This window comes from Triticum aestivum, chromosome 4B (assembly GCF_018294505.1).
Source record: "Triticum aestivum cultivar Chinese Spring chromosome 4B, IWGSC CS RefSeq v2.1, whole genome shotgun sequence".
Lineage (NCBI taxonomy): Eukaryota > Viridiplantae > Streptophyta > Magnoliopsida > Poales > Poaceae > Triticum > Triticum aestivum.
In genome coordinates this window covers 95,295,038-95,367,126 of record NC_057804.1, presented here as the reverse complement: position 1 = coordinate 95,367,126, position 72,089 = coordinate 95,295,038, and positions in this window count along the sequence as shown.

Here is a 72,089-nt window from a genome sequence, read left to right as displayed (position 1 = left end):
GGGTATTTAAATGATCACGTTCATTGCAAAGTTCACAAGGATGGCAAAGAAATTTTGATTTTTTAGCACAAACTTCTAGCCTCTCTTGCAACCATTTAGTTTCTAAATACTTATGCCTCTTGCAAAATCTATCTTTCCTATTTGGTGTGTACTTGCAAACTCTATGCACTCCACAAAAGTTGACATGCTTATAAGAGACATTTTCATCATGACTAGTGTAATCATCATTAGTACTATGGATATTCAAAGAGTTCATACTAACACCATTGCAATCATGCTCATCATTCAAAGATTTAGTGCCAAACATTTTATAGACTTCCTCTTCTAGCACTTGAGAATAATTTTCCTTACCATCATTCTTACGAAAGATATTAAAAAGATGAAGTTCATGAGGCAAAATCAATTCCATTTTTTGTAGTTTTCTTTTATAGACTAAACTAGTGATAAAACAAGAAACCAAAAGATTCGATTGCAAGATCTAAAGATATACCATCAAGCACTCACCTTCCCAACAACGGCGCTAGAAAAGAGCTTGATGTCTACTACACAACCTTATTCTTGTAGACGTTGTTGGGCCTCAACAAGGCCTAGGGTTCATACTTTCACTAGTGCAAGTTCTCTCAACAATAATAACATAACTGGATCGTATAACTATCCCTCAACATGCAACAAAGAGTCACTCCAAAGTCACTAATAGCCGAGAACAAACTAAGAGATTATTGTAGGGTATGAAACCACCTCAAAGTTATCCTTTTGGATCGATCTATTCAAGAGTTCGTAGTAAACTAACATGAAGCTATTCTTTCCGTTCGATCTATCATAGAGTTCGTACTAGAATAACACCTTAAGACACAAATCAACCAAAACCCTAATGTCACCTAGATACTCCAATGTCACCTCAAGTATCCGTGGGCATGATTATACGATATGCATCACACAATCTCAGATCCATCTATTCAACCAACACAAAGTACTTCAAAGAGTGCCCGAAAGTTTCTACCGGGGAGTCAAGACAAAAACGTGTGCCAACCCCTATGCATAAGTTCATTGAATCCGCAAGTTGATCACCGAAACAAATATCAAGTTGATCACGTGAATATCCCATTGGCACCATAGATAAGCACGGCAAGACATACATCAAGTGTTCTCAAATCCTTAAGGACTCAATCCGACAAGACAACTTCAAGGGGAAAACTCAATTAATCACAAGAGAGTAGAGGGGGAGAAACATCATAAGATCCACCTATAATAGCAAAGCTCACGATACATCAAGATCATGCCAAATCAAGAACACGATAGAGAGAGAGAGATCAAACACATAGCTACTGGTACATACCCTCAGCCCCGAGGGTGAACTACTCGCTCCTCGTCATGGAGAGCATCGGGATGATGAAGATGGCCACCGGTGAGGGATCCCCCTCCGGCAGGGTGTCGGAATAGTATCCTGATTGGTTTTTGGTAGCTACAGAGGCTTGCGGCGGCAGAACTCCCGATCTATTGTGCTCCTGGATATTTTTGGGGTATATGGAGATATATAGGCGAAAGAAGTCGGTCAGGGGAGCCACGAGGGGCCCATAAGGGTGGGGGCGCGCCCACGAGGGTAGGGCACACCTCCCTGCCTCGTGGCTTCCTTGTTGCTTCCCTGACGTCTACTCCAAGTCTCCTGGATTGCTTCCGTTCCAAAAATAACTCTCCTGATGGTTTCATTCCCTTTGGACTCCGTTTGATATTCCTTTTCTGCGAAACACTAAAATAGGCAAGAAAACAACAAATTGGGTTGGGCCTCCGGTTAATAGGTTAGTCCCAAAAATGATATAAAAGTGTTTAGTAAAGCCCATAAACATCCAAAACGGGTAATATAATAGCATGGAACAATAAAAAATTATAGATACGTTGGAGACGTATCAATAAGCACCCTTAAAAGCAACAAATTCTTCAATTTGTTCGATATCATAGTAACTATAAACACCCTTTGCATAAGAAGATAAGATTTCATTTTCATTAAACTCACATAGGTAGGGAAGGTGTTTTTTAAGGTTCTTAGAGCAACAAGTAAAATCATGAATTTCACAAACATTCCAAGCATAACACAACAATTTGTTTCTTTGATACCATAAGAGTCTCCCTTTTTAAGACAAACGGTGACGCACAAAACGAGCACATTCATCTAAAGGTTTCCCATCAACTAGGCTAGTTGGGGTTTCAGCACGAGTGCATAAGGATCAAAGATGATCCAAGTAGAACACTTTAAGTGGATCCATATCAATAGATTTTTAGCAAGCAAAGATGCAAGCAAATAGAAGGCACATGGAAACACAAACAAAGATACAAACGGGAAGAAGGCGATGAAAAGGCAAAGGTGAAGTGGGGGAGAGGAAAACGAGAGGCAAATGGCAAATAATATAATGCGAGGGAAAAGAGTTTGTGATTGGTACTTGGTATGTCTTGACTTGTGCGTAGACTCCCCGGCAACGGCGCCAGAAATCCTTCTTGCTACATCTTGAGCACTGTGTTGGTTTTCCCTTGAAGAGGATAGGGTGGTGCAACAAAGTAGCGTAAGTATTTCCCTCAGTTTTTGAGAACCAAGGTATCAATCCAGTAGGAGGCTACGCACAAGTCCCTCGTACCTACACAGACAAACAAGAACCTCGCAACCAACGCGATAAAGGGGTTGTCAATCCCTTCACGGCCACTTGCGAAAGTGAGATCTGATAGAGATAATAATAAGATAAATATTTTTGGTATTTTTATGATATAGATTGGAAAGTAAAGATTGCAAAATAAAGTACATCGGAAACTTATATGATGGAAAATAGACCTGGGGGCCATATGTTTCACTAGTGGCTTCTCTCAAGATAGCATAAGTATTACGGTGGGTGAACAAATTACTGTCGAGCAATTGATAGAAACGTGAATAGTTATGAGAATATCTAGGCATGATCATGTATATAGGCATCACGTCCGTGACAAGTAGATCGAAACAATTCTGCATTTACTACTATTACTCCACACATCGACCAGTATCCAACATGCATCTAGAGTATTAAGTTCATAAGAACAGAGTAACGCGTTAAGAAAGATGACATGGTGTAGAGGGATAAACTCAAGCAATATGATATAAAACCCATCTTTTTATCCTCGATGGCAACAATACAATACGTGCCGTGCTGCCCCTGCTGTCACTGGGAAAGGACACCGCAAGATTGAACCCAAAGCTAAGCACTTCTCCCATTGCAAGAAAGATCAATCTAGTAGGCCAAACCAAACTGATAATTCGAAGAGACTTGCAAAGATAACCAATAATACATAAAAGAATTCAGAGGAGATTCAAATATTTCTCATAGATAAACGTGATCACAAACCCACAATTCATCGGATCTCGACAAACACACCACAAAAAGAGTTACATCGAATAGATCTCCAAGAAGATCAAGGAGAACATTGTATTGAGATTCAAAGAGAGAGAAGAAGCCATCTAGCTAATAACTATGGACCCGAAGGTCTGTGGTAAACTACTCACAACTCATTGGAGAGGCTATGGTGTTGATGTAGAAGCCCTCTGTGATCGATTCCCCCTCCGGCGGAGCGCTGGAAAAGGCTCCAAGATGGGATCTCACGGGAACAGAAGGTTGTAGCAGTGGAAATAGGGTTTCGTGGTGCTCCTGGATGTTTTCGGGGTACGTAGATATATATAGACGAAGGAAGTCAGTCAGGGGAGCCACGAGGGGCCCACAAGGGTGGGGGGCGTGCCCACCCCCTAGGGCGTGCCTTGGACCCTCGTGTCCACCTCCTTTACTTCTTGACATCCACTCCAAGTCTCCTGTATTGCATTTGTTCCAAAAATAACTCTCCCGAAGGTTTCATTCCATTTGGACTCCGTTTGATATTCCTTTTCTACGAAACACTAAAATAGGCAAAAAAAAAGAACAATATGGGTTGGGCTTCCGGTTAATAGGTTAGTCCCAAAAATGATATAAAAGTGTATAGTAAATCCCATAAACATACAAAAGAGGTAATATAATAGCATGGAACAATCAAAAATTATAGATACGTTGGAGACGTATCACCGATATTACCTATTCTTTGACATTCATCACAAGATAAGACGAACTTATGGGCATCCTTGAAGAGAGTAGGCCAATAAAACCCAGATTGCTATACCTTGTGAGCAGTTCTATATCCCTCATGATGTCCTCCATAAGCTTCAGAGTGACATTTTCGTAGGATTTGTTCATGTTCATAAAGATGTGGGTCATCCCAAAAGTAATATCTTAAATCATAGAAGATTTTTTTTATTTTGTTGGTATGTAAAGCGAGGTGGTATGTATTTAGCAACAATATAATTAGCATAGTCAGCATACCAAGGTGTATTATTAGAAACATTTATTGCATCTAACTTCGCATAAGGAAAACTATCATTAACAGGTTGTGGGTCATCAAGAATATTTTCAAGCCTAGATAGGTTATCAGCCACAGGGTTCCCCGCTCCTTTTCTATTAGTGATATGCAAATCAAATTCTTGTAGTAGAAGAACCCCTAATGAGTCAAGGTTTAGCATCTTTCTTTTCCATAAGATATTTAATAGTAGCATGATCGGTGTGAACAGTCACTTTGGAATGAACAATGTAGGATCTAAATTTATCACAAGCAAACACCACTACTAAGAATTATTTTTCAGTAGTAGCATAATTTTGTTGGGCACTGTCTAAAGTTTTACTATCATAGTGGATAACATTTAGTTTCTTATCAACTCTTTGTCCTAGAACATCACCAATAACATAATCACTAGCATCACACATAATCTCAAAAGGCAAGTTCCAGTCAGGTGGTTGAACAATAGGTGCAAAAATTAAGGCTTTCTTTTGTGTTTCAAAGGCTTCCAAACAATCATCATCAAAAACAAAAGGGATGTCCTTTTGCAAACGATTTGTAAGTGGCCTAGAAATTTTAGAAAAATCTTTGATAAATCTCCTTTGATATCTTTAGGACATGGCATTTTCTCAATTGCATCAACCTTGGCTTTGTCCACCTCAATACCTCTTTTAGAAACTTTATGGCCCCAAAAAATACCTTCGTTAACCATAAAGTGGCACTTCTCCCAATTAAAGACAAGATTAGTTTGCTCACATCTCTGCAAAACCTGATCAAGATTGCTTAAACAATCATCAAAAGACTTCCCATAAACAGAAAAGTCATCCATGAATACCTCAACAATCTTTTCACAAAAGTCAGATAATATAGCAGTCATACATCTTTCAAAGGTAGCAGGTGCATTGCATAGACCAAAAGGAATACGTCTATAGGCATAAGTTCCCAAAGGGAAAGTAAAAGTGGTCTTTTCTTGATTGGGTTGAGAAATAGTTATTTGTGAAAAACCAGAATATCCATCAAGGAAGCAAAAATGTGTGTGCTTAGATAATCTTTCTAGCATTTGATCAATAAAAGGCAGAGGGTAATGATCTTTTCTAGTTGCTTGGTTTAATTTTCTAAAATCAATTACCATTTTGTAGCCTGTGAAAATTCTTTGTGGAATAAGTTCATTCTTATCATCAGGAACAACAGTAATACCTCCCTTCTTAGGGACACAATGAACATGACTCACCCATCTACTATCAGCTATCGGATAGATTATACCTCCTTCCAGAAGTTTCAGTATTTCTGTTCTTACCACTTCCTTCATCTTCGGATTTAATCGACATTGGTGATCAACAACGGGTTTAGCATCAGGTTCCATATTAATCTTGTGCTGACATAGAGTGGGACTAATGCCCTTAAGATCATCAAGAGTATATCCAATAGCGGCTCGATGCTTCCTTAGAACTTTCAATAATGTTTCTTCTTCATGTTTTGAAAGGTTAGCACTAATAATAACATGATATATTGTTTTCTCATCAAGATAAGCATATTTCAAAGTGTCTGGCAATTGTTTTAATTCAAACACACGATAGGAGGACCTCCTAGAGTTTCAATAGGAAGATTGTGTTTAAGCAGAGGTTGTTGTTCGAACAAGATTCTATCTATTTCATTTCTTTCATGCATATGCAAATCATTTTCATGGTCTAGCAAATATTGTTCTAAAGGATCAATAGGAGGTACAACAATAGAAGCAAGACCAATAATTTCATCCTTACTAGGCAAATATTTCTTATGCGGTTTTCTACTAAACTTAGAAAAATTAAACTCATGAGATTCATCACCAAAACAAAGACCAATAGTTCGTTTCTCACGATCTATTTTAGCATTAACGGTGTTCAAGAAAAGTCTACCAAAGATAATGGGACAAAAGTCATCTTGTGGGGAACTGAGAACAACAAAATCAGTAGGGTATTTTATTTTCCCACACAAGACTTCAACATCTCTAACAATCGCGGTTGGTGATATAGTATCTCTATTGGCAAGCTTAATAGTAACATCTATGTCTTCTATTTCAGCGGGTGCTATATCATTCATAATTTCTAAGGTAAAAGGAATAGCACTCACGCTAGCACCTATGTCACATAAACCATGATAATAGTGATCTCCTATCTTAACTAAGACAACATGCATGCCAACAATTAGTCTATGTTTATGTTTTTCATCAGGTTTGGCAATTCTAGCAGCTTCATCACAGAAGTAAATAGCATGCCCATCAATATTGTCAACCAAGAGATATTTAACCATAGCAACACTAGGTTCTACTTTGATTTGTTCAGCTGGTTTAGGTGTTCTAATATAACTTTGTTGACCATAGTTGAAACTTTATCATGTTCCTTCATCCTAATAGGGAAAGGTGGTTTTTCAATATAAGCAGTGGGAACAAATGGATCAACATTACAAATGATAGTTTCATCTTTAGCTTTTACCAGTTCTTTAATTTCTTCTTTGATTGGTGGATGATATTTGAACCACTTCTCTTTAGGAAGATCAACATGAGTAGCAAAAGATTCACAAAAGGAAGCTACTATCTCAGAGTCAAGTCCATATTTAGTGCTAAAATTTTGAAAAGCATCGGTATTTGTCGAATTTCGGGTTCCCTTGCGAGGCTGTTCCTCCCTTGTATTGTTCATCATCAGCCCCTGAGGCAATCCACCAAAATGTTGGATTTCAGGTTCCGGCAGACCCTTGAGGTTCGAACTCTAGGGTGCGCGCGAAGATATCTCTCCTACCAACTCACGTCTCGCAGCCTCGCAAGGAATATAGGCTAGAAAGATGAACACACACAAGGGACATGAGGTTTATACTAGTTCAGGCCACCACTATGGTGTAATACCCTACTCCAGTGTGTGGTGTGGTGGATTGCCTCAGAGGCTGATGATGAACAATACAAGGGAAGAACAACCTCGCGAGGGATGTTCTTGTAGCGGTGTGGATGAACTCTCTCCCTCCCATGGTGGGTGGCTAGTCCTATATATATAGAGAGGCCCTGGTCCTCTTCCCAAATATTGAGCGGGAAGGGTGCCAATAATTGGCCATTTTGAAGGGGAACATCTAGTACACTTATCCTGACTAAAGTTGGTCTTCGACTGCCAAAGACTCTGACGATGACACCGTCTTGGGCTCCACGGTGACCTCCATCCTGCCGCTCTGCTGGTCTTGGTCTTGTTGCACCGAAACGGTAACCCTTGCCTGATGCCTTGGCCTATGCTTGCTCCCTTTGCACCAAAGGGGAAACAAGGACACTACGCAGGCTGGCGCCCGCCTGGCCTCGATCATCATGGCTTGCGTCATGGGTACCTCGCGAGGTACCCCTGCCTTGATCTCTCCGCCTCCTCGCGAGCCTGCCTGACGAGGCTGCTCCTGAGGAAGCTTCCTGTCGTCCGCCCCGCGAGGCTTGGCCCCTTGCGAGGGTCTTGAGCTTGTGCTGATGAAGGTGGGCCGCACTGGGCCACTGCTTGAGCCACGCCGCAGGCCGCAGGTAGGCAAGTCTGGGGACCCCCGTTCCCAGAACACCGACAGTAGCCCCCGGGCCCAAGGCACGCCCGGACTTGGCTTAGCAGAGAAGCGAATGGGCAAGTGCGAAGCATCGCGGGCCCCAACAGCCTGTGGCCTTGGGCGCCGCGTGGTGGTTGATTGGATGTGGGCGTCTCCGCTTCCCCACGACGCCTCGACAACTGTCCATCTGACAAAAGGGCTGGCCCGGGCCAGGCTTACTTGCTTTGTTCTCGTTTGTCTTGCTCCAGATCGCCTTTCTCGCTCTCCTCCTTCTCGCTTCCGAAATCCTCCAGATCTGCCTCAATCTCTCATTTCCGGCGAGCCATGGCGCCTCGCAAGACCCCGACCGGGGCCTGGTGCTCGCCGGCTCTGGATTCCCCGAATATGTCGGAGAAGAATCTCGCCCTCACGCACCTGATGACAGTGGCGCAGGGCAACAAGGGGGCGACTGTGCTCAAGACCGGCTCTGCTCAGCCGGAAGGCAAGGGGAGCACCTTCTACGGGCTCTTTGTGAGCACCATCATCGCCGGTCTGGTGCCTCCTTTTTCTGAGTTCTTCCTTGTTGTTTTTCGCCAGTACAACTTGCAAGACCTGCATCTCCACCCCAACTCTGTTCTTCTCCTTGCGATTTTCACCTACTATTGCGAGGCTCACGTTGGTGTGATGCCTTTAGTGGCCCTGCCGCGCCATTACTTCTCCCTCCGGGTCTCCGGTGCCCAAATTACCACGTGCGCGAGCTTCATCTCATACTCCAAGTCCAACACCATATCAAAGACCGAGAAGAGGATCGACGGCTTTCGGAGCAAGTGGGTCATGGTGGACGTCGGGCGCATCCACCCTCGACTGGCGCTGCCTACGGGGCAGCTCAAGGCCGTCGATGCGTGGTCTCGTGCGGAGCTTGACGACCCCCAGACGAAGGGGGTGCTGAAGAGGATGAACGCGGACCTGAGGCCAGGCAACTTGGGGGCGGCGAAGCTGACCGGGGCCATGCTCCTGAGGGAGTTCTTGGAGCACCGGGTGGCTCCACTTCGGGCGCACTCGCTCCCGCTGTGGAGGGTCGGGGAAGCTGATGCCGCCCTCTGCCTGAGCTCTGAGGCTCTGGCCGACGAAGATCTGGCCGCGGCCCTCCATTCCTTGGTTGGGGGAGACATGGCGAGCCCGGAGGGCGCTCCTATCCCCTTGTTCCTTCGCGATGACTGGGAGCAGGTGGTGAATGCCATGCCCACCTTCAACGGGGAGGGGCTGGTGTCAGCGGAGGCTCCCAAGGATCTAGCGGCGTTGGCGACGGTGAACTTGTTCTCCGACGACTCCAGCGGGGGGAGGAGTAAGAAGAGGAGGAAGAAGAGGAGCCTGACTCTGAGGCATCCGTCAAGGGGTCAGGGGAGTCCTTCCCTCAGTGCAGGTCCCGCGCCCTCTGCTTCATGCCGGACAACAATGAGGCCGGTGCTGGGCTAGGCGGAGAGGATCCGCCCTTGGTCCCAAGGAAGGACAGGACGGGGCTGATCTCCCGAGGGTCCACTCTGGTCCTGGGGCTACATGAAGCCAGCTCTGTCCCTTCTGACGTGCCCTCTGCTTCCGGACCTCCCGAGGCTGATCCCTGCAGTAGGCTTTCGGGCTTCAAGTTCGGTCCGAGGCTGCTTGAGTCCGTGAATGACGATGAGTAAGTGCTCGATTTCCGCTTTGCTTCCTGCTTCCGTCGCCAAGGCTTGACGTCTGTGGGAAAGGGAGGCGGTGAGGCTCATGCCTTTCCTGCCCGGTCGTCCTCGCGAGGCTAGGTGGGGCACACTGGCGTTAATCCAGCCCCCACGCCCCTGGTGACTCCCGAGGCGGCCATGCTTAACGCTGTTGCCAAGGCCGCCGTGGCTCAGAAGGCTCTGACGCTTGATGCTGTGATCACAAGGGCAAGCCTCCCTGTGATCCGACATTTGGCGCAGCGGAGAGCCTCGAAGGGGCCGTCGTGGCTCAGAAGGGGTTGCCGTGGGGCCTGCACCTTGCTGAGGAGAGGCGCAAGCTGAAGGTGGCCGTCGGCCTTGCGCATCACCAGCGTGACCTTGAAAACGCAAAGGCTAAAGCGTCGCTGGCGGCCTCGCGGGAGGCCTGTTCCCAAGCCGTTGCAGAGGCCCGGGAGGCAGACCGACTATGCGAGGCCGCAGAGGAGCACGTGTGGGAGCTCCAGGCCTAGAGCAATTCCCTGGTGTAGCAGCTAGAGCTGCGCCAGGCTGCCCTTGTGTCGCTGAAGGGGGCTCCCGTCAACCAGGCGGAGCTCCTGAGGCGCGAAGAGGCATTAGCGCTGGAGGCTGCCAAGCGCAACCTTGACCTTGAGCGGTTGGAGACGAGGGAGCGCCTGGTGACCTAGGCGGAGGATGACGCCGGCGCGCGGGAGGCCCGAGTCCAAGAAGAGATCAACCGCCGCCTGGCGGAAGCTCGTTTGGGTCTTGAGCGTGAGTACGACGGGAGGTTGGAGCTGGTCAGGGCCAAAGCTGAGGGCAGGACTGCTGCCCTCAGGGCCAAGCTGGCTGAAGTGACGCGGCGCGCAGATTCCTCTGTAGCCGCCCTTGGCACAACGCAGGCGGAGCTGGCCTCTTCCCGCGCTGAGCTGCTTCTTCTCCAACAGAGGGTTGATGGCGCCGAGGCCGTTGCGCGGCGGAACAAGGACGAGATCCGTCAACAGCAGACTCTGGAGCATGTGCATGCCCCCATGCTCCGAACGCTCAGGGAAAGGGCCAATGTGACCCTGGGCAACATCTGCGAGGCGGCTGTGGCGGAGCCATGTGTAATCAACTACGCTGGCAACCTATGGTTCTTCACAGATGTGGTGAAACAGCTTGAGACCCGTTCTGACAGGGATCGTTGGCTTGTTGAGGAGAGGAGCCGAGCCTTGCTTGGGCGTGCCTTCTCCCGTGTCTTCAGCTATCTTCAGGACAAAGATCCCCACTTTGATTTCGACGCCGCCATCGCACCGGTGCCCGTAGCCATCCAGGGCGATCTGGCGCAGTGGGTGGAGGACAACATGGACGCCCTCGTCAGGGCCTTCGCATCTGATGACGACGGCGTGATCGTGGCCACTGATGAAGGTGGCGTTGTGAACGAGCATGGCGCTGATGGCGGCAATGGTGGTGGCGGTGACGATGCGAGTGACACCAGCGATGCCTCCGGAGGCGCTCCAGAAGATGCGGTGAGTGATATGTCTGATTGATCGTATGTCGCCTCCGCTATTTACCCTGTGTGAAAAAGAGTTCGGGCTCGGCCCTAAAGATCGTAAGAGCATTTTTGGGAGGGGAAGCCCCTCATGTAAAGGTTTGCAATTAGTATACTTGTAGACATAATGCCGCGTGTGGGCTTATGCTGGGCTACTAGCCCCGCGATGGGTCGGCTGACTTGTTTACCTTTGACCCGGACTGGTCACGAGTGAGTCCGCGGGAGCCGCAGTGCCTTGAGTGTCTTCTGGGCGAAACCATGGATCCCGCGATGAGAGCCTCCTGAGAGGGTGCGGCGACAACGGTCCGAATTGTTTGCGTGCTTGGCCCGGCCCGGCTCGCGAGGGGCTCGCGAGGGGAGGCAGTTGATGCTAACTTTGGACACAAAGCCGAAACCACAACACGAAAGGTTGCTCGAACAAGACTAAATGTCCCTCCCCCAAACACACGCAAGTCTGAAGCTCAAATCCAACTTAAATTCAAATCGAAGAAACTTAACAACAGAGAAAAAGGCAAAAGGCAAAGGCTGCGTCCGGCACCTAATCTAGTCTTCGACGTCTTCTCACCAGCGCGGAGCTAAGTGCTGCCACTGGGCATGGGCAGGAGCCCCCGAGGGCCGAGGGCGGCTCTCCGAAGACTCTGGGGCTTGTACAACCCCACTCATTATTACGTGAGAGTGTCATGGGCGGCGAGCTTACACAGGCACTGGGCCTTCTTCATAGGTACCGGCCTAGCTTCATATCGCCAGACGAGGGCCCGCCTTGCGCCACACTCTACCGCCATCGACGGCGACCGGAGACCAAGGACGACGCCGATGGGATAGAGCGGTCGCCAGCGGTTCCCCCGACGACCACGGGTCCTCTGCCGGGGGCAGGCCCCGAGGTGCCTCCCCGGCAGAGGGCCTACCTCCTGGGAACGCCTTGCTCCGAGCGCCGCAGGGCGAGCTCGGATTCCGGCCCCTCTCCTGCAGCCCCCGGTGCCCTCCTCCTAAGGGGTAGGAGGCTGCAGCATTGGGGCAGCCATCTGCTGCGGCAACCTGTACCTCATGCGACCCATGGATAGCGTAAGCTTGCTCCTGAGGAATTAGCGGTACCCGATAGTTGATGTCGCCAGCACGGTTGTCAAGGCTCTCTTGGGGTTCCTGAAAGAGCTCAGCTTCTGGCGTCTCTTCCCCCCAGCCTGGCCCGAGGAACGAGCCATGGTCTTTGAGGGAGTCCTGGACTAGGGGGTGTCCGGATAGCCGAACTATCATCATCGGCCGGACTCCAAGACTATGAAGATACAAGATTGAAGACTTCATCTCGTGTCCGGATGAGACTTTCCTTGGCGTGGAAGGCAAGCTTGGCGATACGGATATGTAGATCTCCTACCATTGTAACCGACTCTGTGTAACCCTAGCCCTCTCCGGTGTCTATATAAACCGGATGGCTTTAGTCCGTAGGACGAAGAACAATCATACCATAGGCTAGCTTCTAGGGTTTAGCCTCCTTGATCTCGTGGTAGATCTACTGTTGTAACACACATCATCAATATTAATCAAGCAGGACGTAGCATTTTACCTCCATCGATAGGGCCCGAACCTGGGTAAAACATCGTGTCCCTTGTCTCCTGTTACCATCCGCCTAGACGCACAGTTCGGGACCCCCTACCCGAGATCCGCCGGTTTTGACACCGACATTGGTGCTTTCATTGAGAGTTCCTCTATGTCGTCACCGATAGGCTCGATGGCTTCTTCGATCATCAACAACGATGCAGTCCAGGGTGAGACCTTCCTCCCCGGACAGATCTTCGTATTCGGCGGCTTTGCACTGCGGGCCAACTCGCTTGGCCATCTGGAGCAGATCGAAAGCTACGCCCCTGGCCGTCAGGTCAGATTTGGAAGTTTGAATTTCACGGCTGACATCCGCCGGGACTTGATCTTCGATGGATTCGAGCCACAGCCAAGCGCGCCGCATTGTCACGATGGGCATGATTTAGCTCTACTGCCGGACAGTACCCTGGAGGCCGCACTCGAGCCCGCTCCGATCTTCAATTCGGAGCCGGCTGCACAGATCGAGGACGGATGGCTAGACACCGCCTCGGGGGATGCAACCTCTACGGCGATAGAGACGAACACTGACCTTGTCCCTCATAAAGCCCGTGACTCCGAGGTGCCGGACTCCTTGCCGGACTCGGAACCTCCCGCGCCCCCTCGAATCGAATCCGATTGGGCGCCGGTCATGGAGTTCACTGCTGCGGACATCTTTCAACATTCACCTTTCGGCGACATCTTGAGTTCGCTAAAGTATCTCTCGTTATCAGGAGAGCCCAGGCCGGACTACGGTCAGGATGGTTGGGATTCGGACGACGAAGAAATTCAAAGCCCACCCACCACCCACTTAGTAGCCACTGTCGACGATCTAACCGACATGCTAGACTACGACTCCGAAGACATCGACGGTATGGACGACGATGATGGAGACGACCAAGAACCAGCACCTACCGGGCACTGGAAAGCCACCCCAACTCACGACGTATACATGGTGGATACACCAAAAGGAAGCGATAATGAGGAACAACGGGACATGGCGAAGGACAACCCCCCAACAAACAACCAAAACGGCGACGCAAGCGCCACCCGAAGTCCCGCCTTTATAATAACGGCACCCATACGGACCCGGCCCTAGAGCAGGGCGAAGCAGTGGACGGCGAACACGCCACCAAGCAACCCATCCCCAGCGAAAACAAGAGCCTAGACGACCTCACGCCGAACACATCACCAGAGCATAAGAACCTTCATAAAAGGCTCGTCGCTACTGCGAGAAGTTTGAAGAAGCAAAAGCGGAAGCTCAAAACAGCGGAGGACGCACTCAGAATGAGATGGAGCAAAGTACTCAATACCGCAGATAAATATGGCGCTAGTCGCCAGGCAAAGAGCTACCTGAAGCGCAAGTTGTTGCCCGAATTCGACGAGGAGGCCCTAGAGCCCCCACAGTCAAAAAGGAAAGAGGCTGCCTGGCCGGATAGACAGCCAGATGACAGGCTAAGAGCAGCAAGGGGCGCCGCACGCAAGCCGGCACACGATCAGCATAAAGATCCTCGGAAAAAGGATGACCCGGTCAGGTCTATCTATGGGCCAAAAAAGAAGACTCCAGGAAGCAACACAACCCGCCAAGCGTTTGAAGACAACGTCACACCCAAATACAGGGGTGCTGCACACCCACTATGTTTCACCGACGAGGTACTGGATCATGAATTTCCAGCAGGATTCAAACCCGTAAACATAGAGGCATATGACGGAACAACAGACCCCAGAGTCTGGATTGAGGATTATATCCTACACATACATATGGCCAGAGGAAACGGTCTCCATGCCATAAAATACCTACCCCTCAAGCTCAAAGGGCCAGCTCGGCATTGGCTCAAAAGCCTCCCAGAAAATACCATTGGAAGTTGGGAAGAGCTCGAGGATGCGTTTCGAGCAAATTTTCAGGGGACTTATGTCCGCCCTCCGGATGCAGACGATTTAAGTCACATAACTCAACAGCCGGAGAGTCAGCATGCAAATTCTGGAACAGGTTCCTCACCAAAAAGAACCAAATAGTCGACTGTCCGGACGCCGAAGTCTTAGCAGCCTTTAAGCACAACGTCTGAGACGAATGGCTCGCCCGACACCTTGGCCAAGAAAAACCAAGAACAATGGCCGCACTAACAAGCCTCATGACCCGCTTTTGCGCGGGGGAAGACAGCTGGCTGGCTAGATGCAGCACCAGCGACCCGAGTACATCCGAAGTAAGCGATGGAAATGGGAAATCACGACGTAGAAAAGATCAACACCGAAATAAGGAAAATGGCCCAAATAGCACGGCGGTAAACGCCGGATTCAGAAGCTCTTGGCCGAATAATAAAACACTGCCCCTCAAGGACAACAGCGACGAGCTATCCAACCTAAACAAAATTCTGGATAGGCTATGTCAAATACATAGTACCTCCGGGAAGCCTGCAAACTATACCCACAGAGATTGTTGGGTCTTCAAGGAGTCCAGCCGACTTAACGCCGAATGCAAGGGGCTCGACACACCAAGCGAAGACGACGAACCCCACAAGTAGCACGCCGGAAAACAGAAGACTTTCCCACTAGAAGTCAAAATAGTGAACTCACTTCATGTGATAACACGAAAACACAGTGCGGCACCGGCCATATCAGGACACCATCCACAGAATGGGGATAGACCCTACCAAAATTTGCCGTAGCAGCACTTCCTTCAAAGAAGTGACGCCAGGCCTTTAAGCCAATTGTACAGGCTCTATACCACTAGAAGTTGTGTTCGGTTCATCCGACAACCTTCGTCGCGAAATGCTCACTCTCCATATTGCCCCATCTAACAGTGTCCCTCAAACACTACTGGGACGCGAAGCTTTCGCCCGCTTTAACGCAATACCACATCATGCATCTCTTACGCTTAAAATGCTCGGTCCACACGGCATAATCTCATTAAAGAGTAACTCCGAGTGTTCCTCGACCACGGAGAACGTGAGGCCGCCTTGACGGCCACACACTAATCCGACCTTGCAGGTCAAAGCCCCTAAAAACAGGTCATTCAGACCTCGGACACTGTTAGGCGAGTCCGGCGTAAATAAACAAGGGGCTTCCCAGCTGCATACCCCTTTACAAGGGGCCGCGCGTATAAACGATGAGAGCCAATAAAGCTCAACTTTATTCATCTTCCAAATTATACTTTATTTTAAATACAACTTTTGCACGATATTTCTTCCAAACTAAGTCCTTCTCTTTTACCGATGAAGCACGTGCTACACCCGTCCAGGATACAACACAACGGAGACACAGGCGCAGACGTGCAACAGGGACCCGTTGAAAGGATTCTTTTCAGATTAAGACCCTGCGTAAACCTTTCTTACTGTCTTTTGTTGATACACATCCCCCGGTTTTTACCATAACCGAGGAGGAGGCTGGCGTTTTGGCATCGGCCGCGTCAGAAGTTCCCGCCTGCACCTAGACACTAGGGGCTTAGGGCATTGTTCTGCCCGGTATCATAAAGACCGAACACCTCAGGGAGTGTTCGGCGTCTCGAGTTAGGCCTTATATGCATCAGCTCCGAATCATGTCTTTGGTCAAATGTTGGGTTTGCCCGGCTCCTGTGTTTTGCTGCCTTACATTCCGCTCCATCGGCTAATGTGACACCAGGAGAACTACTGCGATTGTGCCCCGGTTCGGCCGGGCGAGCACCTCAGTAGAGAAAGCCGAAAACTAACTGTCATGATATAGCAAGAGACTGGTCAACCACTCGATCGACTATTGGAATGTTTAGAATTCCTCCGCTTTGACGAAGGACCGCTTCCCGGTCAGGCACATACGCGCCCCGAGTTCGGAGAGCGTGGTGCCTCTAGGGGCTATATAGTAGCCCCACCATCGAGCTCCTATGGCTAAGTGAAAGTGATAAAGCATTATAGTCCGGTTGCCTAGTTTGCTATGCTATCACCTCCTTCAAAGGACCAAGACGTTGGATTAAGTGTGAAAAAGCACTTTTTGCAAACACCCCCGCACCATGTGCGTGGGGGCTGAAGCCAAAGACTGCAACTTTCAGGTTATTCATACATATACGGCCGCACAGGAGATAGTTCAATACTTGAACGCACAAGTATAAAAAGCCCTTGTATTATAAACATGATCTCAGAAATCATACATGTCATTTAAACATAACATCTTTCGAGCACTGCGACTCTATTAAACGAGCGCCCTGAAGGACTTCCTCAAAATAGTGCTCGGCGGGTAATCGGCTCTTGTCCGAACCCCGGGATGCAACAGCGGTGGCATCCATCTCCGCCCAGTATGTTTTCGCACGGGCGAGAGCGATCCGTGCACCTTCTATGCATGCCGACCGATTCATCGCCTTGATATGCGGCACCGCCCCAAGGAATTCCTGCAACAAGCCAAAATAACTATTCGGCTTGGGCCTTTCCGGCCACAGATGAGCAACCACATCCTTCATGGCAAGTCCGGACAATCTATTCAGCTCAACACACTCAGCCAGCCGATCAGCCAACGGGAGTGGACACTCCGGACTATGGAATTGAGACCAGAAAAGCTCTTCCATTTCGTGATCCTTCTGGCTTCGGAAGTGCACGACTGCGTCCGCCGCACTCGCCGCCAAATCCAGATAAGGATCCTCCGCACCACACAATTGGCCCAACTGAGCATACTTCGGATCCGTAAACTTCCTACACAGTAGAAAGGGCTTTCCAGCCGCAATGTCTCCGGCCTGACGCAGTTCCTCCTTCATAGCCCGCATCGCACCACGGGCATCCTTGACTTCGGCAGCGGCCTTCTTCAGGTCCTCTTGCTCTGCTCGGCGTTCTCTTTCAAGAACCTCATAGCGGTCGGCAGCATCTTTCAATTTCGCGGCCATTCCGGCCATCTCCTCCTTGCTTCGGCAGTGAGCAGCCTTTTCGGCTTTTAACTCTTCCGCTGCCTTCGAGGCAGCCGCATCACTTTTTCTGGCTTGCTCCTTGGCTCGAGCAAGCTCTGCTCAAAGGTCTTCCACAGCAGCGGCGCCATCTGCATCAAGCATACGAATTGTAAGGAATGGGCATCAGCTCCCTTTCTAGGCAACCGCAGAGCAACCATCTACCTTGCGACTCGTTAAGTCGTTTATTGACCAGCGCGATGTCCGCATCCGCAACATCGAGTTGCCTCTTCAGTTCGGCAACTCCATCAGTTTGGCTGGCCACTGAACGTTCCGCCACCTGCATAGGAAAGGCAACATTCTATAACTGAGATTATGATCCTTGGCACGCTGTCGCTTTCGACAGCATACCAAGTCTCAGGGGCTACTATCTATACAGGGCGCACTCCATGTGCAAAATTGTCAAAAGGTATGTCATTTTTTGCGTACCTCAAACCCCGTCAGCAAACTTCCGACGGCCTCATACAACCCTCTTTCGGCGGATGAGATCCTCTCAATCACCATACTCATTAATGTACGATGATCTTCTGAGATAGACGCCCTCTTGAGCAAATCCTGCAGCTCCACCGGCCGTACTCCAATGGGTGCCGAACTCTCCGGCCCCACTGAACTCGGGGAGACCCTCCGTGAAGACACCTCAGGGTCGTCCGCCCCGCCCGACGGGGCGGCAGATGGAGGCATCTCGCTCTCCATCATCTGCGGACAAAGGTCCCCCGAAGATGAGCTTTGCTGAGATGGGCTGAGATCCGAACTACAAGGTGAAAACTTCGGTTACCTTTGGAAATAATACAGGGGCGTCCCCTATTACAAAATTCCCCCTTTCTACTTACGGCTCACTGGAGGGCTGACTCCTCTGGGGAGACTATGCGGCCGGGGCTCTTCCCGGCGCAGGACCTTCCGGCGCAGATTTCCTTCCCCGCTTTGAGGCCTTGGCCTCCGGGTCTTCGGAAGCGGTCCTCTTCTCCCCCTGGAAGGAGGGATTCTCGATTCCCCCCTTATTGAAGGCCTCCTTGGCAGAGGTGGTAGTTTCCCTGTGCCCCCCTTCACTCTCCTCTGAAGGCGCAAACTCCAACATTTTGACTAACACGGGATCCGGCGTGGTCTCAGGGAGGGGGGCCGGACACCGAATCAGTTTTGCTTGCGCTATCCACTCCTGTCCAAGGGATAGCTGGTTAAAAGGCAAACCCATGATAAATAAATGGATAATATGTCCGGACACAGGGCTACTTACTTGAGTATCCGGGCGATTGCAGCTTAGGCCAGCGTCCTCGGTCAAGTCCGGACGCATCTCTTGTGATCTGAAGAACAGTTTGTACATCTCCGCGGGTGTCAAACCCATGAAGTGTTGGAGAGCTTGTGGCCCCTCCGGATTAAATTCCCACAGGCGGAGGGGGCGACGTTTGTAGGGTAGAAGGCACCGGATCAGCATAACCTGTGCCACTACGACCAGATTAATCTCCCTTTCTTGGACGCCTCGAATCCGGTCCTGCAACAGGGGTACATCTTTGGACGGCCCCCAGTTAAGCCCCTTGTTGACCCATGACGTCAGTCGTTGTGGAGGGCCCGAGCGGAAGACGGGCGGCGGCCTCTGCCTGCTGCCCCTCGGAGCGGTGATATATAACCACTCATGTTGCCACAAGCCGAGCTCCTCCTGAAAAGAGCCCTCGGGCCATGGAGCATCGGCCCTCTTGCTTATAACCGCCCCGCCGCACTCTGCCTGACGCCCCTCAATCATCTTCGGCTCCACGTTGAAGGTTTTGAGCCACAAGCCGAAGTGAGGGGTAGTGCGGAGGAAGGCTTCACAGACGACAATGAACATTGAGATGTGGAGGATGGACTCCGGAGCCAAGTCATGGAATTCTAGCCCATAGTAAAACATGAGCCCCCTCACGAAGGGATCCATCGGGAAGCCTAAACCCCGACGGAGGTGAGACACGAACACGACGCTCTCGCCGGGCTCGGGTGTAGGAATAACTTGCCCTCGGGCAGGCAACCTATGCGAAATCTCGTAGGTCAAGTACCTGGCGTCTCTCAGCTTTAGCACGCCTTCTTCCGTGACGGAAGAGGGCATCCACCGGCCTCGTAGGTCGGAGCCAGACATTGTCGAAGGTCGAAGGTACCCGAATCTGGAGCCCTGGGTGTTGGAACTCGGGGCGAGGGGCGGATTCGATTGAGGATTGAAGAAAAAGAACGGGCCTTGGTCTCATTATAAAGAGGAAGAATATCAAGAGCCGTCCCCGTGACCGTTTGGAACCCGCCTTCGATGGAGGGGGCATTGCAACGGGCGCGGTTGGTTACCCACGTCCGTATTGATGGGAATCCTGGAATAAGGGGAACACGATCTCTGCTTCGACAAGACGTGCCAAGGAAACCGCTTCGCTAAACACGCTGAGGTGGTACAATAAAAACGATTCAAGTAAAGGCTTGGTGGTGGTGTGACGTCACGCCACCAAATACGTCAGCAGATTGAACTTGTGTAAATATTATTCTCTCTACGGTGGTGCGTGGAATTTATTTTGTAGAGCCGGACACTATCCTGGTGTTCACAATCTTCCATAGATTATTCGGAGGAGGAACCCGCCTTGCAATGCCGAAGACAATATGCGCGCCGGACTCGTCGTCATTGAAGCCTGGTTCAGGTGCAACTGAGGGAGTCTTGGACTAGGGGGTGTCCGGATAGTCGAACTATCATCATCGGCCGGACTCCAAAACTATGAAGATACAAGATTGAAGACTTCATCCCGTGTCCGGATGGGACTTTCCTTGGCGTGGAAGGCAAGCTTGGTGATACGAATATGTAGATCTCCTACCATTGTAACCGACTCTGTGTAACCCTAGCCCTCTCCGGTGTCTATATAAACCGGATGGCTTTAGTCCGTAGGACGAAGAACAACCATACCATAGGCTAGCTTCTAGGGTTTAGCCTCCTTGATCTCGTGGTAGATCTACTCTTGTAACACACATCATCAATATTAATCAAGCAGGACGTAGGGTTTTACCTCCATCGAGAGGGCCCGAACCTGGGTAAAACATCGTGTCCCTTGTCTCCTGTTACCATCCGCCTAGACGCACAGTTCGGGACCCCCTACCCGAGATCCACCGGTTTTGACACCGACAGTCTTCTTCCAGTGCGCACTCTTGATCCACCATGTGGGGCACATAGGCTTCTGGGGCCACCGCCCCGGAGGCCTCGCCGTAGTGCCCCACACGCCACGCGGCTTGGTTCGAAGCGCTGTCTTGGTGGTAGCGTGATGGCTCGCCTAGGTCGTAGGTTGCGGCGTGCGCTCCCTCGCCGGTCGGAGGTGGAGCCGGCACGGCTTGTCGCCCGGCGCTGATGGCCAGGTTAGCGTTGAGGAGGCCTTGGAATCCGCCCGGAGCTGCGCGGGCACGTATGGGTCCACCATATGGCCCGCCCTGGATCTGGGGTGGCAGCTGGACGCAGAAAGAAGGTGCGCCCAAGGCGGCGGCATCCAGGAGCTCGACCACATGCTCCAACAGCACGTCGTGGCTGCCCTCCTGCAGCCTGCACCACAGCAGCTCTCGGGCCACCATGAGAGCGGCCCTCGAGTTCACCTGCTCCCGTCGGGTGTGCGGTGCTGCTGCCGCAGCGTGGCTTGAGGCCCTTGCTACTGATTGCACCTGCCGCGGTGTGAGGGTAGGCGGCGCCTGGCCGCGTCCCCCGTGCCCCACAGCGCCCTGCGGAGCGCGAGCTGCCTAGGGCACGAGGTCGAGGTCGCCTTGGACAGGCGGCGCGGCATGGGCGGGCCATGCCGCCCAGTAGCCGGCGTTGGTCGTCGGGTCGCTGGACATGGAGATGACGGAGCGACGGAGCGCGAGGTGGTGGAAGAAGGGATTCCGGCGCACCCCTAACTGGCGCGCCAAATGTTGGATTTCGGGTTCCGATAGACCCTTGAGGTTCAAACTCTGGGGTGCGTGCGAAGATCTCTCTCCTACCAACTTACGTCTCAAAGCCTCGCAAGGAATCTAGGCTAGAAAGATGAACACACACAAGGGACACGAGGTTTATACTGGTTCAGGCCAGCATTGTGGTGTAATACCCTACTCCAGTGTGTGGTGTGGTGGATTGCCTCAGGGGCTGATGATGAACAATACAAGGGAATAACAACCTCGCGAGGGATGTTCTTGTAGCGGTGTGGATGAACTCTCCCCCTCCCATGGTGGGTGGCTAGTCCTATATATCTAGAGAGGCCCTGGTCCTCTTCCCAAATATTGAGCGGGAAGGGCGCCAACAATTGGCCACTTTGAAGGGGAACATCTAGTACACTTATGCTGACTAAAGTTGGTCTTCAACTGCCAAAGACTCTGACGATGACGTCTTCTTGGGATCCACGGTGACCTCCATCCTGCCGCTCTTTTGGTCTTGGTCTTATTGCACCGAAACGGTAACCTTTGCCTAATGCCTTGGCATGTGCTTGCTCCCCTTGCACCAAAGGGGAAACAAGGACACTGCAAAGGCTGGCGCTCGCCTGGCCTCGATCGTCACGGTTTGCGTTGCGGGCACCTCGCGAGGTACCCCTGCCTTGATCTCTCCGCCTCCTCGTGAGCCTGCTGATGAGGCTGCTCCTGAGGAAGCTTCCTGTCGTCCGCCCCGTGAGGCTTGGCCCCTCGCGAGGGTCTTGAGATTGAGCTGATGAAGGTGGGCCTCCAGAAGACGTGGTTTGACCAGTCCGGGTCAAAGGTAAACAAGTCAGCCGACCCATCGCGGGGCCAATAACCCAGCATAAGCCCACATGCGGCGTTATGTCTACAAGTATACTAATTGCATACCTTTACATGAGGGGCTTCCCCTCCCAAAATGCTCTTACGATCTACAGGGCTAAGACCGAACTCTTTTTCACATAGGGTAAACCACGGAGGCGACATACGATCAATCAGACATATCACTCATTGCGTCTTCTGGAGCGCCTCCGGAGGCGTCGCTGGCATCACTGGCATCGTCACCGCCACCACCATCACCGCCATCAGCGCCATGCTTGTTCACAACGCCACCTTCATCAGCGGCCACGATCACGCCGTCGTCATCATATGCGAAGGCCCTGACGAGGGGATCCACGTTGTCCTCCACCCACTGCGCCAGATCCCCCGGATGGCTACGGGCACCGGTGCAATGGCAGCGTTGAAATCAAAGTGGGGTTCTCCGTCCTGAAGATAGCTGAAGACACGGGAGAAGGCACACCCAAGCAAGGCTCGACTCCTCTCCTCGACAAGCCAACGGGCCCTGTCAGAACGGGTCTCCAGCTGTGTCACCACATCTGTGAAGAACCAGAGGTTGCCAGCGTAGTTGATTACACAAGGCTCCGCAACAGCCGCCTCACAGATGTTGGGCAGGGCCGCATTGGCCCTTTCCCTGAGAGTTCGGAGCATGGGGGCATGCACATGCTTCAGAGTCTACCGCTGACGGATCTCGTCCTCGTTCCGCCGCGTAACGGCCTTGGTGCCATAAACCCTCTGTTGGAGAAGAAGAAGCTCGGCGTGGGAAGAGGCCAGCTCCGCCTGCGCTACGCCAAGGGAGGCTGCGGAGGAATCCGCACGCCGCGTCACTTCAGCCAGCTTAGCCCTAAGGGCAGCAGTCCTGCCCTCAGCTTCGGCCCTGACCAGCTCCAACCTCCCTTTGTACTCACGCTCAAGACCCAAACAAGCTTCCGCCATGTGGCGGTTGATCTCTTCTTGGACTCGGGCCTCCAGCGTGCCGACTTCATCCTCCACCCGGGTCACCAGGCGCTCCCTCATCTCCAACCGCTCAAGGTCAAGGTTGCGCTTGGCAGCCTCGAGCACTAGCGCCTCTTCACGCCTCAGGAGCTCCGCCTGGTCGACGGGAGGCCCCTTCAGCGACACAAGGGCAGCCTGGCGCAGCTCCACCTGCTGCTCCGGGGAATTACTCTAGGCGTGGAGCTCCCACACGCGCTCCTCTGCGGCCTCGCATCATCAGTCTGCCTCCCGGGCTTCTGCGACGGCTTGGGAACAGGCCTCCCGCGAGGCCGCCAGCGACGCTTCATCCTATGCATTTTCAAGGTCACGCTGGTGACGCGCAAGGCCGACGGCCACCTTCAGCTTGCGCCTCTCCTCAGCAAGGCGCAGGCCTTCGGCCTCGAGGCGTGCATCCTCGCCAGCAAGCTCCGTGCCGAGCTAGCTCACCGCATCCGCCGCCTTCTGAAGGAACTCTTGACGAAGGGCGTGGCGCTCCCGAGCGTGCCTGAGCACGTCTTGTATGTCGTCCTCCGCCACTGGCTCATGCGGAGGGCCCTATGGCGGCACGCCCCCTCTCGGCAGGGGGCTGGGGGCTGGCGCCCCGGCGATCGCCGGACGGACCCTGCCTGGGATCCAGGCTGGCACCGGTCTGTCCCCAGAGGAGGAACTCAAGACCGACTTCAGCCAGTCACCATCCACGATCAAGGGAGGAGCGCGGGGCAAGCTAGCTGTACCCCAGGAGAGCTCGTGAAGGAGGGACAACAGGTGCACAGGCTCGAGGTACCCAGCGGGGCGGACCACTTCTCCGACCGGCCCAACGGCGGGGGTGCTGCTCGAGCTCGGGGCGCCCAAGGTCAGCAGTGAAGACGAAGCTTGGGGGATGGCTCCTTGGCCGTCTCTGAGAACTCGGCGGGAAGGGCCCTGAAAGGCCGCAATCAGCTGAAGGAACAGTAAGGTAAAGGAACTGAGAGAGAAGAGGACTTACTCGTCAATGGCAAAGTACTTCCTGCACTTCAATGGGCGGCAAGGGCGATCGTTGCCCCCCGAGGCCTCCTTCCTCTTGCAGAGAGCCTCGAAGTCTATGCGGAATCGGCCTAAGCTCTTGACGAAAGGGTCGGCCCACGGCACGGAAGAAGCATCAAGATGGCCAGCGCCAAGGGAACCAGACTAGGGTACGCCGCCAGGCGCCGCCTCATGAGGGACTGCCGGGGCCTCGAGAGCCCCGTCCTCAGGAGCCACAGGCCGCGCCTCCTCGCCTGCCACTGCTCCAGAATGGGCTCCGGGGGATGCTGCCTCAGGAGCTCTGCGCGACATCAGCACCTCGACATCAGCCCCCTCAGCTCTGGGCGGTTCTTGTCTCCCTGCTCCATCACCTGAGGCAGGACCACCGTGGGCGATCGGAAGATCAACCACATCAACTGGGTTCTTGCGGGACCCGTGAGGCCGACCGGACACAGCCCCCATTCGTCAAAGCCAGGCACCTACCTCACAAAATCAGCCCTGCCCGAGCAAAGATACAAGAGGACAGCCCCTTGCCGAAGGCTGCCCGGGGAAGGGCCGCCGGTCAAGGCCCTCAGCACCGTCCTCAGCGCTTCGGGCGCCAAAGCCTCCTCCTGGAGCCTCACGTGGTCTCCGTGCCCTGCAAAGGCCCACATCCGACAGGAGCGGCACTAGATAGGAGCAATGCATTGAAGGAACTCCTTCACCACCTTGGGCACCGTCACATCGAGCACCCTCAAAATCTGGAAGCGACGCCAGACGAAGGTGAGCCGGGGGCTCGTGAGCATCTCATGATCCCAGCCTGAGTTGGGAACAACAGGCGAGGTCGGGTGCAAGAGCAGGTGGCTGGGCACTCCGACATCCACATACAGCCACTGCTCTTGAAACCTGACCACAGGAGGAGGAAGGCCGAAATCGATCCCCGAAGAAACCGTCTCTTGCACGGCGAGAAAGCTCACGCACCCCGAGCATTGAGTGGGGTCACTCAAGCGCAAAGAGAAGAAGTGGCGCAGGAGGGCAACGAAAGGAGGAATGCCCACCATTGCCTCGCAAATAAAGGCGAAAACAACAAGGAGAGTAATGGACTCAGGACCCAAGTGCATCATGTGGATCTGATAATGGGAGAGCACCGCATTGAAGAAAGCAGAAAAGGGGGAACCAGACCCGCCCGCAGGGCATCAGCGAAGAACCGGACCTCCATGACGACCCTATCGAAGGAGGCGTGAGACATAGGCCAGACCTTGTCCTGCCGCACTTGTTGAAGATGGAGGCAAGAGCGGAGCGGACCTTGTCCAAGGCTTCGGGATTGAGTATGATTGACCGTTCGACAGCGGGAGCCGCTGCCGGAGGCGAGCGGGGCGAAGGCGCGGGCTTCTTCCCCCTTTCCTTCTTCGTTGGTGCCATGACGGCAAGAAGGGGGAGAGTTCGAGTTGGATTTGAAGTGGAGGTTGGAGCTCGAGGAAGAAGGAAGGACAGGGAGCGCACGAACGGCGAAAGGGGAATAACTGTGTGCAACCACGGGTCTGCCTAGTGATACGTCTCCAACGTATCTATAATTTTTGATTGTTCCATGCTATTATATTACCTGTTTTGCATGTTTATGGGCTTTATTGTACACATTATTATCATTTTTGGGACTAACCTACTAACCGGAGGCCCAGCCCGTATTGCTATTTTTTTTTGTCTATTTCAGTATTTCAAAGGAAAGGAATATCAAACAGAGTCCAAACGGAATGAAACCTTTGGAAGCGTGATTTTTGGAACGAACGTGATCCAGAGGACTTGGAGTGCATGTCAAGAAGCAGCCGAGGCGGCCACGAGAGGGTAGGGCACGCCCCCCCTATAGGGCGCGCCCCCTATCTCGTGGGCCCCTCGGGCGGCCACCGATGTACTTCTTTCTCCTATATAAGCCTACATACCCCAAAAACATCCAGGGAGCAACCGAAACACAATTTCCACCACCGTAACCTCCTGTATCTGCGAGATCCCATCTTGGAGCCGTTGCCGGCGTTCTACCAGAGGGGGATTCCACCATGGAGGGCTTCTACATCAACACCATAGCCCTTCCGATGAGTTGTGAGTAGTTTACCACAGACCTTCGAGTCCATAGTTATTAGCTAGATGGCTTCTTCTCTCTTTTTGAATCTCAATACGTTGTTCTCCACCTCTCTTGTGGAGATTTATTTGATGTAATCTCTTTTTGCGGTGTGTTTGCCGAGATCCGATGAATTGTTGGTTTATGATCAAGTTTATCTATGGATAATAATTGAATCTTCTTTGAATTCTTTTATATGAGTGAGTTATATTTGCAAGTCTCCTCGAATTATCGGTTTGGTTTGGCCTACTAGATTGATCTTTCTTGCCATGGGAGAAGTGCTTAGCTTTGGGTTCAATCTTGCGGTGTTCTTACCCAGTGACAGAAAGGGTTGCAAGACACGTATTGTATTGTTGCCATCGAGGATAAAAAGATGGGATTTATATCATATTGCTTGAGTTTATCCCTCTACATCATGTCATCTTGCTTAATGCGTTACTCTGTTCTTATGAACTTAATACTCTAGATGCATGCTGGATAGCGGTCGATGTGTGGAGTAATAGTAGTAGATGTAGGTAGGAGTCGGTCTACTTGTTGCGGACGTGATGCCTATATACATGATCATGCCTAGATAATCTCATAATTATTCGCTTTTCTATCAATTGCTCGACAGTAATTTGTTCACCCACCGTAATACTTATGCTCTTGAGAGAAGCCTCTAGTGAAACCTATGGCCCCCGGGTCTATCTCTTATCATATTTGCTTCCAATCTACTTTTATTTGCATCTTTATTTTTTGCATCTATATTATAAAATACCAAAAATATATTTATCTTATTATATTATCTCTATCAGATCTCACTTCCGCAAGTGGCCGTGAAGGGATTGACAACCCCTTTATTGTGTTGGTTGCGAGTTCTTTGTTTGTTTGTGTAGGTTCGTGGGACTTGTTGAGGAGCCTCCTACTGGATTGATACCATGGTTCTCAAAAACTGAGGGAAATACTTACGCTACTATTGCTGCATCACCCTTTCCTCTTCAAGGAAAACCAACGCAAGCTCAAGACGTAGCACCTAGCCGGGCGCGTAATGAGGGGCGTGGGGAAGCGGAGACGCCCACGTCCAATCAACCGCCACGCGGCGCCCAAGGCCGCATGCTGTTGGGGCCCGCGGCACTTCGCACTTGCCCCTTCGCACTTGCCCCTTCGCTTCTCCGCTAAGCCAAGTCCGGGCGCGCCTTCGGCCCGGGGGCTACTGTCGGTGTTCTGGGAACGGGGGTCCCCAGACTTGCTTGCCTGCAGCCTGCGGCGTGGCTCAAGGAGTGGCCCAGTGCAGCCCACCTTCATCAGCTCAAGCTCAAGACCCTCGCGAGGGGCCAAGCCTCGCGGGGCGGACGACAGGAAGCTTCCTCAGGAGCAGCCTCGTCAGGCAGGCTCGTGAGGAGGCGGAGAGATCAAGACAGGGGTACCTCGCGAGGTGCCCGTGACTTAAGCCATGACGATCGAGGCCAAGCGGGCGCCAGGCGGGCGCCGGCCTGCGCAATGTCCTTGTTTCCCCTTTGGTGCAAGGGGAGCAAGCACAGGCCAAGGCATCAGGCAAAGTGTACTGTTTCGGTGCAACAAGACCAAGACTAGCAGAGCGGCAGGATGGAGGTTACCATGGAGCCCAAGACGGCGTCATCGTCAGAGTCTTTGGCAGTCAAAGACCAACTTTAGTCAGGATAAGTGTACTAGATGTTCCCCTTCAAAATGGCCAATTGATGGCGCCCTTCCCACTCAATATTTTGGAAGAGGACCAGGGCCTCTCCATATATAAAAGACTAGCCACCCACTGTAGAGGAGAGAGTTCATCCACCCCGCTACAAGAACATACCTCGCGAGGTTGTTCTTCCCTTGTATTGTTCATCACCAGCCCCTGAGGCAATCCACCACACCACACACTAGAGTAGGGTATTACACCACAATGGTGGCCTGAACCAGTGTAAACCTCGTGTTCCTTGTGTGTGTTCATCTTTCTAGCCTAGATTCCTTGCAAGGCTTTGAGACGTGAGTTGGTAGGGGAGAGATCTTCGCGTGCACCCCAGAGTTCGAACCTCAAGGGTCTGCCGGAACCTCCAGAAGATGCTAGGTAGGGGTGCGCCGGAGCTCTCCCTGCCGATGGCCCGTTCTCCATCAACCTTGCGCTTCGCCCTCATGGCAGGCAGCGCGTCGCCCACTCCAGCCGCAGGGGCCGGTGCTGGGCCTTGGGAGCTCCGAGCTCTGACCCCCGCCTTACGACAGGTGAGAGGGCCAAGCAAGTTCAAGCCAGAGATGCCACCGCACTACGGCAGCGCGTCAGATCCGCTAGCTTTCCTGCTAGCGTATGAGGAGGCCATCCTCAAGGCCGGGGGCGATGACCGGGTCATGGCCAATTGGCTACCCATGGCGCTCACCGGCGTTTTGCGCATGTGGTCGCTCCACTTACCAGCGTCTTCAGTGGACTCCTGGGAGGAGCTGCGCGGCCTCTTCCTCGCCCATCACGCAGCTCCGGTGCTCTTGGTCATCGCGGTGCTCCTTGGTGGCTCGCAAGCCCTGCCCATGAGTCGCCACATCAAGCCGTTCGTCTGCCAGGTCGGCACTGCCATGACTCGCCGCACGCAATCGCTTGCATCCTGGGCGGAGCTCAAGCCCCGGCCTCTCAGCGCATCTTCAAGCAGTTTGCTCGCGAGGTGAATGCAGTCCTCCCAAAGCCCGAGGCCTCGCGCCCTCTCAGGTGGTCCACGTGTGCCTCATGTTCAGCTCAGCGGGTCAGCTCAAGTGCGCAGACACGGCTGGAGTTCTCCCAATGCTTTGTTCCCCAGTCTTCAGCAATGTGCAGGTCACCAGGACCCTCATCACACTACTAGAAATACCACTACTAATGGCGCACCTAATATGGCCATTAATGGCGCATCACTGGTGCGCCATTGATAGCACACCATTAGTAATTTTTACTAATGGCGCACCACCTGGTGCGCCATTAGTATCTGGTATACTAATGGTACACCACCTGATGCGCCATTAGTATATGCGAGGGTGCGCCATTAGTATGCCTCCCAAGGGGCATGTATACCCAGGTGCTTTGGCATACTAATGGCGCACCACCTCTGGATGCGCCATTAGTAACCGCAGCATACTAATGGCGCACTACCCGGTGATGCGCCATTAGTATGCACTGTCATACTAATGGCGCACTGTCATGTGATGCGCCATTAGTATGAATATTAGGTTTTTTTTATTTTTTTATTTTCTGTTTTTTGCACAGGTTACAAAATGTATAATTTGACAAAATATAGACAGCACACATCAACAATAGATTCATCAAATACAATAGAAGATTAGTCTTTGAATACAATTCATCATATTAGTCTCCGAATACAATTCATCATATTAGTCTCCGAATTGAAAATACCGAACAAAGATAGAACATTATATTACAAGTCTCGAGACCGCGAGTAGCGAGTTTATCTTCGCATTACAAGTCGATATCGATCATCTAAACTACCATCACATAGAAGAGAGCTGCGGTCATCACGATGAGCATCATCACGATGAAACTCGTCTTCATCCGGTTCCTCCAACGCTCCCTCCCCTCTCCCGCTAGATAGCGAGCGTATCTAGATTCGGCCTCGGCCCTAGTGGTGTACCCTTTGTAACTGTTACCGCTGAATCGGTGAACCTGTCTTCGACACTCCTCCCAGTCATCGTAGACTCCGGGAACCTTACCCTTGTACACGACATACGTCGGCATCGCTATGCACTAGCCAAACGAAACGTTAGTACCAATTCACAGACAATACATAAGCAATATATAAGTATGCAACAGAACGATCGGAAGAGAAAAGCAAGACATTAATAGCATCGATTACATCTAAGTTGAACGACTCTCGAAACCAAAGAGACATACTACAAGTTCATTAAAGTTTAATTACAACATGAGCCAATCGATGTTTCAGAACTAGACAACTCGACTCAAGGGACCGAAGCGTGGATGAAGCGGCCGTCTATCGTGGGAGTCATGAAAGAACGGGCGTTGTCATCCTGCATTTGTAGCATTGTGTCGATGTCACTGTTGGACGGTTGATTTCTGAGGTAGAACTGCCCCGAGGTACGAAGGACATCTTGATGGATGATTTCCGCAAACTCCGACTGGATGCGAAAGAATTCTTGTCGGAGGTCCGCGTCCTGGATTGCCGACACGCTCGCGGCCCAATCTTGGAGTTTACTCGGTAGCAGAAGTTGATGATGGTCCCGTACGATCGCCCGCATGTGATGGATGGCGTAGTAGGCACCCTTCTGACCGCCAGGCGGCTGCTTGACGCAGCAGAACGTCGTATTGTGGGAGAACACGTGCTTGCCGTACTTACGAATAGGCCTGGTGAAGGTGCCTCCAGATTTGGCGTAGCCGGGGAGAACATCATCAAGAACCTTCTTGACATTTGTGTAGTCTACGTTCGACTGACGGTCCGGGTCGAAATACGTGGCCATGGAATATTTGGGGCTTAGGAGGATGAGCGTGCAACGTGTGTCACTGCAGAAAACACGGAATGTTAAAAGAAAAACGATCGAAATGTAAGAATTCATATGTTACGGGCCGGTTGAGGGGAGGACTTACTCGGGAAAGTAAGGCACGAGGAAGTTATCCTTATCTTGGTTTGCCAGAATGACGCCTTCGAGGTAAGAACTCGCGACTTGCCGGTCCCCAGCGCTGCCCAAGATCTTGGCACACATTTAGAAGGGGTCGACTATCACGATGTCCGGGGTCTTGTCGCGAATGATCCGCATCTCCATACTCAGCGAAAATAGCCGAACGAAGGTGTAGTGCAGCGGATGAAGGTTAAACATAGCAAAGATGTCATCAAACCGCAGGACGATCGTACCCCCGATGTCGCCATCCACAAAGCCCTTGCCCTCTAGCACCTTGGCCACGAAAACCGGGTATGCCACATCCTTCTCTCTGAGACGCCGCTTCTCCAAAGAAAGAACACTGTCGTGCAGACTCCGCATAGCACCGGTTGCAGCATTGAGCATATTTGGTGGTAGCATCGCCCTACCCGCCACATGCACCCTCCTCGAGATATCCTTAGGTGAAGGTGGCCCGTCCTGAGCACGGATCGTACTCGGTGCCGGCTGGCTCGCACCCTTCTTAGTCTTTCTTTTGCATGCCTTCTTCTTCTCCTGTAATGGGACCGAGTTTTGCTCACAGACCGCCTTCTTGAGTGTGTTGGGGCTGATAATATTTCGCACCTCGCCTATCTGAGGCTCGGTGAAGTCGGCAGCTGGAGGCGTCTCCTGAGAGCTGAACGCCAGACGGCGCCTGTTGCAACTTGGCTTCTCCGCGGTACGAGCTAGATCGCACACGTCTTTTGTTGGGTTTGGTTCTTGAGAAGGAGGCCCCATGAAGTCGCCATCGTACCCATGCTCGGCAAAGTACTGATCGACGTTGCCAAATGTATCATAGTCGTCGTCGTCGTCATTTTGATCCTGTGCCATATGCATGTTTGGATCCAGTGGCATAGGGATGTCCGGCACCGTTACGGCGGTCTTGCCATGGGGCCGACTTGGCGCCGGCACGACTGGCGGTGTTGTCTTTGGGGTGGTGTCCCCCGCCCCCAAATGAATCTGGCTCTTCGGCCAAAGCAGGGGCCAGCTCAGGCAGGCGCTGAGGGTCATCACGTCATCATCGTCGGCCCCGACGGGTCGATTCGGAGGTAACAAGTCGTCGCAGCCTGGCAGCACCCGAACCAGTTGAACCCTAAACAAGTTGGGTGGCATCTGGGTACCGTGGAACAAGGGGTTGCCCGGTTGAACGATTTTGCCCTTGGCGACATCGACCAACTCGTTGTTCACGAAGTGGAGGAGAGTGCACGGAACGTCGGTGGCGCCCTGCGAAAACATGTAGGGCGTCAGGGATGCCCAGTCAAAGGCAAGGAGATGAAGTCCTCGGCCGAGAGAGGCTTAATTAGTTACCGTGATGATGGCGTCGAGCTCGGCTAATGTAGAGGCACCGCCAACGGCGGGCGTGCAGTTGACGGAGGGGCCGCTTGCTGCAGAGGTGCCGGCCGGCGTACACCCGGGTGCATTAAGCTCCCGTGCCGGTGTCGGAGACACCAATGCCGCCTCCGCCGGAGGCACCAATGGCCCCACCATCGCATTATGCGAGTTGCTGGCCGTGAAGCTAGGAATCGGGGGCGGCCCCTGTTGGCCGCCCGCAATCCACGCACTCAACCCCGAGATCAAGGTAGGCACAAGGGCGGTGATTGTCGCTCCGAGTCGTTGTTCCACTTGCTCTTGGACAATCTCCGGAATCCGCGCCACCTGTGCCTTGAGTTCTTGAACCTCTCGCGCCTGGCTTTCCGAGCTGGTCTTTTTCTCCTTCCGCACACCAGCGGTATAGTATGACCCCCATTTTGTCGACAAGCCTTTGCCGGCCACACGACCAGCTGACGTCGGCTTACTGAGCTTATCCTTGTTCTTCATTATATTCAACCCCCTATTTAGAGTGGTGTCCCAAGGGTTGCTCTTAGTCGACCCCGCACTACTGCTTTCAGTCGCCTGCGGAAGGAATGTGAACCATTTAGAAATTCGGCTTCATTAATTAGAATGCAACCATATGGAGCTAATTACGCGGGGGTGTATTCCTTACCAGAACAAGCTCAAGCCGCCTGGTCTTCGGATCCGTGGTAAGCTCCTTTGTTTTCGGGTCCTTCTTGTACCGGGCCCTGACAAAGTTCCTGGTCTGCTTGTCACCGTATTTATCGAAGAGGGGCGGTAGGCCTTGCTCGGCACGGTCCGCCTCCTCCTTGTCCCATATAGGCTCCGCCACTCTGTAATCGTCGGGACCGAGTGTGTGTTCCCCTATGTTCAGCTCCCGCATTTGTTTCCCCCACTCACTTGATTGGGAGCTTGCGGTGCTCGAGCAATTGATCTTGAAGTCGTTGTAGTCATCTTCGGTGATCGAAGGATTTTTCTCCTTGATCTTCTCATAACTCTCACCTTTCTCGATCATTCTCTTCACATTGCTTTTCCAAGTAGACAGGGCCTTGCTCATCTTCGTGAGGGCAGCATTGTTCACTTTATTCCCTTTGAGGCTTGTGTTTTTGAATTCAGCGGGGAACTTGTATCGTTCGTGCAGCTTCGTGAAGAGGAGGTGGCGCAAATTCCCTCGGTTAGGATGCCTCAGGTTCTCGGTGTTGATCGAGACGGTGCTCCGGACAATGCACCCGAGCTGAAGCGAGTACCCCTTGACTATTCGTTCGGGCGCCGTTGGATTCCCGTTGGAGTCCACTTCAGTAACTTCCTCCTTGAGGGTGCGGAGCACGATCGGGCGCCGGTCCTTCCATTGCCTCTTCGGCTGGCTGCTATCTGTGCGTGCGCCGCCATCATCAGTGGTGGCATCCTCGGCGGCACCATCAGTGGTGGCATCAGTGTGGTCATCCTCGGCGGCACCATCCGTGGTCTCAGCATCGGTGGGGAAGGCGGCGGCCTCATACAAGTGAGGTTGTTCCTCCATCTCCTGGGACAGCTCCCAGAATGCCTTGCCGCCCGAACCCCCGCCCTCATCGTTGTGGGCCATGTTTCTCTCTAAATAGAAACAAAGTTTGGTCAAAAAGTTGGTTATTATCAAGGAACAAGATCATGGTCTCATCATTTAGGGTTTGTCGACACCGAGGCATCCTAAAATCTAAGCTTTTATCATTGAGGGTTTTTCGACGCCAAGGCACCCTAAAAGCCTAACTTTTCATCATTTCGTTTTTTATCGACACCGAGGCACCCTAAAAGCCATGCATTAGTCACAAGTACGCCGGGGCACTTGATCCTACTTAATTAACTACTAAGATACCCCGGCCTATGCATTAGTCACAAGTACCCCATATGTCCTATTTTTAGCAAAGTCATGCTAAAATTCACGGAAAATTTTAGCATGACCTTTGCTGAAAATAGGACATATGGAGTACCCGAATTTGCCGGAACGGAAGTTAATCGACATTCCGGCAAACTCAAGGGCCTCTCGGGGTACCTGCAAAATCATCACGACACGATGGTCGGAGACAAAACCCAGCAAACTAGCAAAATCATCACTAATTGTTTTCTGTTAAAGATGATCATCATCTTTACAAGTCTTTCTCAATGTGATCACAAGTAATTCAGAGGCATCACAAGTAATTCAGAGCATCACAAGGCATTAGTAGTTCAGTACATGAACAAGTTTTACAAACCCATATAAGAACAAGTGAATTCTAGTCCCATTGACACTCCTGGTTTTCTACAAACACCAAGTACTAGGGCACACAAAAGTTCTGAAATTTGTGTGCCTAACTGAATTAACTGAATTTTCAGTAACCGAATAAACTGAATTTTCAAAACTGCAAGAAGCCAATTAAAAAAAATCCAACAGCACTAGAACTGAGCTGATTGACAGTAGTTTTGTTCACTGTTATGAAGAGAAACTTCTTCTTGTAAGAAAGGACTTCGCGTGTGGTTTGGAATATTCAGAAATCAAGTTGAAATATAAAACCATATAGAGGTAGGTATGCTACAAGTCTACAACATATATACTAATTAATCAACTGCAATCAGGAGACAGTTTCTTCTTCTAAGTCCATCTCACGGTTCGCTGAATTAAGAAAAATACATCAAAATTAGAGACTTTAGGCAAAATACATCAAAATCAGGAGACAGTTTCTTCTTCTAATTATCCAGTTTCTTAAGGCAAATGGATTGCTAGGTCAGTACCGGGACTACTATAGCATAGTCATGCTGAGCAAGAAGGTATTTGTGGAGAAGTTCATATGCCCTCACAAGGAAGCTGCACCACACCTCGCTGAAGACTATGCAACCGCTTGCAAAGGGGAAATGCCGTCTAATTTTGGAATAGCCTCAGAAAATTGGCCTAACTGGATGTTGGCTATCTTTTATAGTGTCTCTGGTACATGCCAGTTTGGTCATTGCTAACTCTTGATGTAACTGATATTTTGATTCCTGAACCCCCGATATGCTGTTGTGGTTAATCCTAAGAGAAGATTTTGAACAATGAGAAGTCCATGGATATGTTGTGTTTCTGACTTCCGTTGAGGATCATGGAAATTGGATATGTGAGTGGTCGGTGGACCAACTTTTCACTAAAAATAACAGAAGAGTCCTTTGTTTTCCACTAAAATTATCAGTGTCATCTGGTTTCAAAATTGGAGGTTAAGATAGCTTGAATTTTTCGCTGGGATTAGACTTACGTTTTATTCAAAAATTCCAGCTAACTCTCTCTCAAACAAAAGAAAAATGAATCTAATTAGTCTGTTGTAAATTTTCTGCTGCACTTGTGCACATAAGTTATTCACCTGGTCTGTTACTGAGGAGTATCTCCATTTCATTTAACCGTCACAACCACAAATGCCAAATTTTCAACTCCTAGCAAGAAGAAAAGGAAGTTCACTTGGTTAAATGGAACCATGGTTCGCCTACCTTGAAATTGATGTACCAGGAGGCTAGGAGGATGCCTTTAGATGTTTGGTTTTGGTGAGCCACCAATAAAAGCTTGCTGATGGGATGCAAAGACTAAGGTAAAGAATTGTCAACTGTTTAAGTGAGGTAGAAGGTTATGCCTACTGTACTGCCAGCTTAAATATAATGCCTATTTCATCAAAAAGAAAAATGTAATGCCTAAGATCCACTATCCTGAACCATCTTAGAACAATTACTGCTGTCGATATTTTTTAGTTTCAAACTTCAAAATGATAGCTATACTATTCTGAATTTTTAGGATATCAGCAGTTGTTCAAGAGATTTTTCCAAAAATTCAAGCAATTGTACCAAATTTTGAAAGAGATTTTTCCAATTTATATTTAAATATAATTGGGGTATATACCTTGGAATCCTCCTAATGGAAACAGCACTAACTGGCGTCTCTATTTCAGCTGTGGCCCCAGGCAAGAATTGTACCAATTGTTTCCCTGTAAATACAAGTAAAGAAGGTTCACTATAAATAACAGTATGTGATGAGCATGTCAAAGGTTGCGTAGTGGAGTCCTCTCGATATATACTATTCACAACAATGTGCGTGCTAGAACACCATTACCGCACGGTTCATGGCAAGCTGCTTACGTGAGTCTGAACCCCGTTCCCCTGAATCTGTCGGGATTTGTGGGGTTAATGGAACCAATGTTTGTCATTATAAGTTATGAAAGGCTATTATTGTACCCAACTTGTTTAATGCAGCAATGTGCGATGCTAGAACACCATTATCATCAGTGGTGAGATGTTATTCTCTACCAGTTGGTAGAAGATCGAACTCATAGGCAGAAACGTTGATGACCAAGAGAGCAATAAGACGGAATTGTTTCGATCAAGCGGTGTAAATACTGATCATGCACTCAATCAAACCTACTCAGTTCATCTTAAACTGGGAAATAAAGATAATCTTTTCACGCACCACATTTTACCCAAGGCCTTCAGATAATCAAAACATGAGAACAATTATTGGAGACTCAAGCTAATACTGTCACAGTGGCCACCACCACCCTGAATTTTCACAGGAACTCGTGTGTAAATTGAAGCTGGACGATCGTCAGTGGCGAGATATTATTCTCTAATCCTTCTCTCTACCAATTGATAGAACATCTAACTGACAGGCTGAAAAATTAATGACCAAGAGAGCAATAAGAGGGCATTGCTTCGATTAAGCATGTACATATTGATCATGCGCTCACCCTACCAGGCTCATTTAAGTCTTAACTGGTAAAGATATATATCCTGTTCATGCACAGCACTTTACCCAAGCCTTGAAGACTGTCACATTGGCCACTACGCCTAATTTTCACTGGAATTCATGTGTGAATTGCAGCTGAATAATCCTAGTTAACTAAGCAGTGATACAAGACATACAATGCCACATTATCTTCTACACTAAAATACATTCTCGAAGGAATCCGCGTGTGAATTGCAGTGAGGAGATGATCGAATCCGTTGGAGAAGAGGAAATGAGATAACATAAACAGTCTGTTGTGGGGCGGCGCGGGTGGGGTTAGGGTTACCTCCTCGTAGAGAGGCAGGGGTCGAGGCGGCGTCGGGGCGGCGGGGCAGCGTCCGGGCGGCGGGGTCGGGGCGGCGTCCGGGGCGGCATCCGGGCGGCGGGGTCGGGCGGCGTCCGGGGCGGCGTCCGGGCGGCGGGTCGGGCGGCGTCGGCGGGGTCGGGGCGGGGTCGAGGCGGCGTCGGCGCGGCGTCCGGGCGGCGTCCGGGCGGCAAGGAGAGGGCGAGGGAGGGAGAGGGCGAGGGCGAGGGCGAGGGCGAGGGCAGCGGCGGCGGCGGCGGTGGATCGAGAGGGAGAGAACTGGCGAGGGGGATCGGGCGAAGGGGGATCGGGCGAAGGGGGGATCGGGCGAAGGGGGGCCACAATACTAATGGCGCACCTCACCGTGGTACGCCATTAGCATGTCCATACTAATGGCGCACCTCACCGTGGTGCGCCATTAGTATTTTTTTTATTTCAACTCGAGCCAAAAGGTTATGTAGTACCAGAACCTATCTATGTCAAGCCCACTCTACTAGCTCGACTGGTCAGCAGCCAGTTCTCACACCAGGAGGTCCTGGGTTCGACTCCCAGGCTCCACAAATTTTTTTTTAGCATTTAAAAATCTGTTTGATACTTATTTATGTTTAAATATGTTCAAAGTTGTTTAAATAATAACACTAATATTTTTTTTATAAGACAGTAGCATTTAAAAAGCTGTTTGATACTAATTTTTTTTATAAGACGGTGCGCGGGGTGCGGGGGGTCGGCGGCGGCGGTTGAGTAGGGGAATCGAGGGTGCGGGGGGTCGGCAGCAGCGGCCGGTGGACTGGGGGGTGCTCGGCAGCGAGGGGGCCGGATCTGGCGAGGTGGGATAGCGATCGAGATGGAGGGGGATCGAGATCGAGTGTCCATGAAATTTAAAAATATTCATGATAGTTCAAAAAGTACCCATGAAATACAATCGAGAAATGAAGGCTATGATTTAAATACAATCGATCTTAGCTAGCTATCTGTTCACAATCTTCTTGCCCTTCTTTTTCGCAAATGGAGTTCTTCTGTGGAACGGACGTCCTTTAGGTAGGGTGGTCCTGCTTCTTCTTGTGGTGTATGCTGCTACTTCATCATCGTCGTCATGTTCGATCCTCGGGTCGCCGTACTTGTCGAAGTCTTGCTCATTGGCTACTCCATCCATTCCGATGATCTTCCTTTTGCCTCTCCTCACGACAACACGACTGGGCTTTGGCGGGTCGGTAATGAAGAAGCATTGGTCCACTTGGGAAGCCAGTACCCATGGCTCATTTTTCGCGGTGACGTTTGCGCCCGCGGTCTTGGATTTGGCTTCGGGTATAACCATGGTGGTGAAATACCGGTCTTCTTTTATGACGTTCTTGGCCCATCTGACATGGAACATCGGGACCTTCTCTCCAGCGTAGCTCAGCTCCCAGATCTCCTCGATCCTTCCGTAGTATCTGTCCTTGTCGTTACCGGTGTAGGATTCCATCGTTACCCCGGATTTCTGATAACCATCGCTCTTCATGTCCTTGGCCTCAGTGTAGAATGTGTAGCCGTTGATATCGTACGCCTCATAGGTCATCAGGTTGTGCTCGGCGCCCTGTGACAAGGCGAATATGAGTTGTTCTTCCGCGGAAGAATCCTCATGTAAAGGGTACGACAGAAGCTTATGCTTGAACCAACGCGTGAAACATGAGTTGTGCTCTTTGAGTGTATCTCCGTCCGTCCTCTGTTGGCCTCGGTCATTGTACGTCTTTTTAATAAAGGTTTTGTGCTCTACCACCCAAGGATCGACCACGTCTATGTGTTGTAGCGCGACTAGGTTTGCTCTTTCAAAGTCGGCGAGTTGACCCTCGAAGTCGACATGCATTTCGCGGCGACCCTCACGGTGACCCCATCCAGCGAGCCTGCCGAGGTGCCTGTTGACGGGCAGACCAACGGGGTTCTCGATGCCTAGATAATTCGTGCAGTAGGAGATGCACTCTTCGGTCAGAAAGCCCCTGGCTATGCTTCCTTCTGGACGTGACATGTTGCGAACGTATCCTTTGATGACACCATTCATCCTTTCGAACGGCATCATGCTGTGCAGGAACGTCGGCCCGAGTTGGATGATATCCTCCACTATATGGACCAGCAGATGCACCATAACGTCGAAGAATGCGGGCGGGAAGTACATCTCAAGCTCGCATAGTATCACCACAATCTCTTCCTGTAGCCTTCTGAGTTGCCTCACGCCAATCGACTTCCGAGAGATGACGTCGAAGAAGTTGCATAGGCCAAATAGCGTTTCACGGACGTGCGCGTCCATGATCCCACGGATTGCAACTGGAAGTATCTGTGTCATCAGCACGTGACAGTCGTGAGACTTCATCCCGCTGAACTTCTGCTTTGCTGGGTCTAGGTATCTGCTTATCTTCCCCGCGTAACCGTAAGGAAGTTTTACTCCTAGGAGGCAGGTGAAAAACTGCTCGATCTCCTCCTGACTTAGAGTGAAGCACGCGGGAGGGTAGTCATTTCCGGTCTTCTTGGCCTTTTTGCCTTTGCGACGACTTTCTGTGTCCTGCTTCGCCTCATCATCATCATCATCATCATCATCATCATCATCATATATAGCGTGAAGCTCCTGCCTGATGCCCATTGATTTCAAGTCTGCCCTTGCTTTCGGCCCATCTTTGGTCCTCTCTGGCATGTTGAGCAGGGTACCAAGCAGACTCTCGCACACGTTCTTCGTGATATGCATGACATCAAGGCTGTGAGGCACACGGTGGATCTTCCAGTACGGCAAGTCCCAGAAAACAGACCTCGTTTTCCATACCTTCAGCAGCGGCTCTAGCGCCTTTCGCTTCTTTCCCGGCTCTGGCGCCTTTTGCTTCTTTCCCGGAAGTGGGCAGTCTTTCCAATTTTTCAACAGCTTGTCTATTTCCTCGCCGCTCCTCGTACACGGGCGTTTTCGGGGTTCGGTTTCACCATCGAACAGATCCTTGCGTTTCCTCCACGGGTCATCGTCGCGAAGCCACCTTCGATGTCCCATGAACACGGTTTTCGAAGACCCGGGATCTCTATCTAGCTGGCGATACATTGTGTCATCCATGCACCTTACGCATCCAGAAAATCCGTGGACTACCTGCCCCGCAAGATATCCGTAACCGAGATAGTCGTGCACCGTCGTGAGCAGTGCGGCTCTCATAGGGAAATATTCTTTCTCTGCGGCGTCCCACGTATTGGCTGGCGTTTTCCACAGCGTGTCAAGCTCCTCTTTCAGCAGCCCCAGATACAGATTGATGTCGTTCCCTGGTTGTTTCGGCCCTTCAATTAGCATACTCATGTGAATGTACTTCCTCTTCATGCACAACCAGGGGGGAAGGTTGTACATCCACACAAACACAGGCCAGGTGCTATGTGTGCTTCTCTGGCTGCCAAACGGATTGACTCCATCGGTGCTCGCGCCCAGCACGAAGTTCCTTGGATCGTTCCCAAATTCTGGGTATTCGAAGTTCAATGCTTGCCACTGGCTCGCATCCTTAGGGTGACTCAGCATCTTGTCTTTTTTATCTATCTCCGGATCATTTGCGTCATCTTCTCGCTTCTTCTCCTCCCTATCCGCGTGCCAACGCAGGAGCTTTGCTACCTTAGGGTCCGCGAAATAGCGCTGCAGACGAGGAGTGATCGGAAAGTACCACACCACTTTTCGAGGAGCTTTCTTCCTCTTCTTGTATCGAGTGACGCCGCACACCGGACATATGGTAGACTCCGCGTGCTCGTCCCGATAAATGATGCAATTGTTCATGCACACATGGTATTTCACGTGCGGTAAATCCAGAGGACACACGATTTTCTTCGCCTCCTCCAAACTGGTCGGGCACTTGTTCCCCTTGGGAAGACGTTCGTGCCAGAATGACATGTTCTCGTCGAAGCATGCATCGGTCATTTTGTGTTTTACCTTCATCTCCAGGGCCATGAGCGTTACTTTCAGGCGGGTATCCTCGGGCCTGCATCCTTCATACAATGGAGTAACCGCGTCTAACTCAAGTTGATCCATCTTGGCTTTCTCTCGGGCGGCAGCTCTTGCGTTATCCGTCTGCTTGAGAAGCAGCTCTTGAATATGAGGGTCCTGCACCCAGCCCATCGATGGTCCAGCATCGTCTGCTCCGCCGGCATCATCATCTTCATGATCATGCCCGTCGCCTGCTCCGGCATCTTCCTCATCATCATGTCCTGCATCTTCTACATGATGACTGTGTACAGCATCACAGTCGTGATCATCTCCTGGGGATTCTTCGTCTTCTCGCCAGCCCAAGCCGCGGTGGTTGTCTTGCTGCCCTTCCTCATTTCTTGCCCGGCCCGCATGGACGACTTCGTAGTCATCTTCATCACCTTGCCACCGATAGCCATCCATGAAACCACGCAACAGCAGGTGGTCCCGCACCTGCCCGGAATCCGGGTCCGCAATAAGGCTCTTCAGCTTGCATCTTCGACACGGACATCTTATCTCCGTCTCGTTCTTTTGAAGCATCTCGGCCTTCGCGGACCTCAAAAACCTATTCACGATGCCTTCGGTCATCGTGCGGACCATGGTCGCCTGCGGGGTAGAGCAAAACGATATTTTAGAACCAAACAAAAATTTGGCATGACTTTCCCTAAAAATAGGACCAAAAAGAATGCTTAATGCCAAAATTCTCGCCGAAACGGAAATGAATCAACATTCCGGCAAAATATTGGCAACTATCGCATATCAAATACCGGTACACCTCCAAACACAAACACATATGCGACACCACAAACATATGCAACACCACGAACATACATAGATCTAGCTAGGCCGTAAAAAGTGCATGTGCACATTGTTGTAAGGAGAACAACCTAAATATAGCTTCCCCCCCTTACTTACCTATTAAAACAAGGTAATTTAATCACTTAATTTGAATGAATCAATGGTGGAAATGAGGTGAAAAAGAGGAGGCACCCGAGACAAGGAGGAGGTGGAGAGAATGAAGTGGGGAGAAAGTGAGTGTGTGGGTAGGAGAGGCTGTCCCAAATATCTTGTTGCTGCCCACTTACTAATGGCGCACCTCTTGCATGGTGCGCCATTAGTAGTTACAACTACTAATGGCGCACTTAAGCAGGATGCGCCATTAGTATGTTTGGATAGGCGCACTAGTTCAAAAAAAATTCTATACTAATGGTGCACCCACTGCCTGGTGCGCCATTAGTAGTTACAACTACTAATGGCGCACTTGGGCAGGATGCGCCATTAGTATGTTTGGATAGGCGCACTAGTTCAAAAAAAAATCTATACTAATGGCGCACCTGCTGCCTGGTGCGCCATTAGTAGTTACAACTACTAATGGCGCACTTTGCCCGGATGCGCCATTAGTATGTTTGGACAGGCGCACTAGTTAAAATTTTTTTTTTGATACTAATGGCGCACCCGTAGCATGGTGCGCCATTAGTAGTTTAAACTCTAATGGCGCATCAGATAGTGGTGCGCCATTAGTATATACTAATGGCGCACCATCTTTCTGGTGCGCCATTAGTGTCAATCCCATCTATAGCCCTTTTCCTAGTAGTGTCAAAGGTGGAGCAGGGCTCAACATTTTGTCTGTCGAGACATTCAACAATCTCAAAGTGCCGTATGATGAACTTCAGCCAACCAAGCCTTTCTCAGGAGTCACTGATGGTTCTACCACCCCGATAGGGCAGGCCCGCCTCCCTGTCACCTTCGGACAGTGCAAGAACTACCGTACCGAGCTCATCGACTTCGACGTCGCCCACATTCACCCGCCATACAACGCCATCCTCGGGTATCCGGCCCTGGCCAAGTTCATGGCAGTAATCCACCATGGCTACAATGTCCTGAAGATACCAGGAAGCGGTGGAGTCATCACAGTCCCCTGTGAGGAGAAGGATGCAGTGTGTTCTCTCGAGCGTGCCTTCCAGGCTGCGTCAATCGAAGATCCAGATCACAGGAGCAGGAGCCTCCCCGAGGCAGTCCCTAAGAATAAGAAGACATCACCTGGCCTGAGCCCGCTGGAGGTAGGCACCTCCGGTGGCACCGCATCAGGATCTGCGCCCGTTCAAGGGGCGCCTCCCTCTGTCGCATAGGAATGCACGCTCAGCGCCCTCCTCGGGCAAGGCTCGGGGGCTCTCGCCTAGAGGGCCACTGACTTTGCCAAGGTCACGAGGGAGATGCTCGGGCACCACTTGGAGGCGTGCTTCGCGGCACGTTTCCCTCAGGAAGGTGCTAGGAAAGGGAGGTCCAACTCTCAGGAGTTCATCGCAAGAAACACTCAGGAGCTACAGGAGTCAAGAGTCATGCGCGGCAGCCGCAACTTACCCACCGTAGCCTCCCATCCAGGCGAGGATGGTGGGCTGTGCATCTACATCGACGTGCCAGGGCTCAACCAAGCCGCGTCTCAGGAGCGCCTCTGGCTCTCGCGTGTGGGACGATGCAAGGGTCCACCTCACAGCTACGTTCGCATGCCTCTTGGCCTGCCAAACATGGCCGCTGCTCATCAACGCCTGCTGAGGAGCATTCTGGAGGCTCAGGAGGTTAGGCACTGTGCGGTCCTAGCGGAGATGGAGATGTTCCTCGAAGAGCCGCCTGGACCCCCAGAGCCTCCCAAGGCTCCGGGTCCTGGGAGCTCATGAGGATCAGCTTCCTCGCCGCGCGTCATCCGCTACTTCAACGCTCTTTCATCTTTGATGGTATCAGGTGACATCTTTCAAGTTCCTCTTTCAGCTGGGAGCGCCCCCAGGGCTGCATCATTCCCAGGCTGCATGGGTCCGTCCCTGCAACACATATCTCTTTTCTCGTATCTTTAGTTTACCTTGCTGGGGGCGCCCCTCGAGCTGCATTATCCCCAAGACGCTCGGGCCTGACCCAGTGGCGTGTATCCCTCTCGCATCTATCTCAGTCGTGTGCCTCACATATTTGACCCTCAATGATTATTATATGATGGCTCCCACGACCCCCTTTTCTCCTTTGCGCTAATCGCTTGCACGTTAAAAGGGGGGCACCTGAGCATCGCGACTCACGGGCTCTTACTGGCCCTCCAGCCCTCACCTCCTGGCCTTGTCCATGGCATCGCGACCTGGCATACCAGCGACGCCTAAGCTCGCTCGAGGGCCGGGACCTGAGGACGTAGAGCGTTGGCATCTAACCAATCTTGCAGGAGCATACTACAAACAAAGGGCCAGAGCCAGGCGCAACCCTCCTTGAGGTAGGGCCCCATGAGTTCTGTGCTAGCTCACGGGAGCCAAGATACACCTCGTCAAGCCCTACCGTGCTAGCCATGTGTCAGGGCAGGGATGTACACGCCCCGGGGGCTTCTCCCGGAGGGGGCCCCCCTCCCACATACCAGTGGAAGCACCATGCTCCACGCTGGCTGACGACACTGCCAAGGAGCGGCTATGCCCGTACACATACGGAAGTGCTATGCTCCGCGCTAGTGATAAACAACTGAGGGCAGCCCACGGCCGCATCAACCTTAGGGAGCCCAGACCTCAGTGTCTGTCCCTATCGTAACGCCTCCCCTCGGGAGCAGCACGCGAGGGGGCTGGACACGGGGGCTATGTCCGGGCCACGCCCGGGCACATGCCACCCAGCCAGGTCCCTCGGACCTGGTTCATCGCGCGCCCCTCCCCGAGCGGAGCCAAGGTACGAAGACCATTTGAGTGTCAAGGGGGACTCCTGAGCATCGCGACTCAGGAGCCTAACTGGTTACGTAGCCCCTCACCCCTTAGTTCCGTCCTGGTTTCTGGTCAGGGCTAACGGCGGCTGAGGTATGCGTGGGGCCGGGCCCTGCTGACGTAGAACGACAAATCCACCCCTATGCCTCCCCTCCCTATTTGCTGTTCCCGCGTCAAGGGGGACTCCTGAGTATTGCGACAGAGGAGCCTAAATGGTCATGTAGCCCCTCACTCCTTGGTCTCGTCCTGGTTTCCGGTCGGGGCTAACGACGGCTGAGGTATGCGCGGGGCTAGGCCCTGCCGACATAGAACACAAGTGAATAGGAAGGAAAAAAATGCAAATTATAGAGAATTCAAAAGCAAATATTACAGGCCATAGATTGTTTCCACAACGCCAAACACAAGTTTAAACGCCTCCGCAAGGCATGATGCATGTTGTAGGAATTAAAACAGGATAGAAGCCGCGAAGAGATCACTTTCGGGCAGCCCCACCTCCCGGAGCCACAGAGCTAGCAGCATCTTGCCTGGGACTAGTGCTGAAGGCGCGGAACTTTGCCAGCAAGGCCTCTGCTCGGCCCTTCATAGCCTCAGCAGCATCAACGCCAAGCCCGCCGCTCACAGGTTCCAGCAGGCTGTCAAGGTCGACGTTGGGGTTGCAAAGGTATATGTGGCTGAGGACACGCGTCAGCACCGCAGAAGAAAGGACACGCGCCTCGGCCTCGGCCATGGGACCAAGGCCATCTGAGACATCTTCAAGAGCATGAACCAAGAAGGGAAGCAACTCGGCGGGACCGTCCTCTACGCCGGCCAGCGGCTTCTCTAAGCCGCCATCATAAAGCATCTTCAGTGCGGCGCGAGCTGTCTCCTCCAGCTTCGCGAAAGTCACCCGATCCTCAGCCAAGACCTTCGCCTTGCCATCAAGCTCGATCCTCTCCGCCTTCAGCGCCTGCTCCAGCGTCTCCAACCGGCCACGACGGTCGTCAAGCTCAGCATCCCGATCTCTACCGGCAGCTTCTCGAGTCTTCATCTCCTTCTCCTTCTCCTGGCGGTCGCGGACCTCCTTGGCGAGCTCATCACGCAGGCCTTGCAGCTCGTCCTGCAGCGCCTTGCAGCGGATCCGGGCCTTCGTAGCTTCACCCAAGGCGGCATCGCGAGCGGCCTTGTCCTGGGAGGTGGCTTGCTTCTCCTGATCGAAGGCCGACACAGCCTGGATCAGCGCCGCTCGGATGGAGGCGTCAGTGCGGACCCAGCCAGAGGCTAGCTCCAGGCGCCCGACCACCAGGCGGGGGTTGGCGCCCTGAAGATCTTCTCGCAGTGGGCTCAGCTCGGTAGTGGCGCGGTCCAAGACAGTGAAAGGAGTGGGGGAAGTGGCCATCGGCGGAGTAGGAGGAGAAGACGACAGCGTGATCACAGCATCAAGGGTCAGAGCCTTCTGACCCACGGCGGCCTCGGCAACAGCGTTAAGCGTGGCCACCTCCGGAGTCGCCAGGGCCGTGGGTGCTGGATTCATGCTAGTGCGCCCCACCTAGACTCGCGAGGATGACCGGGCAGGGGAGGCACAAGCCTCGCTGCCTCCCTTTCCCACAGGTGAAGGCACAGCCCCGGCAGGCGAGCTCGCCCCAAGCAGGGCCAACGAGGCCCCTTTCAACCTTTTTGCTGCAGGCGCCGACCTGACCAAAAGAATGCAGACGTCAAGCCTTGTTGACGGAAATAGTAAGCAAAGCGGAAATCAAGAACTTACTCGTCATCATTCACGGACTCAAGCAGCCTCCGACCGAACTTGAAGCCCGAAAGCCTACTACAGGGATCAGCCTCGGGAGGTCCGGAAGCAGAGGGCGCGTCAGAAGGGCCGGAGCTGACTTCAGGCAGCCCCAGGACCAGAGTGGACCCTTGAGAGATCAGCCCCGTCCTATCCTTCCTCAGGACCAAGGGAGGATCCTCTCTGCCTCGCCCGCCACCGGCCTCGTCATTGTCCGGCATGGAGCGAAGGGCGCGGGACATACGCCGAGGGAAGGACTCCCCTGACCCCTCGACGGATGCCTCAGAGTTGGGCTCCTCTTCTTCCTCCTCTTCTTCCCTCCCCCTGCTGGAGTCGTCAGAGGACAAGTTCACCGTTGCCAACGCTGCCAGATCCTCGTGAGCTTCTGCTGGCACCAGCCCCTCCCCGTTGAAGGTGGGCATGGCATTCACCACCTGCTCCCAGTCATCGTGAAGGAATAGGGGGATAGGAGCACCCTCCGGGCTAGCCACATCTCCCCCAACCAAGGAATGGAGGGGCGCGGACAGATTTTCGTTGGCCAGGTCCTTAGAGCTCAGGCGGAGGGCGGCATATGCTTCCCCGAGCCTCCAAAATGGGAGCAAGTGCGCCCAAAGTGGAGCCACCCGGTGCTCCAGGAACTCCCTCAGGAGCATGGCCCCAGTTAGCTTCGCTGCCCCCAAGTTGCCTGGCCTCAGGTCTGCGTTCATCCTCTTCAGCACTACCTTTGCCCGGGGGTCGTCAAGCTCTGCACGAGACCACACATCGACGGCCTCGGGCTGCCCCGTAGGCAGCGCCAGTTGAGGGTGGATGCGCCCGATGTCCACCATGACCCACTTGTTCCGAAAGCCGTCGATCCTCTTCTCGGTCTTCGATATGGCGTTGGACTTGGAGTATGCGATGAAGCTCACACACGCGGTAATGTGGGCACCGGAGACTCGGAGGGAGAAGTAATGGCATAGTAGGGCCACTGAAGGCATCACACCAACGTGAGCCTCGCAATAGTAGGCAAAAATCGCCAGGAGTAGAACAGAGTTGGGGTGGAGATGCAGGGCTTGCAAGTTCTACAGGCGAAGAACAACGAGGAAGAACTCAGAAAAAGGAGGCACCAGACCGGCAATGATGGCGCTCACAAAGAGCGGGTAGAAGGTGCTCCCCTTGCCTTCCGGCTGAGCAGAGCCGGTCTTGAGCACAGTCGCCCCCTCGATGCCCTGCACCACCGTCATCAGGCGTGTGAGGGCAATATTCTTCTCCGACATATTCGGGGGAACCAGAGCCGGCGAGTACCAGGCCCCGGTCAGGGTCTTGCGAGGCGCCATGGCTCGCGGAAGTGAGAGATTGAGGCAGATCTGGAGGATTTCAGAAGCGAGGAGGAGAGCGATAAAGGGGATCTGGAGCAAGACGAACGAGAACAAAGCAAGTAAGCCTGGCCCGGGCCAACCCTTCTTTTAGACAGACAGTTGTCGAGGCGTCGTGGGGAAGCAAAGACGCCCATGTCCAATCAACCTCCACGCAGCGCCCAAGGGTTCAAGCTGTTGGGGCCCGCGGCGCTTCGCACTTGCCCCTTCGCTTCTTTGGTAAGCCATGTCCGGGTGCGCCTTGGGCCCGGGGCTACTTTCGGTGTTCTGGGAAAGGGGGTCCCCAGACTTGCCTACCTGCGGCCTACGGCGTGGCTCAAGCAGTGGCCCAGTGCGGCCCACCTTCATCAGCTCAAGCTCAAGACCCTCGCGAGGGGCCAAGCCTCGCGGGGCGAACGACAGGAAGCTTCCTCAGGAGCAGCCTTGTCGGGCAGGCTCGCGAGGAGGCGGAGAGATCAAGGCAGGGGTACCTCGCGAGGTGCCCGTGACGCAAGTCGTGACGATGGGGGCCAGGCGGGCGCCAGGTGGGTGCCGGCCTGCGCAGTGTCCTTGTTTCCCCTTTGGTGCAAAGGGAGCAAGCACAGGTCAAGGCATCAGGCAAAGGTTACCGTTTCGGTGCAACAAGACCAAGACTAGCAGAGCGGCAGGATGGAGGTCACCGTGGAGCCTAGGACAGCGTCATCGTCATAGTCTTTGGCAGTCGAAGACCAACTTTAGTCAGGATAAGTGTACTAGATGTTCCCTTTTAAAATTGCCAATTATTGGTGCCCTTCCTGCTCAATATTTGGGAAGAGGACCAGGGCCTTTCTATATATATAGGACTAGCCACCCACTGTAGGAGAGAGTTCATCCACACTGCTACAAGAACATCCCTTGCGAGGCTGTTCCTCCCTTGTATTGTTCATCATTAGCCCCTGAGGCAATCCACCAAAATGATGGATTTCAGGTTCCGGCAGACCCTTGAGGTTCGAACTCTGGGGTGCGCGTGAAGATCTCTCTCCTACCAACTCATGTCTCGAAGCCTCGCAAGGAATCTAGGCTAGAAAGATGAACACACACACACACGGGACACGAGGTTTATACTAGTTTAGGCCACCATTGTGGTGTAACACCCTACTCCAGTGTGTGGTGTGGTTAATCGCCTCAGGGGCTGATGATGAACAATACAAGGGAAGAACAACCTCGCGTGGGATGTTCTTGTAGCGGTGTGTATGAACTCTCCCCTCTCCACAGTGGGCGGCTAGTACTATATATAGAGAGGCCCTGGTCCTCTTCCCAAATATTGAGCCGGAAGGGCGCTAACAATTGGCCATTTTGAAGGGGAACATCTAGTACACTTATCCTGACTAAAGTTGGTCTTCGACTGCCAAAGACTCTGATGGTGAGTCTTGGGCTCCACGGTGACCTCCATCCTGCTCCTCTGCTGGTCTTGGTCTTGTTGCATCAAAATGGTCACCTTTGTCTAATGCCTTGGCCTGTGCTTGCTCCCTTTGCACCAAAGGGGAAACAAGGACACTGCGCAGGCCAGCACCCGCCTGGCCTCGATCGTCATGGATTGCGTCACGGGCACCTCGTGAGGTACCCCTGCCTTGATCTCTCCGCCTCCTCATGAGCCTGCCTGACGAGGCTGCTCCTGAGGAAGCTTCCTATCGTCTGCCCCGCGAGGCTTGGCCCCTCGCAAGGGTCTTGAGCTTGAGTTGATGAAGGTGGGCCGTACTGGGCTAATGCTTGAGCCACGCTGCAGGCCGCAGGCAGGGAAGTCTGGGGACCCCCGTTCCTAGAACACCGATAGTAGGCCCTGGGCCGAAGGCGCGCCCGGACATGGTTTAGCAGAGAAGTGAAGGGGCAAGTGCGAAACGCCGGGGGCCCCAAAATCCTGCGGCCTTGGAAGCCACGTGGCGGTTGATTGGACGTGGGCGTCTCCGCTTCCCCACGACACCTCGGCAACCGTTGAACATGACAAGTCCCTGCATGCAAAGTGAGTCATGATTACCTGCGATCGTGGAGGCTGATGGTTGGCCTCCTCCGGCTATAAGTATGGAACAACGCGAGCCCTTCCAGTCCGTATCTCCCTGCTTCGCCCCTTCTTCTTTGCTTCTCCCCCTTGACTCATCACGTCCCATGGTGCCTACGAAGAGGTTTCTGGCCGTGGAGAAAGGAAGGCCCGCCGGGAGGGGCCTGACTCCCTTCCAGCCAAGCGTGGCCGGGTCTGTCCCCGCAAGCATCCCGTGACTCCTGCGAAGACTGCCTAAGGCCTCGGCGGAGGCCCCTCGCTCGATGGAGGCCACCTGGCTAGCGGGGGAAGATGCGCCGTGGCTGCGCGGCCTCCCCTCCCTCGATTCCACTCGGCAGAGGTGTTGCCGGAGTTCGTGGTTTGGTCGGAGGATCCGGCCGGTACCTGGCTTCAGCTCCCTCGCTTCTTCGCCGGCGAGCTGCCAGTCGGTGGCACGGGCGGTCTCTGGCTCCAGGCGGATGGCTGCTGTAGCAGGGCCTCTTGGGTGTCGGTGGAGGTTTCCGTTTCCGAAAACGTGGCGCTGACTCGAGGCTGGCAAACGTTTGCCCGCGCGTGTGGCCTAAGCCAACAATCCGCCTCCCCCCTTGAAGCAAGCACGATGGCGTGGTGGCTGGTCGCGGCCACCGCTAGAGGAGCTGCCGTCGAAAGAGTTGCCGAAGCTTGGCGAGCCGCGGGCGCCGCCAGGCCCACACCTGTCTTCGTCATCGCCGCTGCCGTCGCCGGGGCTGAGCAGCTGGCCGTCATCATCACCTTCAGGGTAGCACCCGGCATGGTGGCCATCTCCTCCGAACACCCTCACGAAGAGGATGGTGTCGCCGTTGAACTTGAAGTTCGAACTCTGGCAGACCCTTGAGGTTCCGGCAGACCCTTGAGGTTCGAACTCCGATAGCAGATGGCCACCACCCCGCCTCAACAACGCCCGCCTCAAGATCCCCAAGAACTTCCTCTTGCTGGGCCATCCGCTAGCAGGACCAGCCTCACGAGGGGGGGTTGGAGGAATCAGCCTCGTGAGGATCGCCCGCAAGGCAACGCATGCCTCCCTCCTCTGCCACCACCGCCAAGGAGGAATGAAGATCAACATCAGGACAAGGGGGCTGGGGGCTTCCAGGAGTCGCGTGCAATCGCTTGCATCCTAGGCGGAGCTCAAGCCCCGACCTCTCAGTGCATCTTCAAGCAGTTTGCTCGCGAGGTAAATGCAGTCCTCCCAAAGCCCGAGGCCTCGCGCCCTCTCAGGTGGTCCATGTGTTGCATCACATTCAGCTCAGCGGATCAGCTCAAGTGCGCAGCAACGGCTGGAGTTCTCCCAATGCTCTGTTCCCCAGTCATCAACAATGTGCAGGTCACTAGGACCCTCATCGATGGTGGAGCAGGGTCAACATTCTGTCTGTTGAGACATTCAACAATCTCCAAGTGCCGTATGATCAACTTCAGCCAACCAAGCCTTTCTCAGGAGTCACTGATGGTTCTACCACCCCGATAGGGTAGGTCCGCCTCCCTGTCACCTTCGAACAGCACAAGAACTATCGTACTGAGCTCACCGACTTCGACGTCGCCCACATTCGCTTGCCATACAATGCCATCCTCGGGTATCCGGCCTTGGACAAGTTCATGGTTGTAACCCACCATGGCTACAATGTATTCAAGATGCTAGGAAGCGGTGGAGTCATCACAGTCCCCTGTGAGGAGAAGGATGCAGTGTGTTCTCTCGAGCGTGGCTTCCAGGCCACATCAATCAAAGATCCAGATCACAGGAGCAGGAGCCTCCCCAAGGCAGTCCCTAAGAAGAAGAAGACATCACCTGGCCTGAGGCCTCAGGAGGTAGGCACCTCCGGTGGCACCACATCAGGATCCGCGTCCGTTCAAGGGGTGCTTCCCTCTATCACTTAGGAAGGCACGCCCGGCGCCCTCCTCGGGCAAAGCTCGGGGGCTCTCGCCTGGAGGGCCACTGACTTTGCCAAGGTCACGAGGGAGGTGCTCGGGCACCACTTGGAGGTGTGCTTCGTGGCATGTTTCCCTCAGGAAGGTGCGAGGCAAGGGAGGTCCAACTCTCCGGAGTTCATCACAAGAAACACTCAGGAGCTGTAGGAGTCAAGAGTCATGCGCGGCACCCACCGCTTACCCGCCGTAGCCCCCCATCCAGGCGAGGATGGTGGGCTGCGCGTCTGCATCGACGTGCCAGGGCTCAATTGAGCCGCGTCTAAGGGAACGTAGCTGTGGGACGCTGCGAGGGTCCACCTCACAGCTACGTTCACATGCCTCTCGGCCTGCCAAATGCGGCCGCTGCTTATCAGCACCTGCTGAGGAGCATTCTGGAGGCTCAGGAGGTCAGGCACTGTGCGGTCCTGGCGGAGATGGAGATGGTCCTCGAAGAGCCGCCTGGACCCCCAGAGCCTCCCGAGGCTCCGGGTCCTGGAGCTCGTGAAAATCAGCTTCCTCGCCGCGCGTCGTCCGCTACTTCAACGCTCCTTCATCTCTGGCGTTATCAGGTAACATCTTTCAAGTTCCGCTTTCAGCTCGGAGCGCCCCCAGGGCTGCATCATTCCCAGGCTGCATGGGTCCGTCCCTGCAGCATGTGTCTCTTTTCCTCGTATCTTTAGTTTACCTTGCTGGGGGAGCCCCTCGGGCTGCATTATCCCCAAGCCGCTCGGGCCTGACCCAGTGGCGTGTATCCCTCTCGCATCTATCTCGGTCGTGTGCCTCGCATATTTGACCTGCTATGATTATTATCTGATGGCTTCCACGCCCCCTTTTCTCATTCATACTAATCGCTCGCACGTTAAAAGGGGGCACCTGAGAGTCGCGACTCACGGGCTCTTACTGGCCCTCCAGCCCTAACCTCCTGGCCTTGTCCACGGCATCGCGACCTGGCATACCAGTGACGGTTGAGCTCGCTCGAGGTCCGGGACCTAAGGACATAGAGCATTGGCAAATAACCAATCTTGCAGGAGCATACGACAAACAAAGGCCCAGAGCCAGGCGCAACCCTCCTTCAGGTAGGGCCCCGTGAGTCCCACACTGGCTCGCGGGTGCCCAGATACACCTGTCAAGCCCTACCGTGCCAGCCACGCGTCAGGGCGGGGTTGTACACTCCCCGGGGGCTCCTCCCGGAGGGGGCCCCCTCCCACGTACCAGTGGAAGCACCATGCTCCGCGCTGGCTGACGACACTGCGGAGGAGCGGCTATGCCCATACACATATGGAAGCGCTATGCTCCGCGCTGGTGATAAACAACTGAGGGCGGCCCACGGCCGCATCAACCTCAAGGAGCCCAGAGCTCAGTGGCTAGCCCTATCGTAACGCCTCCCCTCGGGAGCGCCATGTGAGGGGGCTGGACACGGGGGCTATGTCCGTGCCACGGCCGGGCACACGCCACCCAGCCAGGTCCCTCAGACCTGGTTCATCGTGCGCCCCTCCCGAGCGGAGCCAAGGTACGAAGACCGTTTGAGCGTCAAGGGGGACTCCTGAGCATCACGACTCAGGAGCCTAACTAGTCACGTAGCCCCTCACCCCTTAATTCCGTCCTCGTTTCCAGTCGGGGCTAACGACGGCTAAGGTATGCGCGGGGCCGGGCCCTGCTGACATAGAACGACAAATCCACTCCTATGTCTCCCCTCCCTATTTGTTGTTCGCGCGTCAAGGGGGACTCCTGAGCATCATGACTCAGGAGCCTAACTGGTCACGTAGCCCCTCACTCCTTGGTCCCGTCCTGGTTTCCAGTCAGGGCTAACGGCGGCTGAGGTATGCGTGGGGCCGGGCCCTGCTGACATAGAACACAAGCGAATAGTTAGGAAAAATGCAAATTCTAGAGAATTCAAAAGCAAATATTACAGGCCATAGATTGTTTCCACAATGTCAAACACTAGTTTAAATGCCTCCGCGAGGCATGATGAATGTTGCAGGAATTAAAACAGGATAGAAGCCGCGAAGAGATCACTTCCGGGCATCCCCACCTCCCGGAGGAACGGAGCTAGCAGCATCTTTCCTGGGCCTGGCGCTGAAGGCGTGGAACTTCGCCAGCAAGGACTCTGCTCGGCCCTTCATAGCATCAGCAGCATCGGCGCCAAGCCCGCCGCTCACAGGTTCCAGTAGACTTTCAAGGTCGATGTTGGGGTCGCGAAGGTAGACGTGGTTGAGGACACGCGTCAGCACCGCAGAAGAAAGGACACGCGCCTTGGCCCCGGCCGTGGGACCGAGGCCATCTACGACATCTTCAAGAGCACGGACCAAGAAGGGAAGCAGCTCGGCGGGACCGTCCTCTGCGCCGGCCAGTGGCTTCTCTAAGACGCCATCATAAAGCGTCTTCAGTGCGGCGCGAGCTCTCTCCTCCACCTTCGCGAAAGCCGCCCGATCCTCAGCCAAGACCTTCGCCTTGCCGTCTAGCTCAATCCTCTCCGCCTTCAGCGCCTGCTCCAGTGTCTCCAACCAGCCACGACGGTCGTCGAGCTCAACGTCCCGATCTCTGACGGCAGCTTCTCGAGTCTTCATCTCCTTCTCCTTCTCCTGGCGGTCGCGGACCTCCTTGGCGAGCTCATCGCGCAGGCCTTGCAGCTCGTCCTCCAGCGCCTTGCAGCGGCTCCAGGCCTTCGCAGCGTCACCCAAGGCGGCATCGTGAGCGGCCTTGGCCTGGGAGGTGGCTTGCTTCTCCTTATCGAAAGCCGACACAGCCTGGCTCAGCGCCGCTTGGACGGAGGGGTCAGAGTGGACCCAGCCAGAGGCTAGCTCCACGCACCCAACCACCAGGTGGGGGTCGGCGCCCTGAAGATCTTCTCGCAGTCGGCTCAGCTCGAAAGTGGCGCAGTCCAAGACGGTGAAAGGAGTGGGGGAAGTGGCAGTCGGCGGAGTAGGAGGAGAAGACGGCAGCGTGACCACAACATCAAGCGTCAGAGTCTTCTGAGCCATGGCAGCCTCGGCAACAGCGTTAAGCGTTGCCACCTAGGGAGTCGCTAGGGCCATGGGGGCTGGATTCATGCTAGTGTGCCCCACCTGGCCTCGTGAGGACGACCGGGCAGGGGAGGCACGAGCCTCGCCGCCTCCCTTTCCCACAGACGTCAAGCCTTGGCGATGGAAACAGGAAGCAAAGCGGAAATCGAGCACTTACTCGTCATCATTCACGGACTCAAGCAACCTCCGACTGAACTTGAAGCCCAAAAGCCTACTTCAGGGATCAGCCTCAGGAGGTCCGAAAGCAGAGGGCGCATCAGAAGGGCTAGAGCTACCTTCAGGCAGCCCCAGGACCAGAGTGGACCCTCGGGAGATTAGCACCGTCCTGTCCTTCCTCGCGACCAAGGGCGGATCCTCTCTGCCTCGCCTAGCACCGGCCTCGTTGTCATTCGGCATGGAGCAGAGGGCGTGGGACCTGCACCGAGGAAAGGACTCCCCTGACCCCTCGACGGATGCCTCAAAGTCGAGCTCCTCTTCTTCCTCCTCCCCCCGCTGGAGTCGTCGGAGGACAAGTTCACCGTCGCCAACACTGCCAGATCCTCGGGAGCTTCCGCCGGAACCAGCCCCTCCCCATTGAAGGTGGGCATGGCATTCACCACTTGCTCCCAGTCATCGCAAAGGAACAGGGGGATAGGAGCGCCCTCCGGGCTCGCCACGTCTCCCCCAACCAAGGAATGGAGGGCCGCGGCCAGATCTTTGTCGGCCAGGGCCTCAGAGCTCAGGCGAAGGGCGGCATCTGCTTCCCCGAGCCTCCACAGTGGGAGCAAGTGCGCCCGAAGTGGAGCCACCCGGTGCTCCAGGAACTCCCTCAGGAGCATGGCCCCGTTCAGCTTCGCCGCCCCAAGTTTCCTGCCCTCAGGTCCGCGTTGATCCTCTTCAGCACCACCTTCACCCGGGGGTCATCAAGCTCCGCACGAGACCACCCATCGACGGCCTCGGGGCTGCCCCGTAGGCAGCGCCAGTCGAGGGTGGATGCGCCTGGCGTCCACCATGACCCACTTGCTCCGAAAGCCGTTGATCCTCTTCCTGGTCTTCGATATGGCATTGGACTTGGAGTATGTGATGAAGCTTGCGCACACGGTAATGTGGGCACTGGAGACTCGGAGGGAGAAGTGATGGTGTAGCAGGGCCACTGAAGGCATCACAGCAACGTGAGCCTCACAATAGTAGGTGAAAATCGCCAGGAGAAGAACAGAGTTGGGGTGGAGATGCAGGGCTTGCAAGTTGTACTGGTGAAGAACAGCAAGGAAGAACTCAGAAAAAGGAGGCACAAAACCGGCGATGATGGCGCTCACAAAGAGCGGGTAGAAGGTGCTCCCCTTGCCTTCTGGTTGAGCAGAGCCGGTCTTGAGCACAGTCGCCCCCTAGTTGCCCTGCGCCACTGTCATCAGGCACGTGAGGGCGAGATTCTTCTCCGACATATTCGGGGGATCCAGAGCCGGCGAGTACCAGGCCCCGGTCGGGGTCTTTCAAGGCGCCATGGCTCTCCGAAAGTGAGAGATTGAGGCAGATATGGAGGATTACTGAAGCGAGAAGGAGGAGAGTGAGAAAGGGGATCTGGAGCAAGATGAACGAGAACAAAGCAAGTAAGCCTGGCCCGGGCCAGCCCTTTTGTCAGACGGATAGTTGCCGAGGCATCGTGTGGAAGCGGAGACGCCCACGTCCAATCAACGGCCACGCGGTGCCCAAGGCTGCAGGCTATTGGGGCCTGCGGCGCTTCACACTTGCCCCTTCGCTTCTCTACTAAGCCAAGTCCGGGCGCGCCTTGGGCCCGGGGACTACTGTCGGTGTTCTGGGAACGGGGGTCCCCAGACTTGCCTGCCTGCAGCCTGCAGCGTGGCTCAAGCGGTGGCCCAGTGCGGCCCACCTTCATCAGCTCAAGCTCAAGACCCTCGCGAGGGGCCAAGCCTCGCGGGGCGGACGACAGGAAGCTTCCTCAGGAGCAGCCTCGTCAGGCAGGCTCGCGAGGAGGCGGAGAGATCAAGGTAGGGGTACCTCGCGAGGTGCCCGTGGCGCAAGCCATGACGATCGAGGCCAGGCGGGTGCCAGGCGGGCATTGTCCTGCGCAGTGTCCTTGTTTCCCCTTTGGTGCAAAGGGAGCAAGCACAGCCCAAGGCATCAGGAAAGGGTTACCGTTTCGGTGCAACAAGACCAAGACCAGCAGAGCGGCAGGATGGAGGTCACCGTGGAGCCCCCTGGGCCTCGGGGGCTCCCGCCCACACCCAGTGGCAGCAGTTAGCTCCTCGCTGGTGAGAAGACGTCGAAGACTAGATTAGGTGCCGGACGCGGCTTTTCATTTGCTTTCTGCAGTTGGCTGGTTCCCCTTTGTTTGAAACTTTAGTTGGAGTTGTTTTCTGTGTTGTGCGGCACCCGTTTTCCGTCTTTGTCGTTCGCCTGAACCTTTTTTCCTTTTGCAATCCTCACGAGGGAGGCTGCACGGGCACCCTCGCGAGGTTCTCCTGGTTTGATTTTGTGAGGTTCCTCGACCTAAGTTTGCAGCGGGAACACTCCTCCCAGTCAATGCCCCACAGGCATCACGACGCAAATGCCGGGCCCGAGCTGGTCACCCCTGCGGCCGGGAGCTGAAGCCTAACCCTCCGGCAAGTTTCTTCTTGCAAGCCTCGAAGACCCATGACAAGGCATCTGGCTGAAGCCTCCCGAGGCTGGCGCCACAACGAACCCCTCCTACCGAGCTAAGTTGTTCCTACGCATGAGCACACAACACCATAGCATGACAGGAAGATGATAGGATACACATGATAATTAAAAGCAACAGTCTAGCACGCCCCCGCGGGGCTCCATACTACTCTCTCTGCAGATAAAGCAAAATGAGCACGGCTCGCCCAGCGATAGCCCGAGGAAGAAGATCTGCACCACCCTCCGGAGTTCAAGCGGCCTCCTCCTCACGCTTCACCAGGGCGCGGCGGTGGGACGATCCGCCTCCCCCCTCGAAGCAAGCGCAACGGCGCGGTGGCTGGTCACGGCCACCGCTGGGGGAGCTGCCGTCAGAAGAGGAGTCACCGAAGCTTGGCGAGCCGCGGCCTGCAGGTGCCTCGGCAGCAGACGCCATCATCAACAGTGGGCCTTGTGGGGCCGGTGCCAACCCCATCTAGATCAGTCGCGCCGATCAACGGGTGCGCCGGCTCTGCTCTGGGTGCGACGTGAGCTCGGGGGCTCATAGTTGTCGTCGCTTGTCTCCGGAGTCAGGAGAAGTTCGGGGGAGTCGCTGGACCCTCCGGTACGCCCACTGCTACCAGAGGAGCTGCTCAAGAAGAGGGCGGCGGCGCTTCGAGGACCATCTCCATCTCCGCCAGGACCGCACAGTGCCTGACCTCCTGAGCCTCTAGAATGCTCCTCAGCAGGCGCTGATGAGCAGGGGCCGCGTTCGGCAGGCCGAGAGGCATGCGAACATAGCTGTGAGGTGGACCCTTGCAGCGTCCCACGCGCGAGGGCCAAAGGCGCTCCTGGTAGCTGTTCCCCAGTCATCAGCAATATGCAGGTCACCAGGACCCTCATCGATAGTGGAGTAGGGCTCAACGTTCTGTCTGTCGAGACATTCAACAATCTTCAAGTGCCGTATGATCAACTTCAGCCTACCAAGCCTTTCTCAGGAGTCATTGATGGTTCTACCACCCCGATAGGGCAGGTTCGCCTCCCTGTTACCTTAGGATAGTGCAAGAAATACCGTATTGAGCTCATCGACTTCGACGTCGCACACATTCGCCTGCCATACAACGCCATCCTCGGGTATCCGGCCCTGGCCAAGTTCATGGCAGTGACCCACCGTGGCTATAGTGTTCTCAAGATGCCAGGAAGCGGTGGAGTCATCACAGTCCCTTGTGAGGAGAAGGATGCAGTGTGTCCTCCTAAGAAGAAGAATCCATCACCTGGCCTGAGTCCTAAGGAGGTAGGCACCTCCGGTGGCACCACATCAGGATCCGCGCCCGTTCAAGGGGCGCCTCCCTCTATCACAAAGGAAGGCGCGCCCGGTGCCCTCCTCGGGCAAGGCTCGGGGGCTCTTGCCTGGAGGGCCACTTTGTGGTGTGGTGAGCAGTGCCTGCGGCCTTCCTTCTTCCTCGAGCTCAAGACCCTCGCGAGGGGCCAAGCCTCGCGGGGCGGACGACAGGAAGCATCCTCAGGAGCAGCCTCGTCAGGCAGGCTCGCGAGGAGGTGGAGATATCAAGGCAGGGGTACCTCGCGAGGTGCCCGTGACTCAAGCCATGACGATTGAGGCCAGGCGGGCACCAGGCAAGCGTTGGCCTGCGCAGTGTCCTTGTTTCCCCTTTGGTGCAAAGGGAGCAAGCACAGGCCAAGGCCTCAGGCAAAGGTTACCGTTTTGGTGCAACAAGACCAACACCAGTAGAGCGGCAGGATGGAGGTCACGATGGAGCCCAAGACGGCGTCATTGTCAGAGTCTGTGGCAGTCAAAGACCAACTTTAGTCAGGATAAGTGTACTAGATGTTTCCCTTCAAAATGGCCAATTGTTGGCGCCCTTCCCGCTCAATATTTGGGAAGAGGACCAGGGACTCTCTATATATAGGACTAGCCACCCCCCGTGAGGGGGAGAGAGTTCATCCACACTGCTACAAGAACATCCCTCGCGAGGCTGTTCTTCCCTTGTATTGTTCATCATCAGCCCCTGAGGCAATCCACCACACCACACACTGGAGTAGGGTATTACACCACAATGGTGGCCTGAACCAGTATAAACCTCGTGTCCCTTGTGTGTGTTCATCATTCTAACCCAGATTCCTTGCGAGGCTTCGAGATGCGAGTTGGTAGGAGAGAGATCTTCGTGCGCACCCAAGAGTTCGAACCTCAAGGGTCTGCCAAAACCCGAAATCCGACATTTGGCGCGCCAGGTAGGATGTCAGAACCTCAAGAGTTCCTTCAGAAGGCGGCGGATGCGGTGAGCCAGCTCGGTGCGGAGCTTGCTGGCGAGGATGCGCTCCTCGAGGCCGAAGGCCTGCTGTCAGGACCCCGACTCGATGCCACATCGATCCAGCATGTAACACCTCATATCACTTTGCGGCCTCACGCACGGTATCCCCACGGGTGTCGCCTTACCTTTGCCCGGGACCGTTTGCGCCTTTTGGCACACGTATATGATGGTGTCGCTAGCATCCATATGATAAAGAGCCCGGGCTGACATGGCTAGTTGTAAACCCAAAGTGGCACTAACCTACAGGGACAGGCATCCATGACCCAGCATCGAACGTGTCGGTCATCAGCGAGTGAATCCAGGCTGTAGCACTGGGCTAACAGGACTCCGGTGAACCGGGCTGTAGCAGGCTAACAGGACTCCGGTATTCATCGCGTGACATTTCCCCGAAGGGACAGACACAGGATCGAAGAAGGACACATGCCGGCCATCCTAAGTGTTCCGGAGTAGTAGCAAGCTACCAGGGCTCAGTGGAAGCACTAGGAGACATTTCCCGGTAAGAGAGGCTACTAAGGATAAACAACTAGATAGTCAGATCCCACACATAGCAATACACATTACACGTACGCATAACATGCAAGTATGTGCTGTACAACACGGCATCACAGCATAACTCAACAACTTATATAGATAAAGGCTCAGAAGAGCCATCACAGCATTATTACAAACAGGGGTCACATGACCCAACAGTCAGAGCAATCAAGCAACAAGCGGAAGCATTACATGTCTGGGTACAGACATCTACAAATGAAAAAGGCTGAAGAGCCTGACTATCTACAACATCCGATCAAGATCGTAGCTGAGGTACTAGCTACTAGTCGAAGTCCATGAGAACCCTAGTAAGACCGAAGTCTCTGCTGCAAAAACATAAATAAAGCAACATGAGTACAAAGGTACTCAGCAAGACTTACATCAGATCCTATCATACATGCATTTGTATCAAGAGGGTGATGTGGGGTTTAGTTGCAGCAAGCCAGCTTTGACTCTGTGGCTATCCTGTTCTACGACTACCAGAAACTGTTGAGGTGAAACAACGTACACGAGTCCACTAATCACCATACAATACACTACTATGGATTCATCCCCGTCTCCCTACGAGAAGGCCATCCATAGTACTCACACATGTCTTGAGCATTTTAGAGTATCCACTTCAAGTTGTCTATGTACCATGTAAGCATCCAAGAAGTCCATAACCGCAGACTCGGCTATTCGAATAGATCATGTTAACCCTGCAGGGGTGTACTTCTTCACACACGCTCTCGCCACTTACCGCCATGTACACGTCATGTATCTCGGCAACCTTCAAGCGGAAGCCTGGCGAGGGTGTCGGCCACGACCTGACTAACCACACCAAGACTCTAATCCAGGTTTATCGCCTATTCGGGTTCCATCCGCAAGGAGATCCGGCCGGGGTGTCGCTCACGGCCCCAAACGATGTGAGCAGGGTTCCCAAGCCCACCATCCGGGTGCCACTTGGTACACCGTGCCACGTGTGCCTAGTCTGTCCCAAGCCCATCCTGCCGGGTGCCACCTGGTAGAAAAATAGCACTACCTACAAACACCAGAAACTATTTGCGACTCCTGGACAGAGACCAAGTTGGTTAATAAGTCGAGAGGGGTCGAGTTACCGGAACCCAATGTGTGGTAGTATCGAGTCATTGGACAACATACATAGAACTCAGTGCTTAAGGACGGTTCCAGTGAGACAACCCACCATGTACTCCTACATGGCCTCTCACCGCTACCTTTACCAAATCGTGTTCACACACTTCACTCTCAGCATCAGAACATATCGTAACACTCCAATTCATTCCCAATGAACCAGACCTGACACAACTCTAAGCAATAGCAGGCATAGCATGGTAGGAACACAACAATGGCTTCAATCAACTCCTACACATGCTAGTGGGTTTCAACTATTTACTGTGGCAATGACAGGTCATGCAGAGGAATGGGTTCAACTACCGCAGCACAAAGTAGCAGATGAACCGTTGTTGTCCTAATGCAATAACTGAGAGCAGGAGCGAGAGAGTAGGGTTTTATCGAAATGAACAAGGGGGTTTGCTTGCCTGGTAAATCAACAAGGGAGGCACTGCTTCACAGACAGGTACTCTGGAACGTCTCCGGAGCAGGACCTATCGAGAAGGAACGGTGCCGGCAATCAATACACAATCATATGCAACAATATGATGCATGAACATGGCATGTAGATGTGATGCTGTTTGAGCTAATGTAACTAGTAATCATTTGGTTTGAAGTCCATTTGAACCAAAGGTTCAAATGCATCTCCAAATTAAGCTCCTATATATGCCATAATGTGTTTTCTCATATTCAGCATGTATAAGTTGGTTTGTCATGCCTGAAACTAGTACAGATGGAAAGATTGCATTTTTCTGATAATTTTTCATATATAAATTATTTTAATCTGAGCTACGGTTGAATTGTTATGAATTTTTGAAGTTTAAAACAATTTCTGGAATTTCCTGATTTAAATTAAATCCAGAAATTATATATTGCGCCAGCATGACGTCAGCACGACGTCAGCGGTCAACTGCGGCTGGCTGGGGTCAAACCTGACGTGTGGGACCCACACGTCAGTGACAGGGGGGTTAAACATGGTTAGTTTAATCCTAATTAAAAAGATTAGTGGCGCTGGGGCCCACTGTCAGTGTCACAGTTAGTTAACAGAGATAATTAGTTGCTAAACTAATCCTAAACTAGAATTAGCAGGGCCGGGCCCCACCTGTCATTGACCGACACGGGTCAAATCTGGGTCAACAGGGGGTCTAACCCGGTCAACTCGCTGGCGTTTAGCCGCCGGCGAGGCCCGAGACGGCGGAACGCCGCGGAAATCACCCACAGGGCTCCGTTCGAGGCGTGTTTAGGCTCTTCGAAGAGCTGGCGATGCGGCGCGTCGAGCAGTGCCCTCGGCCAGAGCTGGGGTGGCCGAGAACGACATCGGCGACCACGTTTGCGGCCGCCGGAGTTCGGCTGTGTTCAGGGGCGCGGCTGCAGCGTGCTAACGCGCAAACTAAAACGCTAGCGGGGCACTACAAGGTGCGGCGAAAGTGCTAGGTGCACTGGCGTGGCCAAAGGGTCGCCGGAGCAACGCCGGCGACAAGCTCGAGCGGAGGCGAGCTTCGGCCATGGCGGAACTGAGGCCTAGACGGCGTAATCGCGAGGAGGAGGAGAGGGGTTCGAAGCAGAGGCTCACGAGGAGGTCGATGGGCTGGTCAGCTTGCTCGGGGAAGGCCGGAGCAGAGCAGGGCGGCGAAGACGATCTCGGACGGCCGAGGTTGAAGACGAGGACGGTGCAGGCGCTGTGGTGCGTCCCCGGTTGCGTGGGGCATCGAGGAAGAAGACGGAGCCGAGGCGGTTCTCTTGGACACGCTGGTGCGACTAGGGAGGGCTGGTGGCCATGGCGACGGTGAGCGATGGCGGCGGCAGCGCTCGGGTGCGCTCGGGGAAGAGAGAACCAGGGAGGAGGGAGAGTGAGAGGGAGGGGAAAAGGACCGGGGCGGCGCGTGGCGTCGTTCCAGGCATCCAGACGAGGAGGGGAGAGGCAGGCAGGCAGGGAGGGAGGTGGCGTGGCCGGCGGAGCGCGCGTGCGTCGGCACGCAGCTGCTTGGCGAGGGGGGGGGGGAAGACGACAGAGGAGGAGGCGGGCTGGGCCGCCTGCTGGCTGGGCCGGCCTGCTGCTGCTGGGCTGCACAGGGGAAAACCCCAGGTAAGCTTCTCCTCTTTATTTCTGTTTTCTATTTTTTTTTCTGACATTTGTTTTTGATTTAATAAAATACTAAATCAATTTATTACCTTATGCCAATTTTTGCAGGGGCTAGATATATTACTCCAGAGCTCCTTTATAAATGGCATAATTTTTGGACCATATTTCATATATATAACAATATATATCCAAGGCAAATAATTATCGGATTAATCCAAATGGCCAAAATTAAATATCCATGAGCTCCTAAAAATATTGGTTTGATTTTTATCTCTGTCCAATATTTTCAGAGGGCAACATGAGCATTTTCTTGGACCCTTTTGGAATTATTTTTATTTGGGTCATTTTCAAAAATAATTCTGAGGGTTCCACCAATCCTCATTTCAAATATAAATGAGATCTAAACATGATGCACAAATGGCTAGCTAGTCTAAGTCATACCAGACTAGGGATGTGACAACTCGCCCCCACTTGAAAAAATCTCATCCCGAGATTCAGGGGTCGATGGAAAGAAAGCGGGGTACTCCAGTCGAAGACGATCTTCTCGCTCCCAAGTAGCTTCTCTCTCGGAATGATGAGACCACTGAACTTTGAGAAACTTGATGTTCTGACGTCGAGTGACACGCTCTGCTTGATCAAGAATGCGAACCGGGTACTCTCGGTATGTGAGGTTATCTTGGAGATCAAGCGTTTCGTGGTCCACTCCGCGGATGGGATCCGAGAAGCAACGCCTGAGTTGAGAGACGTGGAAGACATCATGAACTCGAGAAAGATGTGGGGGTAGTTCCAACTGGTAGGCAACCTCTCCTCGTTTAGCGAGAATACGAAAAGGACCAATGTAACGAGGAGCCAACTTGCCCTTGATACCGAAACGATGGGTACCCTTCAAAGGAGTAACCCGAAGGTAAGCTTGGTCGCCAATTTCATAAGTCATATCCTTATGATGACGATCGTACTGGCTCTTCTGACGAGACTGGGCTGTTTTCAAATTCTCACGAATGATGCGAACTTGCTCTTCTGCCTCCTGGATCATATCCGGTCCAAAGAATTGTCTTTCACCGGTTTCTGACCAGTTCAAAGGTGTTCGACATCTTCGTCCATAGAGAACCTCAAAAGGAGCTTTCTTGAGGCTGGATTGATAGCTATTGTTATAAGCAAACTCGGCAAAAGGAAGACATTTCTCCCAATCCATACCGAATGAGATAACGCAAGCTCTGAGCATGTCTTCGAGAATTTGATTGACCCGTTCCACCTGACCACTCGATTGAGGGTGGAAAGCGGTACTGAAGGAAAGATGGGTTCCCATGGCAGTTTGGAAGCTCTCCCAGAAGTGAGAAGTGAAAAGACTGCCACGGTCTGAATTGATCTCTAGTGGAACACCATGAAGTGACACTATTCGAGAAATATATAAGTCAGCAAGCTGACTAGCAGTGATATTCTCTCGAACAGGAAGGAAGTGAGCCACTTTGGAGAGACGATCAATGACTACGAAGATAGCATTATTCCCTCTCTTGGTCCTGGGAAAGCCAGTGATGAAGTCCATACCAACTTTATCCCATTTCCATTCAGGAATAGCTAAAGGCTGAAGGGTGCCAGCAGGTCTCTGATGCTCTGCCTTAACGCGACGACAAACGTCACATTTAGCAATGAACTCAGCGATTTCTCTCTTCATCCTAGTCCACCAGAACCTCTGGCGTAGGTCCTGATACATCTTAGTACTACCGGGATGAATCGTGAGAGGAGATTCATGCGCCTCCTTAAGAATCAACTGCCGAAGATGTTGCTTCTTGGGAACCACCAAGCGATTCTCAAAGAAAACAACACCACGATCATCCATAGAGAAACATCCACCAACTCCCTTCTTAATGTTTCTCTTGATCCGGGTAATCCCCGTATCATGTTTCTGGGCTTCGATGATAAGATCCACAAGGGTAGGTTTCGCCACCAAGGTAGAAAGGAATCCGTGAGGAGCAATGTGAAGGTTAAGCTTACAGAATTCCTCATGGAGAAGTGGTTGGCCTTGCTGCAACATGAGATTGTTGCAATAGGATTTACGGCTTAGCGCATCAGCCATGACATTGGCTTTGCCTGGGGTGTAGGTAATCCCTAGATCATAATCTGTGATTAACTCCAACCAACGTCTTTGCCTAAGGTTCAGATCTGGTTGGGTGAAGATATACTTGAGACTCTGGTGATCGGTGTAGATCTCGCAACGTTTACCAAGAAGGTAATGTCGCCAGGTCTTGAGTGCATAGACTACGGCTGCAAGCTCTAGATCATGTGTAGGATAATTCTCCTCATGTGGATGCAACTGTCGAGATGCATAGGCAATCACATGACGATCCTGCATAAGAATGCAACCTAGTCCCTGTCGTGAGGCGTCGCAGTAGATAATAAAGTCTTTAGTGAAATCCGGTGGCACAAGTATGGGAGCAGAAGTCAGGCGTCTTTTCAGTTCCTGAAAACTGTACTCACACTGTGGGGACCACTCGAACTTTTTATCTTTCTTGAGAAGTTCCGTGAGGGGTTTGGCTACTTTGGAGAAGTTTTCAACAAAGCGGCGGCAATAGCTGGCTAGCCCAAGGAAACTCCTAACTTGTTTAACGGTTTCAGGTGGAGTCCAATCAAGAACAGCCTGAACTCTCTCGGGATTGACAGCAATGCCCTTACCAGAGATTACGTGGCCTAGATAGGTCACTTCTGGCAACCAAAATTCACACTTGGAGAACTTGGCATAAAGGCGGTGCTCTCTGAGTTTTTCTAAAACAAGTCTAAGATGTTCGGCATGCTCTTCCTTGTTCTTCGAGTAAATAAGAATGTCATCGAGGTAAACCACGACGAACTTATCTAAGTACTCCATGAAGATCGAGTTCATCAGGCGGGAGAATGTAGCTGGGGCGTTGGTTAGGCCAAAGGACATGACGGTGTACTCATACTGACCATAACGAGTGACAAAAGCTGTCTTGGGAATGTCCCCGTTTCTGATCTTAATTTGGTGGTATCCTAACCTTAAATCCATCTTGGAGAAGACTGAGGATCCAGCGAGCTGATCATACAGGTCGTTGATCCTGGGAAGCGGATACTTGTTCTTTATCGTGACCAAATTAACGGGACGATAATCTACAACCATCCGGTCCGTACCGTCTTTCTTCTTGACGAAGAGGATGGGGCAAGCCCAAGGAGAAGAACTGGGACGGATGAAACCCTTTTGCAAGGACTCATCGAGTTGTTTCTTAAGCTCGGCTAGTTCTAGGGGTGCCATCTTGTAAGGTCTCCGGGAGATTGGAGCTGTTCCTGGGATAAGATCTATGACGAACTCTACATCTCTGTCAGGTGGAACACCTGGCAGTTCCTCTGGAAAGACATCCGGAAAGTCACGGACTACCGGGATATCTTCAAGGTCTGGAAGAGGGCTGGCATTAAGAGAATAGAGCTGACGCTTTGCAACTCTAGTGGAGACAGTGACTATCTTGCCAGATGGGTGTGTAAGCTGAACAGATCTGGTGTAACAATCAATCTTGGCATGATGAGCTGTCATCCAGTCCATACCCAAGATGATGTTAATATCTGAGGACTTGAGAGCTACAAGTGATGCAAGGAATACAAGTCTGTCAACAAGGATTTCGTTACCATGGCTTACACTAGAGGTTTGCCATTTGGATCCAGGAGTTTGGATGACTAGCGGAGTTGGCATATCACAAAATGACATGTTGTGCAAGTTAGCATAGCCCTCGGAAATGAAGGAATGAGATGCTCCAGTATCGAATAGAACTGATGCTGGGTGACAATTGACAAGGAGTGTACCAAGAACGACATCCGGATCATCATGAGCGTCTTTAGCTGAGACGTGATGCACACGTCCACGTTCAGTGGGGGCTGACTTGACACCGATCATCTTGCGTGATGGCTTAACACAGCCAACAGTCTTCTCGGCCTTGGGTGGAGCATAACTAGTCTGAGAGCAGTCACGTGCATAGTGTCCTGGCTTCCCGCATGTGAAGCAAGTCCCTGAGGTTGGACGTGGACCCGCACTGACAAGCGGTCTACCAGTAGGCCTGGGTGGAACATATGACTGAGCTAGGGAAGACACCACATGGAATGGCCTCGGTGTATAACCGGAAGGAAGAGGGGAGTTTGGAACCCAAATCCGGCGCTTCTGGGAACTAGAGCCAGAGGAAGATCCCAAATTACGGGTGTGCTTACGGGACTCCTCGTAAGTGAGCTGAGCTGTCTCTGCATTGATGGCTTTGTTCACAAGAGCTTGGAATGTATCACAATGATGCAGGTGGAGATCACGACGCAACTTGGGGTTGAGACCCTTCCGGAACCTAGCCTGCTTCTTGGCGTCCGTGGACACTTCTTCTGTGGCATAACGGGCGAGGTTCTCGAACTCTCTGCTATAAGCATCAACAGCCATCTTACTCTGGGTGAAACTACAGAACTCTTCTCTCTTGCGATCAAGAAGGGCCTGGGGAATGTGATGCTCGCGAAAAGCCTCAGTGAAATCCTTCCAGGTAGGAATCTGGTCAGCTGGAAGCATAGCCTCATAGTTCTGCCACCAAAGACTAGCAGGACCTTCCAGGTGGTATGCAGCATAGGTGACCTTGTCATCTTCAGCTACGCTCGCGGAACGCAGCTTATGAGTGATGCTACGGAGCCAGTCATCTGCATCGAGTGGCTCGATGGAATGATGAAAGGTAGGTGGATGCAAGCGAATGAAATCATGAATGGTAGCAGACCATTTGAACTGATGTGCGGTGTTCTCCTCGATACGTGCCAACAAACGATTAGACTCACGCTTGTTCCTCTCCATCTCTAGCATGAACCCTGTCAACGAAGGCTAGTCGGGAGGATCCTCATCCCTACCATCTCCGTGGTTCTGGCTACGAACAACAGAACTTGATAACATCCTGGTGAAACGAAACCAGCGACAGAATCAGCATCAACTATAGACTGTAGAATGTAGGACAAGGGATTAGTATCACTCGAACTCCTAGGGAAATTCCGGCAGCATAACGGCAGTAAAATGCTCAGAATGAGACATCCTACTAAAAATGGGGTGGTAACATACTCATCAGCATTACTCAAGGTTCTGAGATCATACTAAACAGACTACACCGGAAATCCTCAAAACTGGGGTATGACTCTGATCAACCAGTCCTATGGAACTACGGAGTAGTAACACGTGATCCTGATAGACGGAAGAGAAGCCTAGTTCCTTAATCCCGTCGAAAAGATAGGACGACTCAGATCAGAAGGTCATGAGGTATAAGGAGTAAAAAGAGCCTTACGTTCCAACCCACAATCAATTCCCTTACATAACTAAAGATTTTCTAGACTCGACTTCGACCAGTTTGGCTTGGTAAACCTACAGGCAGTCAGGCTCTGATACCAGCGCTGTCAGGACCCCGACTCGATGCCACATCGATCTAGCATGTAACACCTCATATCACTTTGCGGCCTCACGCACGGTATCCCCACGGGTGTCGCCTTACCTTTGCCCGGGACCGTTTGCGCCTTTTGGCACACGTATATGATGGTGTCGCTAGCATCCATATGATAAAGAGCCCGGGCTGACATGGCTAGTTGTAAACCCAAAGTGGCACTAACCTACAGGGACAGGCATCCATGACCCAGCATCGAACGTGTCGGTCATCAGCGAGTGAATCCAGGCTGTAGCACTGGGCTAACAGGACTCCGGTGAACCGGGCTGTAGCAGGCTAACAGGACTCCGGTATTCATCGCGTGACATTTCCCCGAAGGGACAGACACAGGATCGAAGAAGGACACATGCCGGCCATCCTAAGTGTTCCGGAGCAGTAGCAAGCTACCAGGGCTCAGTGGAAGCACTAGGAGACATTTCCCGGTAAGAGAGGCTACTAAGGATAAACAACTAGATAGTCAGATCCCACACATAGCAATACACATTACACGTACGCATAACATGCAAGTATGTGTTGTACAACATGGCATCACAGCATAACTCAACAACTTATATAGATAAAGGCTCAGAAGAGCCATCACAGCATTATTACAAACAGGGGTCACATGACCCAACAGTCAGAGCAATCAAGCAACAAGCGGAAGCATTACATGTCTGGGTACAGACATCTACAAATGAGAAAGGCTGAAGAGCCTGACTATCTACAACATCCGATCAAGATCGTAGCTGAGGTACTAGCTACTAGTCGAAGTCCATGAGAACCCTAGTAAGACCGAAGTCTCTGCTGCAAAAACATAAATAAAGCAACATGAGTACAAAGGTACTCAGCAAGACTTACATCAGATCCTATCATACATGCATTTGTATCAAGAGGGTGATGTGGGGTTTAGTTGCAGCAAGCCAGCTTTGACTCTATGGCTATCCTGTTCTACGACTACCAGAAACTCTTGAGGTGAAACAACGTACACGAGTCCACTAATCACCATACAATACACTACTATGGATTCATCCCCGTCTCCCTACGAGAAGGCCATCCATAGCACTCACACATGTCTTGAGCATTTTAGAGTATCCACTTCAAGTTGTCTATGTACCATGTAAGCATCCAAGAAGTCCATAACCGCGGACTCGGCTATTCGAATAGATCATGTTAACCCTGCAGGGGTGTACTTCTTCACACACGCTCTCGCCACTTACCGCCATGTACACGTCATGTATCTCGGCAACCTTCAAGCGGAAGCCTGGCGAGGGTGTCGGCCACGACCTGACTAACCACACCAGACTCTAATCCAGGTTTATCGCCTATTCGGGTTCCATCCGCAAGGAGATCCGGCCGGGGTGTCGCTCACGGCCCCAAACGATGTGAGCAGGGTTCCCAAGCCCACCATCCGGGTGCCACTTGGTACACCGTGCCACGTGTGCCTAGTCTGTCCCAAGCCCACCCTGCCGGGTGCCACCTGGTAGAAAAATAGCACTACCTACAAACACCAGAAACTATTTGCGACTCCTGGACAGAGACCAAGTTGGTTAATAAGTCGAGAGGGGTCGAGTTACCGGAACCCAATGTGTGGTAGTATCGAGTCATTGGACAACATACATAGAACTCAGTGCTTAAGGACGGTTCCAGTGGGACAACCCACCATGTACTCCTACATGGCCTCTCACCGCTACCTTTACCAAATCGTGTTCACACACTTCACTCTCAGCATCAGAACATATCGTAACACTCCAATTCATTCCCAATGAACCAGACCTGACACAACTCTAAGCAATAGCAGGCATAGCATGGTAGGAACACAACAATGGCTTCAATCAACTCCTACACATGCTAGTGGGTTTCAACTATTTACTGTGGCAATGACAGGTCATGCAGAGGAATGGGTTCAACTACCGCAGCACAAAGTAGCAGATGAACCGTTGTTGTCCTAATGCAATAACTGAGAGCAGGAGCGAGAGAGTAGGGTTTTATCGAAATGAACAAGGGGGTTTGCTTGCCTGGTAAATCAACAAGGGAGGCACTGCTTCACAGACAGGTACTCTGGAACGTCTCCGGAGCAGGACCTATCGAGAAGGAACGGTGACGGCAATCAATACACAATCATATGCAACAATATGATGCATGAACATGGCATGTAGATGTGATGCTGTTTGAGCTAATGTAACTAGTAATCATTTGGTTTGAAGTCCATTTGAACCAAAGGTTCAAATGCATCTCCAAATTAAGCTCCTATATATGCCATAAGGTGTTTTCTCATATTCAGCATGTATAAGTTGGTTTGTCATGCATGAAACTAGTACAGATGGAAAGATTGCATTTTTCTGATAATTTTTCATATATAAATTATTTTAATCTGAGCTACGGTTGAATTGTTATGGATTTTTGAAGTTTAAAACAATTTCTGGAATTTCCTGATTTAAATTAAATCCAGAAATTATATATTGCGCCAGCATGACGTCAGCACGACGTCAGCGGTCAACTGCGGCTGGCTGGGGTCAAACCTGACATGTGGGACCCACACGTCAGTGACAGGGGGGTTAAACAGGGTTAGTTTAATCCTAATTAAAAAGATTAGTGGCGCTGGGGCCACTGTCAGTGTCACAGTTAGTTAACAGAGATAATTAGTTGCTAAACTAATCCTAAACTAGAATTAGCAGGGCCGGGCCCCACCTGTCATTGACCCACACGGGTCAAATCTGGGTCAACAGGGGGTCTAACCCGGTCAACTCGCCGGCGTTTAGCCGCCGGCGAGGCCCGAGACGGCGGAACGCCGCGGAAATCACCCACAGGGCTCCGTTCGAGGCGTGTTTAGGCTCTTCGAAGAGCTGGCGATGCGGCGCGTCGAGCAGTGCCCTCGGCCAGAGCTAGGGTGGCCG